The following is a 64738-nucleotide window of genomic DNA, read 5'->3' as shown; positions in this document are numbered from 1 at the left end:
CCCTAAACTAAACCTAAACCTGAACTAGACTGCATGGTTCTGAATAACAAATAGTCCTCTTTGGACTACAGCCCGTAAACTATACCAAACCTGAACTAGACTGCATGGACTACAGCCCTAAACTATACCTAAACCTGAACTAGACTGCATGGACTACAGCCCTAAACTATACCTAAACCTGAACTAGACTGCATGGACTACAGCCCTAAACTAAACCTAAACCTGAACTAGACTGTATGGTTCTGAATAACAAATAGTCCTCTTTGGACTACAGCCCCTAAACTAAACCTAAACCTGAACTAGACTGCATGGACTACAGCCCTAAACTATACCAAACCTGAACTAGACTGTATGGACTACAGCCCTAAACTATACCTAAACCTGAACTAGACTGTATGGACTACAGCCCTAAACTATACCTAAACCTGAACTAGACTGCATGGACTACAGCCCTAAACTAAACCTAAACCTGAACTAGACTGTATGGTTCTGAATAACAAATAGCCTTCCTGCCACTGTCTGCTGGGTGACACTGTGTATAGACTAGAGTTTTCATAAAAAATGCATGAGGGTCTATGCAAGTGCAACTCTGACATTACATGGTGGAATTGGAAAACAGAATCATGGGAATACATGGAAAATAAACTAAGTGTCAACAGAATTCATCTTACAAAAAGCGACCTTTCCAAACTCATAAACAGCGGTATGCGCGTACAAATGTTCTGCCTGCAGATATCACATCAAAGGCCATGCAGGTCTTTCTGAATATATCTTCGTCCTCCAGTCTCTCTGGTCATGTGGACCGAATCAAAGGAAGGCTATCATGGTGGTACTTAACCCATTTTAGGCGGGCACCCCTTTTGGTGTCAGCATCATGTTATGCTTTAGCTATTTAAAAATAGCAGATCTACAAGCTCATAGCGCGCCACCGAGTGGCGCGCTACGAGCTTGTAGGTCTGCTATTTTTGAAAAATCGAAGAACGACTGACATAGAAACATGGCTTTTTCAGAAAATTGTCATTTTCAAACAGACATTTTTAGAATCTGATCTCAGGTAGAATGGGTTAAGTACTGAAGGCACTGCCATCACACACAGTGACACCAGATCACCAGGTTCAGCCATGGTACTGAAGGCTCTGCCGTCACACACAGTGACACCAGATCACCGGGTTCAGTACTGAAGGCTCTGCCGTCACACACAGTGACACCAGATCACCAGGTTCAGCCATCGTACTGAAGGCTCTGCCGTCACACACAGTGACACCAGATCACCAGGTTCAGTACTGAAGGCTCTGCCATCACACACAGTGGCACCAGATCACCAGGTTCAGTACTGAAGGCACTGCCGTCACACACAGTGGCACCAGATCACCAGGTTCAGTACTGAAGGCTCTGCCATCACACACAGTGGCACCAGATCACCAGGTTCAGTACTGAAGGCACTGCCGTCACACACAGTGGCACCAGAACCAGATCACCTGCCCGACAGTAGGATACAAAGAGATATACCTGCCAGACAGTAGGTTGCTCTCCCCTTGTCCCCCATATATAGGACTAGGTTGGTCTCCCCTTGTCCCCCATATATAGGACTAGGTTGGCGGAGGGTGTGTAGAGCCCAGGATCACATTAGATGATTGACACAGGGGTGAAAAATGGGTTACAAAATCGTGGGATAAAAAATATATTTAAAAAAGAAAACGTCAGCTTGGTGTGGCTTTGGTTGTCACAATAATCCCTTTATTTTACCTCTACAGAAACACCATGTAGCGGTGCCCTTCAGCACCACGGGAAGGCGTGGGACTTGAACCTGCTGCGGCTAATTTTACTCAACAGGTTTCTTATACTTTCTAAAAATGTCTATTACATCCTGACAGTTTCATTATTAACCCATTCTGACCTGAGATCAGATTCTAAAAGTGTCTTCGATTTTTCAAAAATAGCAGACCTACAAGCTCGTATCGCGCCACTCGGTGGCGCGATATGAGCTTGTAGATCTGCTATTTTTCAATAGCTAAAGCATAACATGATGCCGACACCAAAATGGGTGCCCGGTCAGAAGAATGGGTTATAGTACTTTACAGACACTCAAAGACACGGACCGTACTGTAGCACAGCACCTTCATTCACACACATGAACCTAGTTAGGTATAAAAAGAAAATACATTTGCTAAATTATTGTCTCCGCCACCAGGCCGAAGGCATATGGGGAGAGAGTATGTTTTGCACTCCGTCCGTGTGTGTGTGTGTGTGTGTGTGTGAGTGTGTCCGTGTGTCCGTCTGTCCGTCTGTTACCAGCTAATCTCCAGCACCGTTAACCCGGTCGATGCCAAATTTTGCACACACACGCCCCAAGTTTCCAGAACAGCCTGTTATAGCGCCACCAGGAGGCCGACTTTTGAATTTTTTGATATTACTCTGTCCAAAATCATTACACACTATCTCTATGTGTTCAAGACGGATCTGTCCGATATTTCATAACATTGGCTTTCAAAGTTTGCAGGATTGGCCCGTTTTGAACGAAAAGTCTCAAATCATGAACACAGAGTGCAATTTACGTGAAATCTTTCACGGACTTTCCTACTAGGCTGAGGAATATACTGTATATATATATATATATATATATATCCCACCCTTTTCACATTGGCCTATTATAGCGCCACCAGGAGGCCACAACCTGACCTGGCCTGGTGGAGACCTGTCCTATTATAGCGCCACCAGGAGGCCACAACCTGACCTGGCCTGGTGGAGAAACTGTGCCCCGAGGGGCACTTTATCTAGTTTGTAAATGAATATCAAGCATACCTGACATGACATATGATCATGTGGGATTTTTATAATGGATGCAACAACAGCAAGTCATTTTCCTAACTCTAAAAGTCTCAACATTGTAACATTGTAATATGCAGTGTTGTGTGAAATCTCAGCCTCTAGCTGTGATACAAAGTCTCAACATTGTAACATTGTAATATCAGTGTTGTGTGAAATCTCAGCCTCTAGCTGTGATACAAAAATATGTAAACGTTATTTCCAAACTGGGATGAATATTTGCACACCCTATACATAATAACTTTCCCCCGCCATTAGGGTTGAACCCCGTCACACTGTCAGGATTGACCTCTGTCATGTTTCTACACCAGCTGATGCCCTCAGCAGCTGATGCCCCTTAAATCCATCCAAGTATGCCCCCCCCCGTCCATGGCATCGCTGGCCTTTGTCTGTGTCCTAGCAATCCAGGAATATTAACACTGAGTGACATACCGAGGATGTTTCTTTTACGCAGTGTCAAAGGGGTATGACTGGTAAACAGTGGTGGAAAAAGTACTCAATTGTTTTACTTAAGTAAAAGTACCAATACTGCAATTTAGAACTACTCCTTTACAAGTAAAAGTACGGAATTGAAAATGTACTTGAGTAAAAGTGCAAAAGTATCGGCATCCAAATGTACTTAGAGAGAGAGAGAGAGAGAGGGGGGAGGGGGGGGAGTTGCACCTCTCAGTTCACACGGGTGTGATTTTTCACATACTAGAGCATGTCTGAAATAAGTGTCAGAGCTGAAATCCACATATTAAATAAATGCTTAGACATGTAACTATAGGTGTAATGTTTAGAGACCACAGAAGTGAACCTTTCAAGCCTGTTTTCTCAACTCACTGTTTCTCTGTAAGACATTACTCTATAAGCCATATCTCCAAAACTGGTGGGTCAAACTGAACAACCAATATGTCAATTTGAAGCTATGATTCCCTGCTTTCATAAGAAAAAAAACGAAAATCCAAATAAATCCAATGGCAGTCCCTCAGTCAAATTTGGTCACGTTATGTCATGCTTGTCATGTCAAATCTGAAGTAAGCACAACCATGTTACAACCATGAACCTAACAATGCAATCACTTATTCATTGAGGAAATAATGTTTGTATAACGTACAGGCAAATAAAGGTTTGAGTGATGGCCGGTCGCTTTCGTCATGAATCATGGCCTTTATCTGTGGTGAATCACTCATATACAGTACGTCAGCATAATTGCTAGACGTCATATAGGTTGAGATGACCATCAACTACTGTACTTATCAGAGGCTGACGTCTGTGTACAGTACAATGATACAAGGCGAATGTTCCTGCCCATTCTGTTCATATCCTTGTTTTCCATATCTTCTGGTCACGTCATGTGTCAACTTTACTTTACTTAATTTGTTTCTTTTGACAGCATTATATTCATGAACATTACAAATAATTGCAACGCAAATACCATCAGCAAAGAGGTTAAATTCCATCCGCAGTCCCCGCTCAAAACATAACAAAAACAAAACAGGGCAGGCAGGCTACTGTAGATGTGGACATTACCGGTACATTACGAGATAAGGCATAATCAAACGAAATCAAACTTTATTCATAGAGCACATTTAAAACATCAAAATTGACCAAAGTGCTACAGAGTGAGATTTAAAAAAAACATCAACAATTAGTGCAACAACAGAAGTGCAATAAACAAACAGACAAGGCACAAACATTAAGTGGTTAAAAGCCAAAGAATAAAAGTGTGTTTTGAGAAGTGATTTATCCCATTCTGACCTGAGATCAGATTCATACGAGGTTTCCGCTGGACAAACACTGGGTCTGATGAACCCATTCTGACCTGAGATCAGATTCTAAAAAATGTCAGTCGTTCTTCGATAAAAAAAAAATAGCAGACCTACAAGCTCGTATCGCGCCACTCGGTGGCGCGCTATGAGCTTGTAGATCTGCTATTTTTCAATAGCTAAAGCATAACATGATGCTGACACCAAAATGGGTGCCCGCCCAGAATGATTTAAAAGACTCAACAGTTTGCATTTTTTATATATATATATATATATTTTTTTATATTCTTTTTCGACTTTTGACTCAATTTATTTATTTTAGCAGTTAATTGAAGAATTTATGACGCATGAAACTATAAAAGAGAGGCCTTGTGTTTCGTTGCATTCTGAGCAAACATTACACTACTGTAAAATACAGTCATGACGTGAAGGTTTACAGAAGACTTGCAAACATGCTTCTCTTTTTCCACTTTTGACTCAATTTATGTATTTAATCAGTTAATTGAAGAATTTATGACGCATGAATCTAAAAGAGAGGCCTTAATGTGTTTTGATGCATTCTGAGCAAACATATTACTTACACTACTGTAAACAATGTATTGTAAATCAAATGCAAAGTGTTATTTTGTTATCCTGTCAGCCTTATCCTACTAGTATTTATTGACTAGTCTAAGCTGATTTTAACTTTCTGTTGTTTTATTATGGGCCACCTGATTCGCTGAGTTTCGCAGATCTAAAAATGTCACAGTGACCTTTTCCAGATCCGCGGAACGCAGCGAATCAGACTGGGCGAACCCAGGCTAACCATTAACCACCGTGATGCCTCACACCTTGGTGAACACCAAGTGTTTTGATGAGATGAAATGACCCCCGCCCCCCCCCCCCCCCCCACAGGATTGCTACCTAGTGCACACACACACACACACACACACACACACACACACACACACACACATGCATGTACGCACGCACACACATGGGATTACTCATTTAGATTACTCACACATTCACTCATACCTACCTACAAGCTCCCCCCCCCCCCCTCTGCCCACATGAAACAAATCCTGTCTCTGCTCCATTGCCCCGGGCTCTTATCTCTTTATCTTCTAGGAGGCCATTAAACAGGTCAAAGGTGAGCAAATACAAAAAACCATGGGCTAAACATTATATCCAAACACTGTGCAGCAGCCGGGAGGAGGTGATGTCATGTTGGTCAACAGTGACTGCATCGTGTGCCCTGGCTGGAGAAAAAGAAGAAGAAGCCATTGGTGAAAGAATGTGGACTTAATGACCATCAAGGGAAAGATAAATATTTTAGACATTGACGTGGCGGGGGCAAAAGAGGTGGGACGGGGTGTAGACTTAAAATACGTAAGATCAAAAGCATTCCATGTGACCTATTTGCACAGAGCTTTCAGTGGGACATTGACTTAAGGGTGGAGGAGGCATCGGTTATATTGGGTGGGGTGGTTTTAATGGGAGAGGGAGTGGGGCTTTTTTCGAGCTTTTAGTAATACTTAAAAACCAGCCACTAAAAATAACACCGGGTCAAAATATATAAAAGAATATTTCCGGCAAAAAAAAAGTCCCATGAGTGAAATGGTTCTAAAAATGCTGTTCATTGAAGAAATGTATGGCACACACACACACACACCCACCCAGTTGAAGAAATAAAATGGGTATGCCTGAAGGGCCTTTCAAGCCTTTTCATTGCCAGAGCGTTTTTATTCTATATCTACACATCATAAGTCTGGGGATGATGAAATGACATCCATTCAATTTTGCAGATCACAGTCAATCATATTATTAGCAGCTCCTGATGTGGCATTTTACACCGTCACTCAGAATGCCTGGTGCATTTCCCTCAACACCCCAGGCAGCCTGTGAATGTCCCTGGAGAGGAGAGGAGAGGAGAGGAGAGGAGAGGAGAGGAGAGGAGAGGAGAGGAGAGGAGAGGAGAGGAGAGGAGAGGAGAGGAGAGGAGAGGAGAGGAGAGGAGAGGAGAGGAGAGGAGAGGAGAGGAGAGGAGAGGAGAGGAGAGGAGAGAAGCACGTATGCAGAAGGGGAATGCCAGAAGGCCAACTATCTACTGTGCCCTGCAGCTTGTATTTCCCAGAGATTGGCACAGGCACCTCGTATATACTCTGGTGGTATAAATCCTCCTCACTTTCCAACAAGGGCAGAGACTGTGAGAATGAAGTGAGGCCATTACCATTACAATCACTTACTTCTACTAGTACTGCTTAAAATGACAACTTCAATTATAGTAATAATCATAATGAGGGACGCTTTGAAAGATAGACATTATACGAGTGTGCAAACCTTACCGGTGACCTTCAGAAGCCTCGATCTTCTGCTCCCACTAACTAACCTAGTGTGTTTTCAGTTAATTAAAACATGTATAATATAATGAAACAATACTGAAACAATCTGAAAAATAAACTGTATTTCTTTTTGACTATACATTGTTTTGGGGCTTTTCAATAAACAGTGTTAAATAAAGCAATAGTTGCAAAGAATTAATCAAAAGCGGAACAAAATATGTTAATAGAATAAATAGTTCTCCCATTAAATTATAAATCATGTGATAAATCTTGTGATTTATGGTGTGACCACCATGGGCCACCACCCCTACCATGAGTGCCCTATCTGAAACCAGTGGTGGACAGCAACTAAGTACATTTACTTAATAAGTACTGTACTTAATACAGTTCAGTATTTTGTTTCTTTTATTTTCCAAGCTGATGTCTTGTTTCAATCTGCTACATTTTAAACAGAGATGTTGTACTTTTTTGGCTCAACTACATTTCTAGGAAGGGACTTGGACCCACCAAAAATGTATAGTATTAATGAATCACTTAATATCTAATATATTAGTCCTATTTCGAATAGGCTATAGTGAACCCATCTTCTGTTTTCACCACTTCTGAACATTTATGAAATGTTCAGATTTTTATTTTATTAAGTGCATTGATATTCATGATTAAATATATATATGGGCGTGACATCATCATACCTGGAAGTTATGCGGGAACCACCTAATGAGTGGTAAAAAATAAACTACTTTCTGCATGGCCTTGACAGCCCATAGTGTACATATGTACGTACGTATGTATAGTATAGTATACATCCAAACAGAAAAGTCCCATTTGATTGCATTAAAGGACAACTTTAGTTGTTTTCAAGCAAGGGTCATGTTTTAGGTTGTTATGAGAGAAAGTAAAAGGTGAGTGTAATCTTTTTTTCTATTTGCTGCTTTCTTTCGTTTTAGGGATTTTAGCAGTTTTTTACAGGGGGGTGCATGGGGGCATTCGAGCACGGGGCTAAATATGTATTTCTTTACAAAATTGTATAGCGATTTCTTATTTTATTATTTTTTTATAGTCCTACTAGACCCCAAGAAATTACATCTGGCCACAAAAGATCACAGGATATATTGAATGTGTCAAACTGGCAAATTGAGCCTATACACACAGTGCTTCCCCCAGTAGGCTATACCTTCACATTCAGTATAGATCCTGTGATCTTTTGTGGCCAGATGTAATTTCTTGGGGTCTAGTAGGACTATAGTAAAGAATTAAAAAAGTAATCGCTATAACATTTTGTAAAGAAATACACATTTAGCCCCATCATGCTCGAATGCCCCCGCCCCCCTGTCAAAAACAGCTAAAATCCCTAAAACGAAAGAAAGCAGCAAATGAAAAGAAATTTACACTCATCTTTTACTTTCTCTCATAACAACCTAAAACATGAACCTTGGTTGAAAAAAAACTAAAGTTGTCCTTTAAACAATGTAAACAAACTCACTTTTCCACTCACTTTTCCACTCAATTTGCCACTCACTTTAACCCATTCTGAACGGGCACCCATTTTGGTGTCAGCATCATGTTATGCTTTAGATATTTAAAAATAGCAGATCTACAAGCTCATATCGCGCCACCGAGTGGCGCGCTACGAGCTTGTAGGTCTGCTATTTTTGAAAAATCTAAAAAAACGACTGACATTTGTAGAATCTGATCTCAGGTCAGAATGTGTTAATCAGACCAGTGTGTGTCCAGTGGAAACCTCGTATGAATCTGATCTCTGGTCAGAATGGGTTAAGCATGCAGCGCATGCATACCATACAGTGTCACCAGGTCCACCACTGACAGTGTGTATAGGCCTACTATAGTGGCACCTGTTGCAGAGTATTCCTGTCATTGACGCTGTGGCGTGGTGGCAGGTGGGTGTGGCTCTTGGTCTTGCCCGACCCTGCCCCAGACTTGAACTCACCAGCTGTCATCATCATCAACACACAACTATTCAAGACTTTCTAGCAAGCAAGAGCATGTTGCTGCTGATGCTGGCATGCTGCTGGCACGTTGCTGATGCTGGCATGCTGCTGCTAGTGGTGGAAAAAGTACTACATTGTTTTACTTAAGTAAAAGTACCAATACTGCAATTTAGAACTACTTAATTCGTTACAAGTAAAAGTATACAGAATTGAAAATGTACTTGAGTAAAAGTACAAAAGTATCGGCATCAAAATGTACTTAAAGTGCTACAAGTAAATGTACTCATATTATTGCAGAATGTCCCATTTCACACGTTCAAAATGTGTACAAAGTCTATTGTAAATAGCAGATCTACAAGCTCACAATTAATGCCTTGCGCATTGTAGATCGGCTATTTTCAAATGGACGAAAAGTAACTAGTAACTAAAGTTTTCAAATGATTGTAGTGAAGTAAAAGTACACATTTTGGCTCTGAGATGTAGTGGAGTAGAAGTAAAAGTACTGGGAATTGGAAATACTCAAGTAAAGTACAAATACCTCAAAATTGTACTTAAGTAGGCTACAGTTTTTTTGTCTACAAAATGCTGTACTGTACCTCCAACTGTATATACTTTCCCCATTTTCAACGGTTTTTATTGTAGTGACACTTGCTTTGGCAATGTAAATAAATGTATGTTTTCTCATGCCAATAAAGCTCATTTGAATTGAATTGTTTGTTATTTCGATATAGCAAATTCTGTAGCTACTATTAACATTATGCTATTGTATTTGTAACAACCATGAAGTTGTGCTATAAATGAATGGAATGGCCTGACTGACATATACAAGTTCAGGCTTTTCTAAGCTCATGGCCCCCTCTGCTGTTTGATTTAAGTATTACATAAATACATGATTTAATTTATTCTATTTTATTAATGCGTAGGTAGCTTAGAGTATATATAACTCTATGGTAGGTAGGCTATCTACTGCAAACGATAGTGGAAGAAACTTTCATGCATTTGTATATAACCTACGTGTAGGTGTAGTAGCCTATAGGCCTGTTTAAAAGTTTAGTTTTAATTTACCCGACTTTTAACTATAGCGCAGTACAGCAGCAAATTCAGTTAATCTCAACGCCATTATCTTTTAATAGTCGTTTATTTATTTTTAAATAGCCTATATTTATTGACCAGCCAGTTAATTAACTGACCAGCAGGTGTAGGCTATATGGCTTAACTTAACTTGTTTGTATCCGAAGTTTACAAATAGTGTGGTGTTTCAAACAATAAAATGTTTCAGTTCTTCCACTACATAGCCTACTTATTTGTAGACTATCAATAAGGAAGCGCGTCCCCCTTTGCAGAGGTGAGGGTGTGGCTCTGTAAACATTTCAGTTCCCATGCACCTTTTGGTCGAACTGGGAGACAAACTGTCTGTCAGGCCTATAGGACTTCAGCTCCGCAAGGAATAAGGAATTACATTTTGTACAACAAGCTGTTCGTCTCTGATTCTTGGACGAGAACAATCTGCATAAAGGTGAGTCTAAAATGATAATCCCTGCACTGATAGTTCTATTCACTTTAAATGCAAACGGGGTGCGCCGAATCCCTGGAGAATGTCACAGTTAGATCGTAGTAGGTTAAAAGCCTTCCCCAGGCTACCCAAAAGCGTCCCAAAGTGCAAGTGGCAGCAACACAGGCATGTATATAGGCTATGTTTAATAGGCGCAACATTAATGTCCGCGCTGTTCAAAGGTATATTATTCTAAACAGTTGTGTATCCATGACACAACTGTTGTTGGATACAAAGAAAACGGTGTGCCTCTTGTAAATATAAGAATGTATATTTTCTATTGCTTTGTGCAAAACAAAAGTTAATTAAATGTGGCCACATGAATGACTGGATATTTTATTTTTTTAGGACAATGAGATGAATATAACACCATAATGTATTATAGATAGCCTGTTAGCCTAACTGCCACATACTGTAAGTTTGCTGCCTGTCGGGTGCATGCATTGCTTTATCAAAGCAAGTCTGTGCAGGTGGTGAAATTGTTGGCCAACATTCCACAGGCCTGGGGACACATGACGTTGCAACACGGCGAATCTCTGCTGCAAAACATTATTGCTTTTCCTCTCCCTCAAGAAGATATGACAGGCTTTCTAGATTTACTTTTATTATTGTGGAGATGTAGATTAATAAACTAAACGTGTTTTTTACCACAAAATTCTCCAGACTATACACCAGTAACTATTCACTAAAGAGACCATGGTGGTTGCTAATTTAATATGGATGTTAATTCAATTCAGGAACAACTGGATTACATGTTCAGTCATGTCATATACTGTACAGTTGGCCTTACAGTGTGGACACGCACACACTGACACATCCTACTTCTCTTTTCACACTAAACTAAACAGTGTCTTCTTGTGTCACAGTTTAATTATGGTTGCAGTGTGTTTGAGCAGTTCTGTCAGTGAGTGAGTGACGAGCTGTTTACATAGGCCTATATAAGTTGGTCCCTAGCAACACAACAAAGTGTCTATTTGTACGTCTCTAAATGTTTTGATGAATTGAACACGGTGAACCCTCTTGTAAACAAGTGTAATGCTTAGTTTATTGGGTCGTCCACTCACAGTTAACAGTCTTTGTATTGAGTTGTGCTTGAAATAGATACAGCTATAGATACAGCTCTTGAAATTAGAAGTACTAGTAGAGCATTATAGCTAATAGGATACTTAGTACTAGAAGTAACTAGATAGTACGTTGGCATAACAATAGCTCTGTTTAAACAGTTACAGTTTAAAAGTCAACCCAATATCAATGTGTTAACCATTACCCACATCGGAAGATAAATGAAAGATGACGTAATATATAACAAATATGACAACATAGGCTATGATACAAAAATGCTATAAATGCTACATAAAGGAGTATTGGATAATACCTTATTACCTTGCAACATTTTAATATGACACATAACCATTGTAGTAATAGGTTTGATGGTTCTCTGCTCATTACTACTTAACCCATTCTGACCTGAGATCAGATTCTAAAAATGTCAGTCGTTCTTCGATTTTTACAAAAATAGCAGACCTACAAGCTCGTAGCGCGCCACTCAGTGGCGCGCTACGAGCTTGTAGATCTGCTATTTTTCAATGGGTAAAGCATGACATGATGCTAACACCAAAATGGGTTCCCGTTCAGAATGGGGTACAAATTGGACAAAATCAATTCTGTACTGACTGACACTCTTATTTTTCTGCTTTAGGCTACATGGATTTACTTTTTTCTGTGGACTTACCGGTAGTTAGAATTACTCTAAGTAAATAGATGTATTTTCTGCCAAGCACGCTCTTGATTCAACTATTATTTTCCCAGCAGTTGGGAACCTGAAGTGGCATTCCCTCTCTTATCTGTCAATAGAAATCACCCAGACATGGTTCACACTTCACAGTTAGTGTCATTCACTTTATATCTCTCTAAAATGAGTAGATAGGATAATAGCTAGCTCTATGTGCTATTGTGATTTCCCCCGAAATCAGCCTTCTTTTGATTCTGTCATTTGAGGTTCTGTATGTCACACACTATCAGGGAGGTCAGAGAGGCGGGGGGCTGAAATCCGGTAAGAGGAGCACTTTTGGACAAAAACAGCGAAAATAGCTGATCTACAAGCTCACACCGCGACGCGTTGAGAACCCAGCACTCTTTCCCTTATGGAGATGCAGGTGTAACGTGACATGCCGTTCTAAACAAATTAGTTCAGCGCAAAAATGCTGCATTCGAGTTCAGGAGACTGAACGCTGAATGCTGCCTTCCGGCATGGCATATGGCATGGAAACTAAAGGAGAGGAGGATCATGTGCATTTCTTTCACCATGTATAGTATATAGTTTAGTTTATTTCGATCTTTAGAGAGGGAGACATTACACCAAAAAAACAGTTTACTTTTAGGTGATGGAAAAGGCATAGGCAGAAGCCTAAAGCTTATTAGTGCCTATCCTTATCTCAACGTATTCCAAAATACTATTGAAGATATGCATAACAATCAACATATAAACAAAACAAACAAATGACATTTAACGAAGGAGAATAGAAAATTAAACAAACAGAAAACAAAACAGACAACGAGAAAAACAAAACAAGGAGGGAGAAAAAGACAAAAAAAACAGACAAAGCTACAATGTTATACCTTAGTCCAACACTACATGGCATAAACATGGCTCAGCTCCCCACTCATTCCAGGTTATATCTATGCAATAATTCCTGTTTGAGCCTCTTTTTAAATTGTTTTAGGTTGTTGCTTTGCTTTATTGGCTCAGACAAGCTGTTCCACAGCTTAACTCCATGAACAGAAACACACATACTCTTTAAGTAGTATGTAGTAATAGTAAACGCTGCATTCGTGGTCTGGAAAGGGCAGTTTTCCAGGCGGGTAAAAAGGCAGGGGCTGAAGCCCCCCTTTGATGTCTACAGTCTACTGTATGTGTACAACTGTACACGTCCCTGCACACTATCTATAACGTATATTAGTCACTAATCACTATTCCAAACGTCCTCCTTGCACATGACCGGTCTTGTGGCTTGTTGTGGTGAAAGTGTTGCTTCACACACACACACACACACACACACACACACACTACTGTAGTTCTTCAGTGATTGTGATAAAATCTCCCATAGGAACGACTCGAGTACCAACATGACAGTGTCTGTGAGAAACATCACAAGTGTGCCTGGAAGGTTCACAGTAGCTTTTTTTCCATTCAATTATATAAAGGACTACAGCAGCATCATTAAAAAACAACAACAGGCAGATATAATGAGTTGGTTGCCAACTATTAAAATACACGAGGGTTCCTTGTGCATGTAATCATGGCATAGTACACAACAATAGTTAATCCACTGTTGAGTTGTTGTTGATTCAGTGTAATTCTCTCTGTGAACTTTGTTTGATAAGACCTTTCTAAGCCATGGACTATAGTGGCATTCCAAATAAAACAACACACAGCTTGTGAAAGTGTTCACATTTTAGTTCTAGAATGCTTCTTCTGCTTTCCCTTTAGTTGAAACCCAGTCCAGCTCTCTGAAAGTGTTCACATTTTAGTTCTAGAATGCTTCTTCTGCTTTCCCTTTAGGTGAAACCCAGTCCAGCTCTCTGAAAGTGTTCACATTTTAGTTCTAGAATGCTTCTTCTGCTTTCCCATTAGGTGAAACCCAGTCCAGCTCTCTGAAAGTGTTCACATTTTAGTTCTAGTATGCTTCTTCTGCTTTCCCTTTAGGTGAAACCCAGTCCAGCTCTCTGAAAGTGTTCACATTTTAGTTCTAGTATGCTTCTTCTGCTTTCCCTTTAGGTGAAACCCAGTCCAGCTCTCTGAAAGTGTTCACATTTTAGTTCTAGTATGCTTCTTCTGCTTTCCCTTTAGGTGAAACCCAGTCCTCTCCCATCTATGCTCAATTGTTCTAGGTTTTAGCGTTTGCCTGCCAAAGTAAAAAAAGACGACAGAGATCAAGTCTCACACAGTCGTTATCCGAACCGGTGTAGAGGTCACAGACATGTTGCTCATTCCAAAGGAAAGAAATACTGTATGGCCACAAGTTACTCACAGCCAAAATGGTTATGATGTACTGTATATATTTCCCTTTTTCTTGTCTAGAACACACCTAGTAAACAGTAAACTGCTATTTTCTTTTAGAACGGTAATCAACATAAGTTATATATGTTGGTGTTATTCCTCATTCTGAATATTGTTGTTTTTAAGATTGTTATGCCTTTGCCAGCGTGGCACATGTTGTGCATTGAATATTTACCTCTGTTTACTGTCTGTGTCATAATATGCCAGACATTGTAAATACTGTTCAATTTAGTGCTATTAAATTCAGTCCAGCTCAATTCAATGATCAAAATATATAAAGATAAAACATAAAATGAACGTAAGTAAACGTAAGTAAACTTACGCTCTCTCTCAATTCAATTCAAAGGAGCTTTATTGGCATGAGAAAACGTACGTTTACATTGCCAGAGCAAAGCTCTCTCTCTCTCTCTCTCTCTCTCACTCTCACACACACACACACACACACACACACTCACACAGAGAGAGAGGATGTCCAGATTTCACATAATTATATGAATATCATAAATTTTTCTTTATTATTACGCCCTCTCTCTCATACCCTACCTCATGCCTCCCACACCTGTGGTGTTGCAAGGTGCTGGCAGACACATGCATCTCTCTGCCTTGTCCATCTCACATGCACACACTCTCTCTCTCTCTCTCTCTCTCTCTCTCTCTCTCTCTCTCTCTCTCTCTCTCTCTCTCTCTCTCTCTCTCTCTCTCTCTCTCTCTCTCTCTCTCACACACACACTCACACAGTTGAGGAATTCATGGCCTCGGGCTAACAAAACAGTACCCTCTGCAACAGCAGTGAAAGCCATGAGAGAGAGAGAGAGAGACACACACACACACACACACAATTCAGCTACCTTTAACAGAGCAGACTAACAGTGTGGACTCATCATTAATGAAGACATGTTATGACAGTTATGTATATTTCTGATGGACAGTACGGTGAGTAAGGTGTGTACATTGAGGTAGAAGTCTCATGCTGTTCCTTGTAGCTGTAGTAGTGAATGTTTGCAGGGTCAACTTGCCTTCTTTTAGCTAGACTGACAGAGTATATCAACTCTCTAAATATCCTAGGAATGTGCAGTCGGGTATGGACAGGTTATTAGCGCATATTACAGTAGATGGATGCAATTGTATTTATTTGAGACGCAGCTTTTACAGCTTGACGCCAACCACCACGCGAGAGTGAACATTATTAAGGCAATTGTTTGCAGGTGTGGTATTCTTGCTTTGTGCTATTTGTGATCATTGATGACAGCGAGTAATGTTTTCTTTTTTCCTTATTTTTTTGAAGCCAGGCAATTTGTTGCAAAATCCCCTATCTCTGGAACATATTTCCTCCGAGTGGTCAATGTCTTAAGATGGCTAGAACAAACATAATGACTGCCTCCTTCCTAGATTACAGTCTGCATACTTTGTTTCCAGTGGTGGAAAGTAACTAAGTAATTTTACTTAAGTACTGTACTTAAGTACAATGTTGAGGTATTTGTACTTTACTTGAGTATTTCCAATTTACAGTACTTTTACTTCTACTCCACTACATCTCAGAGCCAAGAAATGTACTTTTACTCCACTACAATTATTTGAAAACTTTAGTTACTAGTTACTTTGGAGATTAAAATTTTGATTAGAAAACATCCATTAACCACTTCAACCCTATACATTTCGACCATTTGAAAACAGCAGATCTACAAGCTCACAATGCGTCGCAACGCGACGCATTGTGAGCTTGTAGATCTGCTGTTTTCAATAGATTTCGTACACATTTTGAACTTGTGAAATGGCACATTCTGCACAATGAGTAATTTTTCTTTTGTACTTTTACTCAAGTACATTTTCCATTCCGTACTTTCACTTGTAACGAAGTAGTTCTAAATTGCAGTATTGATACTTTTACTTAAGTAAAACAATTGAGTACTTTTTCCACCACTGTGTGTTTCAAAGCACAGAGCCTTGTGTGAACAAAATGCACCGTGCTTACATAACGGCCCAGAGCTATGGAAACACTGGTGGCTGTTCACGCTGTCCTACTGGTAATTGTTTCAGATCTAGTGGTTTTTAGGGTGTTTAACCCATTCTGACCTGAGATCAGATTCATGCGAGGTTTCCACTAGGACACACACTCTGGTCTGATGAACCCATTCTGACCTGAGATCAGATTCTAAAAATGTCAGTCTCTCTTCGATTTTTCAAAAATAGCAGACCTACAAGCTCGTATCGCGCCACTCGGTGGCGCGATATGAGCTTGTAGATCTGCTATTTTTAAATAGCTAAAGCATAACATGATGCCAACACCAGAATGGGTGCCCGGTCGGAATGGGTTAAATTCAATTTCCCCCCCCCAAAAAAAATTCAATTTGTTTTGCAGTCCTTAATCCGATTCATGGCAATCTGTTCATTACATTTTGTGATATTATTATTGTACAGGTTTGGCCTGAATGGTTTGCAGAAGGGGAGGGAGGGGGTAATGGGGGGGGGGGGGGGGGTGACTACAATAATCAGGAGGATTCGTTCATCCTCTGCGGAGCAAGAATGTGCACAGCTAATTCCATGGAAATCCAGCAGCAGTTTGACAAGATATCTTGTTTGTGAACAAGTGGTCGAAAAAAAAAAAACCTTGCCATACCTTCCCACTGCTCAAAATAACTGTATTTCCACTAGTGTCACTGAAGATGCAAGAGTTGTGAATCACAGGCCCTCACTTGAATTAGTAGGCTGCGAGGAATGTACTGTAATCACCCAATCTCAGTCAGATTTGAATGATGTGAGTCATTGCCACATGTACGTACATTACACAGGCTGATAGAATGACTGTGAAACATACAATAACATGACCTTGATACTTCTAGAACAACACAGTCAGTAACGTAGTGTACCAACTAGTCGTGTCTTCAGCACAACATGCAAGTGAAAATGTGTTTGGATGTGCATTTAAAGGAGAATTCCATACTGAAAGGCTTTCTTACCTTTCTTTGTAGTTGTTACGTCCCCACCAAAGAGGTCCAGGTGTTATTTTGTGCAAAAGCTCCTTATTGGCTATTTCCCCTACCATAAGCCCTCAATGAATTGCATTGCATTGAATGGGAATTGAATGGGGCTATGGGGTGTTGTGCTAATTTGCTTATTTCCATCGCTCAAAATTATTCTTTCTTTGTATATATCCTCTCTTCATAATGTAAATAATATCCCAAGCGGCACACTTTACTACTTATTTCGATGGAAATAAGCGAATTAGCATAACAACACCCCATAGCCCCATTCAATTCCCATTCAATGCAATGCATTCATTGAGGGCTTATGGTAGGGAAAATAGCCAATAAGGATTTTTTGCACAAAAAAAAACACCCGGACCTCTTTGGTGGGGACGTAACAACTACAAAGAAAGATAAGAAAGCATTCTAGCATGGAATTCTCCTTTAAGCCAAATCCAAACCCATAAACAGAGGCGTGCCATCCATGTGCCACGATGGCATGGTCACCATGAATGTGCCATCCTGGCCTCAGAGAAATAGCTGTTATCTTGTTCCCTTCCATGATTTCTCTTCACTATTATGTTCTTTATTGTATCTTATCCCTGTCCAGATTGAACAACAAGTCGCTAATTAACCCATTCTGAACGGGAACCAATTTTGGTGTTAGCATCATGTTATGCTTTAGCTATTGAAAAATAGCAGATCTACAAGCTCGTAGCGCGCCACTAGGTCTGCTATTTTTGACTGACTGACATTTTTAGAATCCGATCTCAGGTCAGAATGGGTTAATCAGTGTCCAGTGGAAACCTCGTATGAATCTGATCTCAGGTCAGAATGGGCTAAATATAACTCTCTTTTGTCTTTGACAGGATGACGTGGGTATGACGGTGTCGTTGGCCCTGCTGTGAGGAGAATGTACGAGGAGATGTTTGGTGACGCCCTGGGCTGGAAGGTCCCCAGTCCGGGGCCAGAAGGCCCAGCTCCTCCCGAGCCCAGCCCAGAATCGTCGTTCATCGGGGAGAACGGGCCCGTCAAGATCCTCAAAGTGTGCTTCTGCACCAACAACAATCTGAGCAAGAACTTCAAGTTGGTCAAATGCGACAGTACCTGGCAAATCAGGGTGAGTAAGATAGATTATACGTTTTTATTTGCACATGTTGACTAATGTAAGAAATATCAGAAATTGGAGTCTTATACTAGACTGCTTATAGTGTTACAGACCATTTTATTTTAACCCATGTTGGGCGGGGACCCCTTTTGGTGTTAGCATTATGCTATGCTTTAGCTATTGAAAAATAGCAGATCTACAAGCTCATAGCGCGCCACCGAGTGGCGCGCTACGAGCTTGTAGGTCTGCTATTTTCGAAAAAATCGAATGTCAGTCAAAACGACTAACATGGAAACATAGCTGTTTCAGAAGACTGTCAGGATGTAGAAGACATTTTTTAGAATCTGATCTCAGGTCAGAATGGGTTAACCATTTAAGCCCTATCAATATACTTGGTCATTAACCAAAATAGCGAAAATAGCCTAGCGAAAATCAGCTACCGTAATTTCTGGACTATAAGCCGCTGCTTTTTGTCTCCACCAGGCCGAAGGCATGTGGGGAGAGTATGTTTTGCACTCCGTCCGTCCGTGTGTGTGTCCGTGTGTCCGTCCGTTCGTCCGTCCGTCCGTGTGTCCGTGAGCAGCTAATCTCGGCCACCGTTAACCCGGTCGATGCCAAATTTTGCACACACACTCCCTGGATGCCAACGATGAACCTCTGCCCCAAACTTTCCAGAACGGCCTGTTATAGCGCCACCAGGAGGCCGCTTTGTGCAAAACAAGTTTTTGCACAGTACACCTACAGATTTTGTCCAAACATCACGCAAATTGGTACACAGTCTCTCTAGAGCCATTCAACGAAACGGGTCTTTCAGATTTATCAGACTCCATCCTGATTGGTTAAGATTGGCTTCCAAAGTTCACAGGAGTGCTCAGTTTCAAACAAAATGCTGCAAATCATGAACACATCGCGTGATTTCCGTGAAATTGTGCACCCACATTCCCACTAGGCCGAGGACGTAATGCCACATGAACAATTTCAACTCAGCCTCAAGGTGGCGCTATAACTGGCCAAAAAGTGTTTTTACCTCTAACTGCACGGATCTGTGGATAACTTTGTATGCCAACTCCCTAGAGGCCAAGGAAAAACCTTTGTCTGGAATTTTTCACATCTGCTCTTTATATCGCCACCAGGAGGCCCACATATGTAAAACACATTTTCTATTATTACTCCTTCAGATTTTATCCAAATTTCACGCAAATCGGTACACATGATCTCCATAGTCATGTGATCAAGACAGGTTTGTTTGATTTCTCATATTCCATCCTGATTGGCCACGATTGGCTCCTACAGTTTTCAGGAGTAGCCCGCTTTGTACAATTCGCCACAACTCCTCAACGCAGCGTCCAATTGCGATGAAACTGTGCACGCATATTCCCACTAGGCTGAGGAAGAAATCCTGGTGGAGACCTGTGCCCAGAAGGGCACTTTTTCTAGTTTCCCATGCTTTGAACCCTGCCCCTTTAAATCTATCTCTATGGCCTCTTGTATATGTACACATTCGTTTTTCCCCCTACATTTAGCTGGTGCGGCTTATATTCAGGTGCGCTTTATAGTCTGGAAATTACGGTATTTATTTATTTTTAATGAAAATATTTTTGAAATGATGAAATGAAAAAAAATCTGAGTTCACTCTAAAACATCAGGTCTTTTGGTCTCTATGTGTCCTTCAGGCCATCATCCATTCCATCCTGATCAGCGGACGCCTGGGGCCAAACATCCAGCACAGCGGTTGCTACGGTCTCCTCCTGAAGCACCTGAAGTCAGAGGAGGTCCACTGGCTCCATCCAGACCTGACCGTGGAGGAGGTGGAAGAACGCTACGAGAGCCACCATGTAGAGGCGGAGTGGAGGTGAATCAATGGATTATTGACACTGAACTAAAGGCCTGTTCATAGTCTGGATTTCCGGTGGTGAGGTGACCACCGCTCCGGTGGTGAGGTGACCACCGCTCCCTCCGGTGGTGAGCTGACCACCGCTCCGGTGGTGAGCTGACCACCGCTCCGGTGGTGAGGTGACCACCGCTCCGGTGGTGAGCTGACCACCGCTCCGGTGGTAAGGTGACCACCGCTCCGGTGGTGAGGTGACCACCGGAGCTGAAATAACGTTGAGCGGTGGTGAGTAAAAACAGAGAGAACGGCTGGAGCGGTGGCGGTGGTTTGCTCTTCACCGCGGCTCAGTGACGTCATGTTGTAGTTCGGTGGTCACCTCAGTGACGTCATGTTGTAGTTCGGTGGTCACCTCAGTGACGTCATGTTGTAGTTCGGTGGTCACCTCAGTGACGTCATGTTGTAGTTCGGTGGTCACCTCAGTGACGTCATGTTGTAGTTCGGTGGTCACCTCAGTGACGTCATGTTGTAGTTCGGTGGTCACCTCAGTGATGTCATGTTGTAGTTCGGTGGTCACCTCAGTGACGTCATGTTGAAGTTCGGTGGTCACCTCAGTGACGTCATGTTGTAGTTCGGTGGTCACCTCAGTGACGTCATGTTGTAGTTCGGTGGTCACCTCAGTGACGTCATGTTGTAGTTTGGTGGTCACCTCAGTGATGTCATGTTGTAGTTCGGTGGTCACCTCAGTGACGTCATGTTGTAGTTCGGTGGTCACCTCAGTGAGGTCATGTTGTAGTTCGGTGGTCACCTCAGTGACGTCATGTTGTAGTTCGGTGGTCACCTCAGTGACGTCATGTTGTAGTTCGGTGGTCACCTCAGTGACGTCATGTTGTAGTTCGGTGGTCACCTCAGTGACGTCATGTTGTAGTTCGGTGGTCACCTCAGTGACGTCATGTTGTAGTTCGGTGGTCACCTCAGTGACGTCATGTTGTAGTTCAGTGGTCACCTCAGTGACGTCATGTTGTAGTTCAGTGGTCACCTCAGTGACGTCATGTTGTAGTTCAGTGGTCACCTCAGTGACGTCATGTTGTAGTTCGGTGGTCACCTCAGTGACGTCATGTTGTAGTTCAGTGGTCACCTCAGTGACGTCATGTTGTAGTTCAGTGGTCACCTCAGTGACGTCATGTTGTAGTTCGGTGGTCACCTCAGTGACGTCATGTTGTAGTTCGGTGGTCACCTCAGTGACGTCATGTTGTAGTTCGGTGGTCACCTCAGTGACGTCATGTTGTAGTTCGGTGGTCACCTCAGTGACGTCATGTTGTAGTTCGGTGGTCACCTCAGTGACGTCATGTTGTAGTTCGGTGGTCACCTCAGTGACGTCATGTTGTAGTTCGGTGGTCACCTCAGTGACGTCATGTTGTGGTTCGTTGGTCACCTCAGTGACGTCATGTTGTAGTTCGGTGGTCACCTCAGTGACGTCATGTTGTAGTTCGGTGGTCACCTCAGTGACGTCATGTTGTAGTTCGGTGGTCACCTCAGTGACGTCATGTTGTAGTTCGGTGGTCACCTCAGTGACGTCATGTTGTAGTTCGGTGGTCACCTCAGTGACGTCATGTTGTGGTTCGTTGGTCACCTCAGTGACGTCATGTTGTAGTTCGGTGGTCACCTCAGTGACGTCATGTTGTAGTTCGGTGGTCACCTCAGTGACGTCATGTTGTAGTTCGGTGGTCACCTCAGTGACGTCATGTTGTAGTTCGGTGGTCACCTCAGTGACGTCATGTTGTAGTTCAGTGGTCACCTCAGTGACGTCATGTTGTAGTTCAGTGGTCACCTCAGTGACGTCATGTTGTAGTTCGGTGGTCACCTCAGTGACGTCATGTTGTAGTTCGGTGGTCACCTCAGTGACGTCATGTTGTAGTTCGGTGGTCACCTCAGTGACGTCATGTTGTAGTTCGGTGGTCACCTCAGTGACGTCATGTTGTAGTTTGGTGGTCACCTCAGTGACGTCATGTTGTAGTTCGGTGGTCACCTCAGTGACGTCATGTTGTAGTTCAGTGGTCACCTCAGTGACGTCATGTTGTAGTTCGGTGGTCACCTCAGTGACCTCATGTTGTAGTTCGGTGGTCACCTCAGTGACGTCATGTTGTAGTTCGGTGGTCACCTCAGTGACGTCATGTTGTAGTTCGGTGGTCACCTCAGTGACGTCATGTTGTAGTTCGGTGGTCACCTCAGTGACGTCATGTTGTAGTTTGGTGGTCACCTCAGTGACGTCATGTTGTAGTTCGGTGGTCACCTCAGTGACGTCATGTTGTAGTTCGGTGGTCACCTCAGTGACGTCATGTTGTAGTTCGGTGGTCACCTCAGTGACGTCATGTTGTAGTTCGGTGGTCACCTCAGTGACGTCATGTTGTAGTTCGGTGGTCACCTCAGTGACGTCATGTTGTAGTTCAGTGGTCACCTCAGTGACGTCATGTTGTAGTTCGGTGGTCACCTCAGTGACGTCATGTTGTAGTTCGGTGGTCACCTCAGTGACGTCATGTTGTAGTTCGGTGGTCACCTCAGTGACGTCATGTTGTAGTTCGGTGGTCACCTCAGTGACGTCATGTTGTAGTTCGGTGGTCACCTCAGTGACGTCATGTTGTGGTTCGTTGGTCACCTCAGTGACGTCATGTTGTAGTTCGGTGGTCACCTCAGTGACGTCATGTTGTAGTTCGGTGGTCACCTCAGTGACGTCATGTTGTAGTTCGGTGGTCACCTCAGTGACGTCATGTTGTAGTTCGGTGGTCACCTCAGTGACGTCATGTTGTAGTTCGGTGGTCACCTCAGTGACGTCATGTTGTAGTTCGGTGGTCACCTCAGTGACGTCATGTTGTAGTTCAGTGGTCACCTCAGTGACGTCATGTTGTAGTTCAGTGGTCACCTCAGTGACGTCATGTTGTAGTTCAGTGGTCACCTCAGTGACGTCATGTTGTAGTTCGGTGGTCACCTCAGTGACGTCATGTTGTAGTTCAGTGGTCACCTCAGTGACGTCATGTTGTAGTTCAGTGGTCACCTCAGTGACGTCATGTTGTAGTTCAGTGGTCACCTCAGTGACGTCATGTTGTAGTTCGGTGGTCACCTCAGTGACGTCATGTTGTAGTTCGGTGGTCACCTCAGTGACGTCATGTTGTAGTTCAGTGGTCACCTCAGTGACGTCATGTTGTAGTTCGGTGGTCACCTCAGTGACGTCATGTTGTAGTTCGGTGGTCACCTCAGTGACGTCATGTTGTAGTTCGGTGGTCACCTCAGTGACGTCATGTTGTAGTTCGGTGGTCACCTCAGTGACGTCATGTTGTAGTTCAGTGGTCACCTCAGTGACGTCATGTTGTAGTTCAGTGGTCACCTCAGTGACGTCATGTTGTAGTTCAGTGGTCACCTCAGTGACGTCATGTTGTAGTTCGGTGGTCACCTCAGTGACGTCATGTTGTAGTTCAGTGGTCACCTCAGTGACGTCATGTTGTAGTTCAGTGGTCACCTCAGTGACGTCATGTTGTAGTTCAGTGGTCACCTCAGTGACGTCATGTTGTAGTTCGGTGGTCACCTCAGTGACGTCATGTTGTAGTTCGGTGGTCACCTCAGTGACGTCATGTTGTAGTTCAGTGGTCACCTCAGTGACGTCATGTTGTAGTTCGGTGGTCACCTCAGTGACGTCATGTTGTAGTTCAGTGGTCACCTCAGTGACGTCATGTTGTAGTTCGGTGGTCACCTCAGTGACGTCATGTTGTAGTTCAGTGGTCACCTCAGTGACGTCATGTTGTAGTTCAGTGGTCACCTCAGTGACGTCATGTTGTAGTTCAGTGGTCACCTCAGTGACGTCATGTTGTAGTTCGGTGGTCACCTCAGTGACGTCATGTTGTAGTTCAGTGGTCACCTCAGTGACGTCATGTTGTAGTTCAGTGGTCACCTCAGTGACGTCATGTTGTAGTTCAGTGGTCACCTCAGTGACGTCATGTTGTAGTTCGGTGGTCACCTCAGTGACGTCATGTTGTAGTTCAGTGGTCACCTCAGTGACGTCATGTTGTAGTTCAGTGGTCACCTCAGTGACGTCATGCTGTAGTTCGGTGGTCACCTCAGTGACGTCATGTTGTAGTTCAGTGGTCACCTCAGTGACGTCATGTTGTAGTTCAGTGGTCACCTCAGTGACGTCATGTTGTAGTTCGGTGGTCACCTCAGTGACGTCATGTTGTAGTTCAGTGGTCACCTCAGTGACGTCATGTTGTAGTTCAGTGGTCACCTCAGTGACGTCATGTTGTAGTTCAGTGGTCACCTCAGTGACGTCATGTTGTAGTTCGGTGGTCACCTCAGTGACGTCATGTTGTAGTTCGGTGGTCACCTCAGTGACGTCATGTTGTAGTTCAGTGGTCACCTCAGTGACGTCATGTTGTAGTTCGGTGGTCACCTCAGTGACGTCATGTTGTAGTTCAGTGGTCACCTCAGTGACGTCATGTTGTAGTTCGGTGGTCACCTCAGTGACGTCATGTTGTAGTTCAGTGGTCACCTCAGTGACGTCATGTTGTAGTTCAGTGGTCACCTCAGTGACGTCATGTTGTAGTTCAGTGGTCACCTCAGTGACGTCATGTTGTAGTTCGGTGGTCACCTCAGTGACGTCATGTTGTAGTTCAGTGGTCACCTCAGTGACGTCATGTTGTAGTTCAGTGGTCACCTCAGTGACGTCATGTTGTAGTTCAGTGGTCACCTCAGTGACGTCATGTTGTAGTTCGGTGGTCACCTCAGTGACGTCATGTTGTAGTTCAGTGGTCACCTCAGTGACGTCATGTTGTAGTTCAGTGGTCACCTCAGTGACGTCATGCTGTAGTTCGGTGGTCACCTCAGTGACGTCATGTTGTAGTTCAGTGGTCACCTCAGTGACGTCATGTTGTAGTTCAGTGGTCACCTCAGTGACGTCATGTTGTAGTTCGGTGGTCACCTCAGTGACGTCATGTTGTAGTTCGGTGGTCACCTCAGTGACGTCATGTTGTAGTTCAGTGGTCACCTCAGTGACGTCATGTTGTAGTTCGGTGGTCACCTCAGTGACGTCATGTTGTAGTTCGGTGGTCACCTCAGTGACGTCATGTTGTAGTTCAGTGGTCACCTCAGTGACGTCATGTTGTAGTTCAGTGGTCACCTCAGTGACGTCATGTTGTAGTTCAGTGGTCACCTCAGTGACGTCATGTTGTAGTTCGGTGGTCACCTCAGTGACGTCATGTTGTAGTTCGGTGGTCACCTCAGTGACGTCATGTTGTAGTTCAGTGGTCACCTCAGTGACGTCATGTTGTAGTTCAGTGGTCACCTCAGTGACGTCATGTTGTAGTTCGGTGGTCACCTCAGTGACGTCATGTTGTAGTTCAGTGGTCACCTCAGTGACGTCATGTTGTAGTTCAGTGGTCACCTCAGTGACGTCATGTTGTAGTTCAGTGGTCACCTCAGTGACGTCATGTTGTAGTTCAGTGGTCACCTCAGTGACGTCATGTTGTAGTTCGGTGGTCACCTCAGTGACGTCATGTTGTAGTTCAGTGGTCACCTCAGTGACGTCATGTTGTAGTTCAGTGGTCACCTCAGTGACGTCATGTTGTAGTTCAGTGGTCACCTCAGTGACGTCATGTTGTAGTTCGGTGGTCACCTCAGTGACGTCATGTTGTAGTTCAGTGGTCACCTCAGTGACGTCATGTTGTAGTTCAGTGGTCACCTCAGTGACGTCATGTTGTAGTTCAGTGGTCACCTCAGTGACGTCATGTTGTAGTTCGGTGGTCACCTCAGTGACGTCATGTTGTAGTTCGGTGGTCACCTCAGTGACGTCATGTTGTAGTTCAGTGGTCACCTCAGTGACGTCATGTTGTAGTTCAGTGGTCACCTCAGTGACGTCATGTTGTAGTTCGGTGGTCACCTCAGTGACGTCATGTTGTAGTTCAGTGGTCACCTCAGTGACGTCATGTTGTAGTTCAGTGGTCACCTCAGTGACGTCATGTTGTAGTTCAGTGGTCACCTCAGTGACGTCATGTTGTAGTTCAGTGGTCACCTCAGTGACGTCATGTTGTAGTTCGGTGGTCACCTCAGTGACGTCATGTTGTAGTTCAGTGGTCACCTCAGTGACGTCATGTTGTAGTTCAGTGGTCACCTCAGTGACGTCATGTTGTAGTTCAGTGGTCACCTCAGTGACGTCATGTTGTAGTTCAGTGGTCACCTCAGTGACGTCATGTTGTAGTTCAGTGGTCACCTCAGTGACGTCATGTTGTAGTTCGGTGGTCACCTCAGTGACGTCATGTTGTAGTTCAGTGGTCACCTCAGTGACGTCATGTTGTAGTTCAGTGGTCACCTCAGTGACGTCATGTTGTAGTTCAGTGGTCACCTCAGTGACGTCATGTTGTAGTTCGGTGGTCACCTCAGTGACGTCATGTTGTAGTTCGGTGGTCACCTCAGTGACGTCATGTTGTAGTTCAGTGGTCACCTCAGTGACGTCATGTTGTAGTTCAGTGGTCACCTCAGTGACGTCATGTTGTAGTTCGGTGGTCACCTCAGTGACGTCATGTTGTAGTTCAGTGGTCACCTCAGTGACGTCATGTTGTAGTTCAGTGGTCACCTCAGTGACGTCATGTTGTAGTTCAGTGGTCACCTCAGTGACGTCATGTTGTAGTTCAGTGGTCACCTCAGTGACGTCATGTTGTAGTTCGGTGGTCACCTCAGTGACGTCATGTTGTAGTTCAGTGGTCACCTCAGTGACGTCATGTTGTAGTTCAGTGGTCACCTCAGTGACGTCATGTTGTAGTTCAGTGGTCACCTCAGTGACGTCATGTTGTAGTTCAGTGGTCACCTCAGTGACGTCATGTTGTAGTTCGGTGGTCACCTCAGTGACGTCATGTTGTAGTTCAGTGGTCACCTCAGTGACGTCATGTTGTAGTTCAGTGGTCACCTCAGTGACGTCATGTTGTAGTTCAGTGGTCACCTCAGTGACGTCATGTTGTAGTTCAGTGGTCACCTCAGTGACGTCATGTTGTAGTTCAGTGGTCACCTCAGTGACGTCATGTTGTAGTTCGGTGGTCACCTCAGTGACGTCATGTTGTAGTTCGGTGGTCACCTCAGTGACGTCATGTTGTAGTTCGGTGGTCACCTCAGTGACGTCATGTTGTAGTTCGGTGGTCACCTCAGTGACGTCATGTTGTAGTTCAGTGGTCACCTCAGTGACGTCATGTTGTAGTTCAGTGGTCACCTCAGTGACGTCATGTTGTAGTTCAGTGGTCACCTCAGTGACGTCATGTTGTAGTTCGGTGGTCACCTCAGTGACGTCATGTTGTAGTTCAGTGGTCACCTCAGTGACGTCATGTTGTAGTTCAGTGGTCACCTCAGTGACGTCATGTTGTAGTTCAGTGGTCACCTCAGTGACGTCATGTTGTAGTTCAGTGGTCACCTCAGTGACGTCATGTTGTAGTTCAGTGGTCACCTCAGTGACGTCATGTTGTAGTTCGGTGGTCACCTCAGTGACGTCATGTTGTAGTTCAGTGGTCACCTCAGTGACGTCATGTTGTAGTTCAGTGGTCACCCCACCACCGACAATCCAGACTATGAATGAGCCTTGAGGGGGATTCATACTTACAGTAGTTGTACTGCTGCATGATTCTTGCTCAAATGTAATAATTAGTGAGAGGAGAGTGACATCCTCTCCTCTGCAACTAAATGTGAAGTGACATTGACCATGAGAACAAAATTAAATAAACTGCATTTCTGCATGACTTTGCCTGAATATTTTTGAGTGGTGCAACCACTCCTACAGACTATATGTGTGTGTGTGTCCCTGCCTCCCTCGGTCTGTCCCTGGGTCTGTCCCTGGGTCTGTCCCTGGGTCTGTCCCTGTGTCCGAGCACGGAAATATATAGCGTTTGTTCACCACCACGTGTCACTGTTGCACAGCCTAACACACAGACACACACAGGCCAGGGAGGAGGGCTTGTACAGTACAGTACAGTACAGTACAGTACAGTACAGTACAGTACAGTACAGTACAGTACAGTACAGTACAGTACAGTACAGTACAGCAGACGGGTCTGATTTTTCTATTCAAGTGGCTTCCTGATCAACTCTCCTTAGTAAAAAAAAATCATAATACTTCAGAATATTTGATGACAATATTTGTTTTCCTGTTGACTACAGATATGATCTACGTGTTCGATACATTCCTGTTATCTTATATCTGTTTTCCTGTTGACTACAGATATGATCTACGTGTTCGATACATTCCTGTTATCTTATATTTGTTTTCCTGTTGACTACAGATATGATCTACGTGTTCGATACATTCCTGTTATCTTATATCTGTTTTCCTGTTTACAGATATGATCTACGTGTTCGATACATTCCTGTTATCTTATATTTGTTTTCCTGTTGACTACAGATATGATCTACGTGTTCGATACATTCCTGTTATCTTATATTTGTTTTCCTGTTGACTACAGATATGATCTACGTGTTCGATACATTCCTGTTATCTTATATCTGTTTTCCTGTTTACAGATATGATCTACGTGTTCGATACATTCCTGTTATCTTATATCTGTTTTCCTGTTGACTACAGATATGATCTACGTGTTCGATACATTCCTGTTATCTTATATCTGTTTTCCTGTTGACTACAGATATGATCTACGTGTTCGATACATTCCTGTTATCTTATATCTGTTTTCCTGTTGACTACAGATATGATCTACGTGTTCGATACATTCCTGTTAACTTATATTTGTTTTCCTGTTGACTACAGATATGATCTACGTGTTCGATACATTCCTGTTATCTTATATTTGTTTTCCTGTTGACTACAGATATGATCTACGTGTTCGATACATTCCTGTTATCTTATATTTGTTTTCCTGTTTACAGATATGATCTACGTGTTCGATACATTCCTGTTATCTTATATTTGTTTTCCTGTTGACTACAGATATGATCTACGTGTTCGATACATTCCTGTTATCTTATATTTGTTTTCCTGTTGACTACAGATATGATCTACGTATTCGATACATTCCTGTTATCTTATATTTGTTTTCCTGTTTACAGATATGATCTACGTGTTCGATACATTCCTGTTATCTTATATTTGTTTTCCTGTTTACAGATATGATCTACGTGTTCGATACATTCCTGTTATCTTATATTTGTTTTCCTGTTTACAGATATGATCTACGTGTTCGATACATTCCTGTTATCTTATATCTGTTTTCCTGTTGACTACAGATATGATCTACGTGTTCGATACATTCCTGTTATCTTATATCTGTTTTCCTGTTGACTACAGATATGATCTACGTGTTCGATACATTCCTGTTATCTTATATTTGTTTTCCTGTTGACTACAGATATGATCTACGTGTTCGATACATTCCTGTTATCTTATATTTGTTTTCCTGTTGACTACAGATATGATCTACGTGTTCGATACATTCCTGTTATCTTATATCTGTTTTCCTGTTGACTACAGATATGATCTACGTGTTCGATACATTCCTGTTATCTTATATCTGTTTTCCTGTTGACTACAGATATGATCTACGTGTTCGATACATTCCTGTTATCTTATATTTGTTTTCCTGTTGACTACAGATATGATCTACGTGTTCGATACATTCCTGTTATCTTATATTTGTTTTCCTGTTTACAGATATGATCTACGTGTTCGATACATTCCTGTTATCTTATATCTGTTTTCCTGTTGACTACAGATATGATCTACGTGTTCGATACATTCCTGTTATCTTATATCTGTTTTCCTGTTGACTACAGATATGATCTACGTGTTCGATACATTCCTGTTATCTTATATCTGTTTTCCTGTTGACTACAGATATGATCTACGTGTTCGATACATTCCTGTTATCTTATATCTGTTTTCCTGTTGACTACAGATATGATCTACGTGTTCGATACATTCCTGTTATCTTCCTGTTTTCCTGTTGACTACAGATATGATCTACGTGTTCGATACATTCCTGTTATCTTATATTTGTTTTCCTGTTGACTACAGATATGATCTACGTGTTCGATACCTTCCTGTTATCTTATATTTGTTTTCCTGTTGACTACAGATATGATCTACGTATTCGATACCTTCCTGTTATCTTATATTTGTTTTCCTGTTGACTACAGATATGATCTACGTGTTCGATACCTTCCTGTTATCTTCCTGTTTTCCTGTTTACAGATATGATCTACGTGTTCGATACCTTCCTGTTATCTTCCTGTTTTCCTGTTTACAGATATGATCTACGTGTTCGATACATTCCTGTTATCTTATATTTGTTTTCCTGTTTACAGATATGATCTACGTGTTCGATACATTCCTGTTATCTTCCTGGAAAAGTTCAAAGAAGACAGAACCACATTATTATATTTATACCAACAGGTAAAACACGTCATAATATTATTTTGGATCAACGTCCCTACAGTTTATTTAGTTGTAAATGTAATGATCATATCTTACTACACAGTGATCTATAGTTGTAATGTAACAATTGTCACCAAATTGATTGTACTGTGTTTTAAACCCATTTTGGACGGGAACCCCTTTTGATGTTTTAAAGGTTTTATGACATTCATTTTCATTTATTTTTCTTTTTCTTTTTTCTTTTAGGTTTTATGACCTCAAAACGACCTTACACCCAAAAAACCTGAACTTTGAACATTCAGTGGATTTTCTGTGGTCTGAAGTTTTCTTTGGGTTTTTTTGGGCCTTTTGAGCTACAATGAAAACAGGCAACACAGTGAAACAGTGACATCTGCTGGCAAATCCCATTGACATATATGGGATTTGCAGTAAGTGATGTCACTTACTGCCGGCAAATCAGAGCACCTGTTTGAGCCAGAAAACCCCAGATCACAGAAAATCTACTGGATGTTAAAAGTTCATGTTTTTTGGGTGCAATTGAGATTAGAAAACCTAAAAAAAACAAGAACAATTCCAAAACCTTTTTTTTTATGTCACAATCCCTTTAAGCATTATGTTATACTTTAGCTATTGAAAAATAGCAGATCTACAAGCTCATAGCGCGGCACTCGGTGCTGCGCTATGAGCTTGTAGATCTGCTATTTTTCTATTTTTTTCAGATGGGAGTCGGCGGCCAAATACATATAATTTTGCGGGTCCTGGGCATGAACACCTTTGAGAACCACTGATATAGAAACACAGGGTTTTTCATAAAACTGTCAGGATTTAGAAGATATTTGTAGAATCGTCCTCAGGACAGGTCTAAATGGGTTAACCCATTCTGACCTGAGATCAGATTCATACGAGGTTTCCGCCGGACACACACTGGTCTGATGAACCCATTCTGACCTGAGATCAGATTCTAAAAAATGTCAGTCGTTCTTCGATTTTTCAAAAATAGCAGACCTACAAGCTCGTATCGCGCCACTCGGTGGCGCGATATGAGCTTGTAGATCTGCTATTTTTAAATAGCTAAAGCATAACATGATGCTGACACCAAAATGGGTGCCCGGTCAGAATGGGTTTTAAGCTCAGTACTGTCAAGATGGCGAACCATACGTGTATAACTAACACAAAGCTGTGGTTTTCTCAGGTACGAAGTGATTACATGCAGTATCATGCTAATAAGGTCAGCGATGGGATGGCCCTGCAGCTTGGCTGTTTGGAGATCAGGTGAGTTCTCACTGTAGCTAAAAAGAGTGACTTTGAGAGCTGTTTCCCCGTTACACTGGAAGTCTATTTCTAATATTTACTATTAAACTGCACAATGAAATGGACTAGTTTGCTCATAAAAAGGTAAGAAAACAAACCCTCTTTCTGAGGTCCACAAATGCGTACAGCAAATATATTTACTGACACTGCTTAAAGGGACACTTCACCCTTTTTGCAAAAACATATATGTTAATGACGTTTAGAAGCTTTAGAACACTTTCCTGGGGGTCTTTATGTGTGTAATATGTGGTTTTAGATATTTTAGATTGTAGCAGTGAGCCCGGTGTCTCTGATGTCATGGACACTGGGCTCACTTCCTTCCTGGACTACATGTTGTCTTAGTAAGACAGCCCTCCACCTATTCACAAGGAGGAGCAGTGCACCAAATAATTATGGGAATTGTAGTCCAGGAAGGTAGTGAGACCAGTGTCCATGACATCAGAGACACTGTGCTCACTGCTACAATCTAAAATATCTAAAACCACAGATTACACACATAAAGTGTCCCTTTAACCATTTTGACCAGCATTGAAAGCTTGACCAGGATCCTTACCTAGTAACCGTTGCTAACGTGGTATTGGCTAAGAACGGGCTTGGGGTGGGACTTAGCGAACGGATAATTGCCTCACAACTGACATTTCTTTCCACAACTCTGAGATAATGCTGTTGTAATTCAATTATTCAAAGGATGAAACTTGGATGAATTATGAGAAATGTATATATTTATCGAGTGGCAGTGGCGTGCACAGACATTTAGAGGGGCAGGTGCTCAAGTGAAAAAAAGGGCACCTTGTGCAGCGCATTTTGGTGCTTAAGCTATTGAAAAATAGCAGATCTACAAGCTCATAGCGCGCCACCGAGTGGCGCGCTACGAGCTTGTAGGTCTGCTATTTTATTTATTTATCGAAGAACCACTGACATAGAAACATAGCTTTAGATTGTGGGGGCCTAAAATAATATAGTAGAAGCGTTTTTTGATCAAGATTTGATCAATGCCACCGCATGGTCCACACACTACAAATTAAGAAAAAAAAATAATAACTTTTTTTCCCCTTTTTTTTTTAAGAGCAAAATTGCCAAAAGGGCAGGGGGTGCTCTAGCACCCCCTAGTGTCTATCTGTGCACGCCACTGTTGAGTGGCGTAAATGTGCTTCCATAATAAACAGGCAAATTGATTTTGGTATTCAGGTTATTTTCATTTCATCCGAATCATCTGATTTAGTCACGGTTAAGAAGCACATTCTTGCCGCACAATTACAATTTGTAAGCAGTGAAAATTGTGCAACAAATAAATAAGTAATCCTTTCCTGAGTGTTAATTACAAGTCCATTTGGTTGTACATTTGCACACTCAAATGGCTAAATGAACACTTGTGACCTATGCTTTGGTATATTATTATTATTATTGGTGTCAGATTTATATTGGAAGGCAGACTATATGCTTTTTGCTAACATCTGTATGTCTTACAGGAGGTTCTATAAGGACATGAACGCTAAAGGTCTAGAGAAGAAGTCTAACTTTGAGCTGCTAGAGTAAGTAAGACAAAATATCACCACTGTGGTTACTGTGGTTACTGTATTACTGTATATCTGATCTTTTTTTTTCAATAATATTTTTATTGGCTTTTTTTTTATAACATACATTACATACAGTACATTCACTCACACACACACTTGCACTTGTATAAACAAAAACAAAAAAAATAAGTGTCTAAATAAGAAAAGAATAAAATAAAACATTTGTGTAGTTCTTTAGTTTTCAGTTCTGTTTCTTTTCCTCTTAAACAATAGTCTGTATAGTATTCATATATGTCTCCCACAGCTGGGCAAAATCATTCTGTCTGCCCCTAACTATATACGTAAGTCTTTCCAGTCCAATACAGTTCATAATTTATTTTTGCCACATCCTCAGTGTTGGAGCGTCTGTGTTTTTCCAGCATAGCGCAACAGCTCTCCTTGCTTGAAGAAGTCCAAAATCCAAGATTTTTGTCTGGTTCATTGTGTGTAGAAAGTTCTTTGGATATATTCCGAGTATACAGAGTTTTGCGTTTAGCGGAACTGTAGTTCTAGATATTTCCGACAGACACGTTATAACTCCATTCCAAAATATTATATCTGATCTTTACTTTTAATTTCTTTTTTCCTGAATGTCGTTGACAAACACAGGAAGGAAGTGGGCCTCAATCTGTTCTTTCCCCAGGAACTGATTGACAGCATGAAGGTATGTTTCCTTTGGTCTTGATGAACTGATTGACAGCATGAAGGTATGTTTCCTTTGTTCTTGTTGACGCCAACGCGCTTTTATCAATATTGTATCTGCCCGAAGTTAGAGAGAAGACACAGCCCTGCATAATTCATCATTTACTGCAGAGCTGTAAACCTTCATATGATTCTGTTCTCTTCATTTATCTTTGAGTGGTGCAACCTCTCCAAGGAACAGGGGGTGCATACTTAGTTTAGACAGTTTTTGGTTTAGACTAGTCATTGGTTAGACCAGTCATTAGTCCTACAACTACAACCTATACCAAACCCTCACCCTAAACCTAACCTCCCACGGGGCAGCACACCTAAACCTAACCTTAACCCATGTCTAACCAATGACTAGTCTAAACCTAACCTCCCATGGGGCAGCACACCTAAACCTAACCTTAACCCATGTCTAACCAATGACTAGTCTAAACCTAACCTCCCACGGGGCAGCACACCTAAACCTAACCTTAACCCATGTCTAACCAATGACTAGTCTAAACCTAACCTCCCACGGGGCAGCACACCTAAACCTATAACCTTAACCCATGTCTAACCAATGACTAGTCTAAACCTAACCTCCCACGGGGCAGCACACCTAAACCTAACCTTAACCCATGTCTAACCAATGACTAGTCTAAACCTAACCTCCCACGGGGCAGCACACCTAAACCTATAACCTTAACCCATGTCTAACCAATGACTAGTCTAAACCTAACCTCCCACGGGGCAGCACACCTAAACCTAACCTTAACGCATGTCTAACCAATGACAAGTCTAAACCTAACCTCCCACGGGGCAGCACACCTAAACCTAACCTTAACCCATGTCTAACCAATGACTAGTCTAAACCTAACCTCCCACGGGGCAACACACCTAAACCTATAACCTTAACCCATGTCTAACCAATGACTAGTCTAAACCTAACCTCCCACGGGGCAGCACACCTAAACCTAACCTTAACCCATGTCTAACCAATGACTAGTCTAAACCTAACCTCCCACGGGGCAACACACCTAAACCTAACCTTAACCCATGTCTAACCAATGACTAGTCTAAACCTAACCTCCCACGGGGCAGCACACCTAAACCTAACCTTAACCCGTGTCTAACCAATGACTAGTCTAAACCTAACCTCCCACGGGGCAACACACCTAAACCTAACCTTAACCCATGTCTAACCAATGACTAGTCTAAACTAAGTATGCACCCCCAAGGAACAGCAATGTCCGTGTTCACCTATGTGCCTATGTGTTGGTTAATGAGCACCAGTATGACTATTAGTACCAGTAGGGGGCGCTGTTGTGCCACAAACAGAGAGAGCGATAGTGCTGCACTGTTGCCTGCTAATGAGAGAGAGAGAGAGGCGGGGGTGGGGGGAGTTGCAACACTCAGTTCACACAGGTGTGCTTCTTTTAAAACGTCAGCTAGTTGTGAAACAAAAACAGTCAAAATGTGCCTGTCGTAAAAACACATTCTAACACAGCATTATATTACCACGCGTTTCAGTCCCGACAGCTCCGGAAGATGATCCAACAAACGTTCCAACAGTACGCCACGCTGAAGGACGAGGAGTGCATGGTGAAGTTCTTCGAGACCCTCCGAGAGTTCGTCAGCTACGACGAGGAGGTGTACCCCTGTGAGCTGGTGGTGAGTGACAACATGATGAGGAGGTGTACCCCTGTGAGCTGGTGGTGAGTGACAACATGATGAGGAGGTGTACCCCTGTGAGCTGGTGGTGAGTGACAACATGATGAGGAGGTGTACCCCTGTGAGCTGGTGGTGAGTGACAACATGATGAGGAGGTGTACCCCTGTGAGCTGGTGGTGAGTGACAACATGATGAGGAGGTGTACCCCTGTGAGCTGGTGGTGAGTGACAACATGGAACTCAGTATGAGGAGGTAGTATAGGGGCAGCGGTGGCCGAACGGTTTGCGGAGCGGTCTTGATATCGGAAGGTCGCTAGTTCGTATCCCCGGACCGGCACGTTAAAATTACCACCGCTGAACTGCCCTTGAGCAAGGCATTGAACCCCTACCATGAAATGTTCTATGAGCAGGGCCTGGCTGTAAACAAGTTCTTGAGCTTAGTCCAGTTACCCTGCAGGGTAAACATAGTACCTTTCCTTTCCTTAGTCCAGTTACCCTGGGTAAACATGGTACCTTTCCTTTCCTTAGTCCAGTTACCCTGGGTAAACATAGTACCTTTCCTTTCCTTAGTCCAGTTACCCTGGGTAAACATGGTACCTTTCCTTTCCTTAGTCCAGTTACCCTGGGTAAACATAGTACCTTTCCTTTCCTTAGTCCAGTTACCCTGGGTAAACATAGTACCTTTCCTTTCCTTAGTCCAGTTACCCTGGGTAAACATAGTACCTTTCCTTTCCTTAGTCCAGTTACCCTGGGTAAACATAGTACCTTTCCTTTCCTTAGTCCAGTTACCCTGGGTAAACATAGTACCTTTCCTTTCCTTAGTCCAGTTACCCTGGGTAAACATAGTACCTTTCCTTTCCTTAGTCCAGTTACCCTGGGTAAACATAGTACCTTTCCTTTCCTTTCCTTACCCCTGTGAGCTGGTGGTGAGTGACAACATGGAACTCAGTACAAAAGAGACATGGCCAAAGCATTTCCGGGGGTCCCACCCAGCCAAAAACGTTGAGAACCCCTGCCTTAATTGATAGTTACAGTAAGGATGGACAGGAAAGAGGGAGAGAGAGAGAGAGAAGGGGAGAGACATGCAGCAATTAAGGTCGTCATGACATGAACGGGACTCGAACACGCGACACGCTGTCAGGCCAGAGCCTGATATATGTGGCATGATGCGCCTGGACCGCTAGGCCAGCGGGCGCCCATTTTGATCATAATTGATCATTCCCAGTGTCCCACCAAGTTTCAAAATCCAACCCATCAATTTTTTTTTTAATTTTAGTCGTGTTGTTCATGGGAGGACACACAGACGGGACCCATTTCAATACTCTGACACTCAGAGTATTGACGGGCAGGGTAAAAAGAAAGTCGCCAAGAGAATATTGTTACTTGTCTAGTTTATATATGATTTCAGTGATATTTCTAAATGTATTCGGGTTAATAATTATTTTTTTAATATTACACCCATTGTTATTTTGTCCACAGCAAGGCTGGAGTTTGGCAGTGGAGCTGGTCATCGGTGCCAGAGGCATTCGCCAACGAACACAGAAGGATGCCGCGGTAAGCTTGATGGAATATTTCGTAGTACTGTATATCATTGTGACAGAACGATAAGCATGGTCTTGTTGCACAAGATGCTTTTATTTTCCATTGACGATATGTTGTTGTAGTTCTAAACTGACCTTGAAAAAACAACATTAAAATAAATGTGTGGTAATAATAATATATATATCTTTTGTCCAAATGTCTGGTGGGATAAATGAATGCTGTGGTGAGTCACTACAACAGCCAAAGTGTGCTGCATTGAAAGGATCTTTACAGACATAAAACAAAACCACAGCAATATGATCATGTATAAAAATGACACTAAAAGTCATGAAAAAAGTTTAAAAGCATGAACACATATAGCACAAATATATATTTTGACTGGCTCAAGTGGTGCTCAAGGGGGGGTCCAGGGAATCTCAGGGTTCCTTGAGGCGGTTCCGAATGGACCCTTACTGGACTGTAACTCTTGAGAGTGTACACATGGAACCAAATGAACCCTTACAGGTCCATTTGGTTACATTCTCAGAGTTATGGAGGACTTCCAATCCAATCCACTTTATTTAACATTAGCATTAGCATCAACAGAGTTGAAACAAAGTGCTGTACGCAAAGAAATACTAGAATATCAAAGAAAAAACAACAATACATAAACAGGGCAACATAAGGACATAATGCAGTGACTTGAAATGACAAAGTTTGAGAAGCAGCTGCAGTATGTTATTCATTAACATTATAACACAATGCCTTTGTAACCTTTGTAAGTACAGTATACCATAATAAATACTGTTACAGTTAGTGTGTGCTTCAGTCAGACCTTAATGTCTTTACCCCTCCCCCCAGCCTGTGTTTCTAGCTGACTTCAAACAGATCAAGAGCATCAAATGCTTATCTCAGTGTGATGGCAAGGCTCTCATAACCGTGGACATAGAGAAAGCCAGACAAGTAAGCATCTAAAGCAAACTACGCACCTCTATTCTATGCTGTTTGTACATGATTAAGAATAAGAATAATATATTTATGTACAGTACCATATCGCCGCTGTTGGGCGGAAACCTTGTACAGTGTATGTCCAAAACCTTAACTTTTCAGGAATGTGTTACAATGGATTCCAATAATTTACTATTTAGTCACAAGATCTTAAAATACTTGAATAAAACCCATAGATAGATTTAGGCACATTACATTTATTTATTTCCCAAACTTTTCATAAATATAATATATATACATTTCCCAAACTTTTCATGAATGGAGACAATAGCCGGTTGCCGCATTGCAACTTGTAGAATTCTGTGCGACATTGTCATATACGATAAAGTAAAAAGTAAGGCTTTAATATATGAAAAAAAACTAAACTAAAAAACTAAAACGCAAAAAGATGAAACATGGACATACACACCTTTTCTGACCAACAGCAGCACAGTATGATAGGCCAAGAAAAGAATGATAACCTGCTGTGCTGCATGTCATGTACAGTACGTGTCTTGTAAATGGATTGTATTGTATCTTTTGCGATAGCCTCTTTCCATCAACGTGGCCACCTTTGCCATGGCAGAGAACATGGTGGATCTCATGGACGGTTACTGCCGCTTGGAGCACGGCACGGAGGAATCTTTTATTTCCCGACCAAACAAAGGTGTGTTCTCAGGAGATTAAAGATGAATGTATCCGTGTGCTTTATGGGCTTATAATCTCAGCTCTTCATAACAAAGGATAATTATTATGGGTAGCAGCTCTGAGGGATTTGTTGATTGATGCAGCATTACTAATATTGAAAGAGAGATCTTGATAAAGAGGCTCGTCCTCAGAGAAGTTGCCTTTAAAGTAATTACATTAAAAGGGCTGTCTTATTGTTATTTAACGCAATTTTAAATTGTTCTTATTTCTCTTATTTATGTTCTTGACTTCATAGATGCAAATCTACAAACAGCTCTGCCTGATATCCCTACAGAGTGAGTGGATTTCATTATATCTTACTATAATACAGAGGTTCTCAAGGGTGGGTTCCAGGGGGTCCCAGTCAGCAAAATGAGGAACAGTTTAAACAGGTTTAACTGAGTTTATACTGTTCCACATTTAGCTTGGAACCCGGACACATGGGGGTCCCCGGACCCCACTTTGAGAACCACGACTATCCGACTGTCAGCGCTCTAAGGAGCTGTAATGCCATGCAAGATTTATGTCCCAGTCTCTCTCTCTCATATTCTCTCTCCTCTCAGCAACAAAAGGGACACCGGCTCTTTCAGATACAGTATGGGTGAGTAAATGTTTTTTCTTCGATTTTTTTGGGGGCTTTTTGTGTACCACTATTAGTAGTTTGACAGGAAACGGGGAGAGAGATTGGGGGGAGAAGACACACAGCAGCAAAGGGCGTAAGGATCGGGACTCGAACCCGCGACGCGCTGTCAGGCTGGATTACCAGCCTGTAGGTGCCCAGGCCGGCCCAGGCCTCAACTGTTTTTCTTAATTAGTCACTGTCACTATAGCTGGCAATGAAATGTGCCCCCTAAATATGTTCTTTCCCCTTCTATTTCCAGGGTCAGATATCTATTGTGAGATCATGGATGAAAGGCCGCGATCCGGTAGGTGGAGGCCCGTCTGCTCTTGAGCAAAAGTACCCTTTTTGGAATTCACTTTGGCCAGAGACTAAATGTTTTACACTTTCCTGTTTTTCCTCTCTACAGTAGTCAAGTATGGCATTGACCGAAATCACATCGTTCTCGGCCGAATACTTGGTTCAGGGTTTTTCGGGGAGGTCTACGATGGAGTTTACAAGAATCCGGTGAGCATGTTATCTGGCATCGCGGTCGCTATATGGCATTGTCCATGTACAGTACACCGCTTGTCGTGTGTAAACTCATGTTTCTATATGGCATTGTCCATGTACAGTACACCGCTTGTTGTGTGTAAACTCATGTTTCCGTGTGATCTTTGTGAATGTTGTGGAATAGAACGGAGACAGACCCAGTGTGGCAGTCAAAACCTGCAAAGACTGTTCGCCCGATGTCATGGAGAAGTTCATGAGTGAAGCAGGTGATTAAATAATGCCTCCACTGTTACCAACTACACTGCAACATCTTAGAGTGTAGATTTAACTCTAAGAATGTTAATATGGACCATTTTTACACACATTGTGTGTCACATCAGACTTTTATTCTGCCTATGAGGGCGGATTCTGCTAGACCAGCGCAGGCACACCTGAGCTTCCATGCGCGGCCAAAAGCCGCTGTCTGCTGGCGTCTCTTCCTGGTTTTTAGACAGCTGGTGGATGGAAATGAAGCTCCACCCACGCAGCAGAATGCAAGCTTTTCCAGGAATCTGGCCGACACAGCATTCTGCCGTGTGGGTGGAGCTTCATTTCCATCCACCAGCTGTCTAAAAACCCGGAAGAGACGCCCGTAACGAGCGTTTTTTGACCGCGCATGGAATCCCAAGTGTGCTTACACCCATAGCCAGCCAGCCAGCCAGCCTTCATCTGCTTTTCCCAGGCAGATGAAGTCTGGTCCCTCTCAGTTGTCGGAGGACTTCACGGCCCGAAGTGGTGACGAGCCAACCAGATTTATAAACAACCAGGCTTATAACCAACCAGGGCCCAGTATGCAAATATGGGGCGGGACATTGCAGGAACAAATCGAATGCTGAGACGGACAAGACTAAATATCCACGCAGTATAGGATAGTATAGTATTAGTATAGTATCATAGTATAGTATCATAGTATAGTATCATATCATAGTATAGTAGCATAGTATCGCTATGCGAGGCTAGGATTCTGCCAATGCATTTCAAAGGAAACAGAGCTTTTTATTGGCAGAAATCAGCAAATGGCATCAATTTACAATTTAGGCATTTAACCTCTCCGTTCCCATTGAGAAGCACTGCCCTCACAGGCAGAACCAAAGTGTGCTGTGACTGCACCATGATGATGATGATTGATCTATGCTGATGTGTTATAGTTATAATGAAGAACCTGGACCATCCACACATTGTGATGGTGATGATTGATCTATGCTGATGTGTTATAGTTATTATGAAGAACCTGGACCATCCACACATTGTGATGGTGATGATGATGATTGATCTATGCTGATGTGTTATAGTTATTATGAAGAACCTGGACCATCCACACATTGTGATGGTGATGATTGATCTATGCTGATGTGTTATAGTTATTATGAAGAACCTGGACCATCCACACATTGTGATGGTGATGATGGTGATTGATCTATGCTGATGTGTTATAGTTATTATGAAGAACCTGGACCATCCACACATTGTGATGGTGATGGTGATGATTGATCTATGCTGATGTGTTATAGTTATCATGAAGAACCTGGACCATCCACACATTGTGATGATGGTGATGATGATTGATCTATGCTGATGTGTTATAGTTATTATGAAGAACCTGGACCATCCACACATTGTGATGGTGATGGTGATGATTGATCTATGCTGATGTGTTATAGTTATCATGAAGAACCTGGACCATCCACACATTGTGATGATGGTGATGATGATTGATCTATGCTGATGTGTTATAGTTATTATGAAGAACCTGGACCATCCACACATTGTGATGGTGATGGTGATGATTGATCTATGCTGATGTGTTATAGTTATCATGAAGAACCTGGACCATCCACACATTGTGATGATGGTGATGATGATTGATCTATGCTGATGTGTTATAGTTATTATGAAGAACCTGGACCATCCACACATTGTGATGGTGATGGTGATGATTGATCTATGCTGATGTGTTATAGTTATCATGAAGAACCTGGACCATCCACACATTGTGATGGTGATGATTGATCTATGCTGATGTGTTATAGTTATCATGAAGAACCTGGACCATCCACACATTGTGATGATGATGATTGATCTATGCTGATGTGTTGTAGTTATCATGAAGAACCTGGACCATCCACACATCGTCAAACTGATTGGGATCATAGAGGACGACCCCGTGTGGATCGTTATGGAGCTCTACGAACACGGGGAGGTTGGTCAACATTCTTTTCGGCTTGTAAAGAGCGTTGCAGTCCCGCCCCCTTTCATGACGACGCCCAGGCCCAGTCCCGCCCCCTTTCATGACGACCCCAGGCCCAGTCCCGCCCCCTTTCATGACGACCCCAGGCCCAGGAAATGAATCCCAATGCATTTTTCCCATAGGCATTTCAAAACGTATTTATTTAAAGACCTTTTAAGCGTCGTACGAAGCCAACTCTTGTCGTGACAAATCATGACAACACACAATATTTTGGACCAAACAAATAATTACAAAGAAGAAAAACAAAAAAAAAAGTGTTGTAACCTGCAGTTTCTTTCTACTTTCTAATTATTTGTTTGGCCCGAAAAATTGTGTTTGTTGTCATGATTTGTCACGACAAGAGTTGTCTTTGTCTGCAGCGTATAAACGTCTTTAAATAAATACTTTCTGAAAAGTCTATGAGGAAAATGAACGGGGATTTCTTTTCCGGGTCTCTCGAGGGAGTGGGACTGAGACGCTCTATATCGAGTAGGATTTAGGACTAAATTCTAAATCCAAATGACGAGTACAACCTATATGATGTTAAACTTCATTCTGTATATCCTTTCCTTGTCATAATTATCTGCAGCTTGGCAACTACCTAACGAATAACCAACAGAAGCTGACCAACACGACCCTGGTCCTGTTCAGCATGCAGATCTGCAAAGCCCTGGTATACCTGGAGGGGGTCAACATGGTGCACAGGTGAGGGACCCCACCTTTGTATTCATTACATCACTAGGTCACTACTGTAGGTAAAGACTAATCTGAGTTCCCAGAAGTTTTATTTTTCGCCACTAGGCGGGCGAGAAAGACTTCTGGGAAAAAAGGACCGTATCCCTGTGAGGGAAGTACGTTGCGCTCAGAATCTGAGCGGACACTCCCCTTTCCGGTCTGAAGCACTGTCTGTGCATACCATGAAAATAGTCCGAAGGGAATCCAATTCCAAATTGAATTGTAGTAGGCCACCACCGCTCAAGGAGCAATTGTTTCCCTTCCGTCTTATTTAGATGTAGCTCCCACTCCATGTGGAACCCGCCCCTGCCTTTTGATTCACATTTCATTTGAAACGCAACGCACTGGGCCACGCCCCTGCTGCACAGGATCTGAGGCCAATTTTCCTAGACTAGGTAAAGACAAACATTGAAACCAATAAAGAAGAACAGGAGAGAAGTGTTGTAGAGACGGGAGAACAAGAGAGAGACAAGAGCACTATTTGTATTTAGACCTAAGTTCGATTCTACAAAATGTCTTCTAAATCCTGACAGTTTTCTGAATAACCTCATGTTGTTTCTATATCAGTGGTTCTCAAACTATTTCGTGTCAAGGATCCCAGAAAGTATATGTCGCTATGAGCTTGTAGATCTGCTATTTTTCAATAGCTAAAGTATAATATAATGTTTAAAACACCAAAAGGGGTTCCCGCCTTTCACAGTGCATGACCAGGCACAGTGCATGGGCTTCTGTCCACTTCCAAATACACTTGTCAACTTCTTGCACCACCTTCTGGCGATGTTTGTGTAGGAGCATTCTGTTAACTACAGTATCATTACAATAGCACTAATAGATTGATGCTGTTCCTATCACATTGCATATTGTTAATAACACAACCTGTGTGAATTATAGACCCAGGAAAATAATGATTGAAATGATGACTGAAACTAAAATAGAAATTTGCTGCCAAAAATGTCCCTGCTAGGGCTTTTCATGTTAATCCAATTGTTTATCTCTCATGAGTGACCAAAGCCAATCCACGTGATGATTTTAGATGTTGGCATTTGTCCATCACTGGCCACTTTAAACCTACCTTTCTGGGACCGTAGATTTATAAATCTCTCAAAGCCTTAGTGTAGCTGCTAACCTGATTAATTAATGCAGACATCCAGTTCAGAGCTTTCAGTGCTTGAAGTATCTGAAGGACAGCATAATGAATCACCATGGAAATAAACTGTAGGCTGAATTCAAATGCAAAAACTAAATGTAAACTAAATGAAAACTAAGCTATGATGACTAAAAATAAGACTAAATATATTGACAATTTTGTAAACAACTAACTAACATGTTAGGAAGGGACTACTGGACAAGAGATAAGTCATTTTACATTTGGTTGCATGCTGAAAAAAAGCCTGCAACGCGTTGTGAGCTTGTAGATCGGCTATTTTCAGCAAGTGTCAAAAATAGTCATTAAGACGGCATCAAGGCCCGACAAAATATATCTGAAATCTTATGATATTTAGTCGACTAAAACTAGACTAACACTAAAACATTCCAGGTGACTAAAATGTGACCAAAACTAACCATTGTCTTGTTGTATGGTAACAGGGACATTGCTGTGCGGAACGTGTTGGTTGTGTTGTTGTGTTGTGATGTTGTGTTGTTGTCTTGTTGTATGGTAACAGGGACATTGCTGTGCGGAACGTGTTGGTTGTGTTGTTGTGTTGTGATGTTGTGTTGTTGTCTTGTTGTATGGTAACAGGGACATTGCTGTGCGGAACGTGTTGGTTGTGTTGTTGTGTTGTGATGTTGTGTTGTTGTCTTGTTGTATGGTAACAGGGACATTGCTGTGCGGAACGTGTTGGTTGTGTTGTTGTGTTGTGATGTTGTGTTGTTGTCTTGTTGTATGGTAACAGGGACATTGCTGTGCGGAACGTGTTGGTTGTGTTGTTGTGTTGTGATGTTGTGTTGTTGTCTTGTTGTATGGTAACAGGGACATTGCTGTGCGGAACGTGTTGGTTGTGTTGTTGTGTTGTGATGTTGTGTTGTTGTCTTGTTGTATGGTAACAGGGACATTGCTGTACCATTGTCTTAATGTCTTGTTGTATGGTAACAGGGACATTGCTGTACCATTGTCTTAATGTCTTGTTGTATGGTAACAGGGACATTGCTGTGCGGAACGTGTTGGTTGTGTTGTTGTGTTGTGATGTTGTGTTGTTGTCTTGTTGTATGGTAACAGGGACATTGCTGTACCATTGTCTTAATGTCTTGTTGTGTGTTAACAGGGACATTGCTGTGCGGAACGTGTTGGTTGCCAGTCCTGACTGTGTGAAGTTGGGAGACTTTGGTCTTTCTAGATACATCGAGGAAGAAGAATATTATAAAGGTAACGACGACACAGTGTTGCATCTTTACGTCTTTTCTTTTAAGGGATCTATGGATATATTACACCTGGTATTATCTAGATACCATATTCACATTCCTTACCACTTATTATTGGTGTTTAGGGCAAGTTCTTCCCAACGAGGTCTTCCCTGATTATAATCTTTTCTTAATTTATTTCACTATTTAATAATGATGTAGAAAATGCGTCGCACTCAATTGTTTTGTGCATAAAATGTTACGAATTATTTTAAGTTAACATTTGAATTTCAAGTAGCCAGTAAAACATGCCAGACAGAACCAGACAGTGGCCTTGTGGTTAGAGTGTCCGCCCTGAGACTGGGAGGTCGGGGGTTCGATCCCCGGCCGGGTCACACCAAAGACTGTAAAAATGGGACCCATCCAATCGTACGACTTTGACTTTGACTTACCTTTCTGTTTCCAGCGTCCGTCACTCGATTGCCAATCAAATGGATGGCCCCTGAATCCATAAACTTCAGACGTTTCACGTCAGCTAGTGATGTCTGGATGTTTGGTAAGTTACTAAGTTCCATGTTCCTTTTCTCAAGACAAAAAGCACTCTTAACCATGAAGAGATAGAGGGCTCCTTTTAAATCACAGTCATGACAATGTGAGTTTGTTACACAATAAAAATCACACCCGTGTGAAGTGAGGGGCGCTTTACCAACCCTTATCATCGTGATATCATAACATGACATTCATACGCCGATTTGCTCAGTGACACTACAAAACAAATCATACTTCCCGTTGTCGTCGATCGCCTCGGGGGTGTTTTGGCTACATCTACTGTAGCTACTTCAGCTACATCCAAGATGGCGCCTTGTGCACCTTGAAATGGGCCCTGAAGAAACAAATCGCTGGGCGTCCTGATTTTTATGGTTCCAAATACCCCCGGGGCGTTCTAGGTGTTTTAACGTTCTCCAACAGCTCTCCCGTCTCTGTGTTCCTGGGGAACAATGCACTGTTACGTCCTTCCTCCTACTGCTGCGACCTTTAGCCCATTCTGACCTGAGATCAGATTCATACGATACGAGGTTTCCACTGGACACACACTGGTCTGATTAACCTATTCTGACCTGAGATCAGATTAGAAAAATGTCAGTTGTTCTTCGATTTTTCAAAAATAGCAGACCTACAAGCTCATAGCGCGCCACTCGGTGGCGCGCTACGAGCTTGTAGATCTGCTATTTTTCAATAGCTAAAGCATAACATGATGCTGACACCAAAATGGGTTCCCGTTCAGAATGGATTAGACACTGATTCATTATCACTACAAATCCTTTAACGGTTTTACTGCCAGGAATGGTTTACTCCAGGTTACTGTCGCTGCGATATACGACATACCCGCCTTTTGTTTTATGTGTTTAATACGCCGTATTGTAATAATTAAAAAGAAACTCCGTCTTTGCTGCGGAGCTATGGAGACGAGATGGTTTCGTTTTGATGACGAAACCGGAAATCAACACATGCTGTGGGCTGCTAGGGCTTCTGGGAAATTGAGGCCAATGCAAATGAACGGGGTACAACGCCTCATGGAGGAGGAGGGTCTTGTGGGGCCGTCTTGCGGCGCACCAAGATGGCGGGTGGTGCGATCGTTCATAACAAGCGGAGCAACCTTTTTTCGCCGGATTTTCACGGATCAAAAGCCCAAATAATTCAGCGTATGCTCTAAAGGTAATACAACAATCTCGGCAGTGAAGGGGGGTTGATTAAAATGCGGGTTAAAACAGTCAAACTGTTAATATTAGCGGCCCTTTCATAACGAATGAAAACACAGCATTTTGTGGCCAACATGCTGTTATTCTCCATGTCCTCCTCAGCCGTGTGCGTGTGGGAGATAATGAGCCGGGGCCAGCAGCCGTTCTTCTGGCTGGAGAACAGAGATGTGATCAACCAGCTGGAGCAAGGCATCAGGCTGCCCAAACCGGAGGACTGTCCCGGGACCATCTACTCCCTCATGACCCGCTGCTGGTCCTACGACCCCCGAGAGAGACCCACCTTCACGGAGCTGGTCATCAAGATCAGGTGCTGAGTTCACACCTTTCACTAGTCAGTTGGGATTAAACCCCTCTAGTCCAGTGGTTGCCAAACTGTGGTGTGTGCACCCCTTGTGGGTGCGCGACGGGCCTTCTAGGGGGTGCGCGACATGAAATGACTAATGGTGGTGCTATGGTTTTCATTTTATTTTCTAGGTAGAGTAGAGTCGGAGGAGGAGAATGCTCTAGCTGCACATTGCTGTGCTCACTTTTGCTTTCATGTTCACACTTTTCACTAGTCAGTTGTGATTAAACCCTCTAGTCCAGTCACAGTGGACCCGATTTGTCTCATTGCCATAAATATCCGATCTACAAACGCACCGCGTTGTGAGCTTGTAGACCCGCTATTTTTGGCAGTGATAAGTCTTAAACTGAAGTGAGAGTCTTAAGCTCCAGTGGTTAAAGCAGACCTGTAGTGCTTTACATTGATTTGATCATTTGAGGGGCAGTGGGCATCTTTTTGGGACTCACCAAAAAGGCGGCCTCACACCCACTGTACGTCACAGAGTTATCTGTATCTGTCAATGGAGCTGGTTGGTTTGCACATACCATGACGACACATATTTGGGCATAGTCGTGACGTCAGATCCACCGCCCCTACCAGCCGTTCCTCCCATAAGCCAATTGTAATATTTTTAAATATTAAGAAAAAAGAAAGATAAGAACATTTTTGTGAAGTTCAACATTTTAATCTCTACTTGAAAATGGAGATTGGCTTAAAAAAAATGACGTCTGAATATCTTGATTCCATCGTCCAGATCGAGGGACGGTCAAATCTCGGTTCTGCTGATTTGGATTTAATTAAATGTCATAGATTAGAGTCGGAGGAGAATGCTCTCTAGCTGCACATCGCTGTGCTTTCATGCAATTTACAATTTACAATTTACAATTTAGGCATTTAGCAGACGCTCTTAATCCAGAGCGACTTACATTAAGCAATAACAAAAAGCATGGGAATACATCACATAAAAACATTTATCATGAAACATGCGTCTCTTTACACCACCTTTGTACATTTGCACACAGTTCATGGCTTTGTGATAAAAATGTAAAATTGCCTTGGGGAGGGGGGCTACAGATAGTACCTAATGGCTACATGTTTATTTTTTTCTCACCGTGAACATGATGATGTTGATGATGATGATGATGAAGACGCTGTAATAATAACATATTCTGGCCTGTTTTCTGAAACCCCCCCCCCCCCCCCCCCCATGCAGTGATGTTCACAAGATGGAGCAGGAACAGGATCTGGAGAGACAGAGGGACAGAGACAGAGGGATGCGCTCCACCAAATACTTTGACACAAGGTTTAACTTCACCGAACCTCCGCCTAAGGTACAGCACCAGAACATTAAAACATTAAAAAAACTGGAACTAAATATGTAACCGCTTCTATTGCAACAAAAGTATTACGTGCATATATTAACGCATTTTGGCTGTTTTTTTAAGCATTATGTTATGCTTTAGCTATTGAAAAATAGCAGACCTACAAGCTCATAAGGCGCGCTACGAGCTTGTAGGTCTGCTATTTATTTTTAATCGTGAAAATGTAGTGAAAATCGTTGAATATATATATACCAACATTTGTAACTAAAATCTTTGCTTCTTCTTGTAGAATCGTTCCCAGAATCGTCTAAATGGGTTAAACATGTTTTTTTTTGCATTTTTATAATCCGTTCTCACGCTGACTTTTTCACCACCAGCCTTCCAGAAAGAAACCTGGGCGATTTGGGAACACGCTCAGCATCGGCCTTCACATTCAGGTACTGTGTGTGTGTGTGTGTGTGTGTGTGTGTGTGTGTGTGTGTGTGTGTGTGTGTGTGTGTGTGTGTGTGTGTGTGTGTGTGTGTGTGTGTGTGTGTGTGTGTGTGTGTGTGTGTGTGTGTGTGTGTGTGTGTGTGTGTGTGTGTGTGCTCAGCATCGGCCTTCACATTCAGGTACCGTATAAGATGCATTCCTGATCTGTTCTTTGGCTAAATAAATACCTAAACATAAATACATAAACAGGTACCGTATAAGATGCATTCCTCATCTGTTCTTTGGCTAAATAGAAGTGTATATTTTATTTGTACGTCTCTAAATGTTTTGATGAATTGAACAAGGTGGACCCTCTTGTAAACTAGTGTAATGCTTTATTGGCTGGGTCTTCTACTCACAGTTATAACAGTCTTTGTATTGAGTTGTGCTATAATTCTGCAAACTGTTAATAAATACTTCAATCAATCAATCAATCAATCAATAGTGTGACCACTTTTAAAAGGTAGCCCATTTTCCCTCAAAATGAACTTTACGATGAGCATTGTGTGTGTGTGTGTGTGTGTGTGTGTGTGTGTGTGTGTCAGTGTTGATTTCGTCGACTAAAACTAAGGCGAAGAATGTTCGTCTACTACCTTTTTTCACTGACTAAAACTAAATGGAAACTAAATGAAAACTAAGCTATGATGACAAAAACGAAGACTAAATGTATCGACAATTTTGTCAACAAATAAAAACTAGACTAAAATGTTAGGAAGGGACTAGTGGACAAGAGATCCAGATTAAGTCATTTTACACTTTGCATGCTGAAAATAGCCGATCTACAAGCTCACAACGCGTCGTGAGCGTTGTGATCTTGTAGATCTGTTATTTTCAGCACGTCGTAATGACTTACGACGGCATCAAAGCTCGCCAAAGTACATTTTAGTCGACTAAATCAACTGTAGAGTTAGTTGACTAAAAGTAGACTAACACTAAAACATTCCAGGTGACTAAAATATGCAATTCAAGAGACAATGGCTGTATTTTGCGTGTCTTAAGTACCAGGTCTTATTCCCTAACTTGAGTAATCTAAAGACCTGGAGGCGTGGTCAATGCTCTTTGGCCACTCAGAATAGCCAAAGAGCATTGACCACGCCTCCAGGTCTTTAGTTTACTCAAGTTAGGGAATAAGACCTGGTACTTAAGACACGCAAAATACAGCCCATATATGGCTACAACTAAAATCTAAATTTGCTGCCATAAACAACACTCGTGTGTGTGTGTGTGTGTGTGTGTGTGTGTGTGTGTGTGTGTGTGTGTGTGTGTGTGTGTGTGTGTGTGTGTGTGTGTGTGTGTGTGTGTGTGTGTGTGTGTGTGTGTGTGTGTGTGTGTGTGTGTCTGCGTGTGCGTGCCTGTGTGTGTGTGTGTGTGTGTGTGTGTGTGTGTGTGTGTGTGTGTGTGTGTGTGCCTGCGTGTGCGTGCCTGTGTGTGTGTGTGTGTGTGTGTGTGTGTGTGTGTGTGTGTGTGTGTGTGTGCGTGCCTGTGTGTGTGTGTGTGTGTGTGTGTGTGTCCCTCTGTGCAGCTGAACGAGGCTCTGTGTGCCAGTTCTCCTGACCTGGCCAGCCCGTGTGAATATCAGTCTCCTGTTGACTCCATGAGCATGCTGGCTCTGCCCAGGATGTCCCCTCGACCACGCAGCATGGGGGTAAGAAACACACTCTGTGTGTGTGTGTGTGTGTGTGTGTGTGTGTGTGTGTGTGTGTGTGTGTGTGTGTGTGTGTGTCTGTGTCTGTGTCTGTGTCTGTGTCTGTGTGTGTGTGTGTGTGTGTGTGTGTGTGTGTTCGTGCGAGCCTGCAAGATGGTTGTTGCTCATGCCGTGCCATCATGTTCATTTCCCTACCTTAACTTTAGCTGCAACAACTTTGTTGTTTTCCAACCTGTGTTGTGGTTCCTCCTGTCTCGATGCACCATGTAATAAATGCTGAATGTAATGTCCGCTAAACGCCTAAATTGTATGTACATACAGTACAGAATAGAATAGATCATCACGCAGGCATTTGGTTATTACATACCCATGGCCATAACCTATTTATTCATGATGACACAATATCAATATGCCGTGAAAATACTTTTAACCACGTAACATTATAATCACTTAAACCTAAAATACTTTATTGGCCCTCAGGGGTCTATCCTTTTATTTTAGCTTGTAGATCTGCTATTTTTGCAGATTGTGTTCGCCCCCAGAATAGGGATGCTAGAGTGTTTATGTGGTTAATAATAATCAAGTACATTTTTGATTGGTTTATTGGTTACTGTCAACGAGGAACTGCCTCTGTGATTGATCGACAGATTTACCAACAAGTTAACTGAAAACACTGCAGGCTGCCTGCCATCACGTTAACATTACGTTAACATCAAGTTAACTGAAAACACTGCAGGCTGCCTGCCATCACGTTAACATTACGTTAACATCAAGTTAACTGAAAACACTGCAGGCTGCCTGCCATCACGTTAACATTACGTTAACATCAAGTTAACTGAAAACACTGCAGGCTGCCTGCCATTACGTTAACATTACGTTAACATTACATTAACATTACGTTAACTGAAAACACTGCAGGCTGCCTGCCATCACGTTAACATTACGTTAACATCAAGTTAACTGAAAACACTGCAGGCTGCCTGCCATTACGTTAACATTACGTTAACATCAAGTTAACTGAAAACAATGCAGGCTGCCTGCCATCACGTTAACATTACGTTAACATTACGTTAACATCAAGTTAACTGAAAACAATGCAGGCTGCCTGCCATTATGTTAACATTACGTTAACATCAAGTTAACTGAAAACAATGCAGGCTGCCTGCCATCACGTTAACATTACGTTAACATCAAGTTAACTGAAAACACTGCAGGCTGCCTGCCATTAGGCAGCCATTCTGTCAACCATCACACTTCACAGTTTTCTGCTCTGTATTTTGTCTCCTTTGTGCCCAGATAAACCCCATCGTCTCTCCTCAGCCATGAATACTAGCTATCACATTTTGTGTGTTTGGTGGCACGGCACTGTATAGCTTGAAATGATTGGTCAGCCGCCATATCAGCCCTAGGGCTAATGATATGGGCAAGCTTATCTCTGGCAAGCTTGTTATTATCACCCCTCCTCCCTCTCCCCCCCAGGGGCAAAGATAATCTCTGCATATATTTTGCCAACCCGAGTCTTTTCCTTCCCCCTCTGCTCCACCAGGAGGGAGAGTTTCCCCGGGTGGAGGCCAACAGCAAGGAGGACGCCCAGCGCCTGTGGCAGATGGACCGCAATCGCATGCAGGACACGCTCCGCAAACAGAAACGAGAAATGGCCGAGGACGAGAAGTGGCTGGAGAAGGAGGAGAGACAGCTGGTGGGAAACAGGACATCATTAACCTTTGTCAAGCCCCTGTCTGTGTCTCTGTCTCTGTGTCCCCCCCGTGCTCTTGAAATGAATGTGCCCGGCGTGACGTCGGCCACGTGGAACGGACGAGACTTAAGCCTTAATGTCGACCCCTTCGTTCGTTCTCGACGCACCGGCGCTCTTGAATTGAGTCTGCCCGTAGTAACGATTCCTAAGCGAGGTAGCTTATACCTGTACTATGAAATGAACCTGCCTGTTCTTTTGCAGGACCCCATGGGACCGGAGGACCATGTCGGCCCAGCGGTACGTGTTGTGTACCCGTTGCATTACAAAGAATTATTATTATTAATTATTATTACATTGTTTTGTCTTGGCGGAGTGCTTCTTTATCATGTAAATTTCACAATAAAAACTTATTATGTTCATTCATGAATATATGGTGTAGTACGGAGCCCCTGAATGGCCATGCATTCAAATTATATATTATCTTGTACGGACGAGATATTATCTTCTACGTACAAGATAAAATATATTTTTAATGCATGGCCATTCATGGGATCCGTAGTTATGCTATTTTTGACACTTTTGACAATTTTTTTTGTCTACTACAAGACAGACATTCTATTATTATTATTATTATTATTGTGTGTATTTATTTTATTTTATCTTATTTTCTTAGTCCCCTGAAGCCGAGACAGAACACGGTGAGTGCTCTTTAGTCTTTAATTAATAAAGATTATCACGTCACTAATGAATACTTTATTAGTTTGTAAAGTTCAATCTCATCACTACTATTATTCCCCCTACAGCAGCACCAGATAAGCCCCCTCGCCTCACTGCTCAGGTAACCACCAAGATTCATATCCTCGGTCAAGTATTATATTTCTTTCTTATCAATCAAAGGCCAGTCAGAGTAACGTAACGCATTCCTTTGGTGTTCTCAGTCTACCCCGACAGCCGAACTGGACCGCTCTGAAGACAAGGTGTACCAGGCGGTCATGAATCTGGTCAAGGTGGTCGTGCAACTCAAAAACGACCTCAACACACTGCCGCCGGAGCAGTACTTCACCCTAGTCAAGGTACAGCCAGAGAAATCTTGTTAACTGAGGCCCAATAGAGCGCCGAAGTGCTGACGTCACTCCCTCATCCCCTCCATTCCCCTGGTTCTAAAGTCCTGACGTCACTCCCTCATCCCCTCCATTCCCCTGGTTCTAAAGTCCTGACGTCACTCCCTCATCCCCTCCATTCCCCTGGTTCTAAAGTCCTGACGTCACTCCCTCATCCCCTCCATTCCCCTGGTTCTAAAGTCCTGACGTAACTCGCTCATCCCCTTCATTCCCCTGGTTCTAAAGTCCTGACGTCACTCGCTCATCCCCTCCATTCCCCTGGTTCTAAAGTCCTGACGTCACTCCCTCATCCCCTCCATTCCCCTGGTTCTAAAGTCCTGACGTCACTCGCTCATCCCCCTCGATTCCCCTGGTTCTAAAGTCCTGACGTCACTCGCTCATCCCCTCCATTCCCCTGGTTCTAAAGTCCTGACGTCACTCACTCATCCCCTCCATTCCCCTGGTTCTAAAGTCCTGACGTCACTCACTCATCCCCTCCATTCCCCTGGTTCTAAAGTCCTGACGTCACTCGCTCATCCCCTCCATTCCCCTGGTTCTAAAGTCCTGACGTCACTCACTCATCCCCCTCCATTCCCCTGGTTCTAAAGTCCTGACGTCACTCCCTCATCCCCTCCATTCCCCTGGCTCTAAAGTCCTGACGTCACTCGCTCATCCCCTCCATTCCCCTGGTTCTAAAGTCCTGACGTCACTCACTCATCCCCTCCATTCCCCTGGTTCTAAAGTCCTGACGTCACTCCCTCATCCCCTCCATTCCCATGGTTCTAAAGTCCTGACGTCACTCCCTCATCCCCTCCATTCCCCTGGTTCTAAAGTCCTGACGTCACTCCCTCATCCCCTCCATTCCCCTGGTTCTAAAGTCCTGACGTCACTCCCTCATCCCCTCCATTCCCCTGGTTCTAAAGTCCTGACGTCACTCCCTCATCCCCTCCATTCCCCTGGTTCTAAAGTCCTGACGTCACTCCCTCATCCCCTCCATTCCCCTGGTTCTAAAGTCCTGGCGTCACTCGCTCATCCCCTCGATTCCCCTGGTTCTAAAGTCCTGACGTCACTCGCTCATCCCCTCCATTCCCCTGGTTCTAAAGTCCTGACGTCACTCCCTCATCCCCTCCATTCCCCTGGTTCTAAAGTCCTGACGTCACTCCCTCATCCCCTCCATTCCCCTGGTTCTAAAGTCCTGACGTCACTCCCTCATCCCCTCCATTCCCCTGGTTCTAAAGTCCTGACGTCACTCCCTCATCCCCTCCATTCCCCTGGTTCTAAAGTCCTGACGTCACTCCCTCATCCCCTCCATTCCCCTGGTTCTAAAGTCCTGACGTCACTCCCTCATCCCCTCCATTCCCCTGGCTCACGGAAGTAATTTCTCTATGGAGAATAACATCATGGGCTCATCTTAAAATCGTCTCATATAAGCGTTGTGGTCCAAAAAAATAAACAAGCTGTCTCTGCGTTATTGTCAGGGAGGTGTCGGAAACGGCCGGGGTGACATGTTTATTTTTCAAACACAGTTCTTATATGAGGCGATCTAAAATCCCCCCCTATGGGGATTATAATGCAAATAAAAAGTACATGAACCTGTGGATTTATAGCGCCCTCTACCGACTTCGGTGCTCTTTAGCCTGATGTTTACTTGTAGATAGTAGCAAGTGTAGCTGGAAATAGCTGATCTACAAGCTCACAACGTGTTGTATTGGCTATTTCTAATGTGAGTAAGTATTAATATTCAAGTGACTGTTTTTCCGTGTGCATACACAGAATGTTGCAAGTGGCAAGCAGGGACATTGTGTGATTTATAATTACATCTTTGAAATGGATAGTTGAGCTGGACTTTTAAAACCCAATTCCTGAATTGTGTCTAAACTCTTGCCAAACTAACTGGTGTTATGTTGTCCACGATTCAGTGTGATCTGATCACGTCTCTGTTTGTGTTCACTACAGTCTGTAGGTCTGACTTTGATCTGATCACGTCTCTGTGTTCACTACAGTCTGTGTTTGTGTTCACTACAGTCTGTAGGACTGACTGTGATCTGATCACGTCTCTGTCTGTGTTTGTGTTCACTACAGTCTGTGGGTCTGACTGTGATCTGATCACGTCTCTGTTTGTGTTTGTGTTCACTACAGTCTGTGGGTCTGACTTTGCGGGACCTGATCCAGAGTGTGGATGAGATCCTGCCTACCTTACAGGATTCCTCCAAGAAGACGGAGGTACGTTGAACACACACACTCTGTTTGTCTCCTTCCTTCCTATCTGTTGAATCTTCATACTTAACCACATTTACCCTGGCATCACTATTTTGGGCATGTCATTATAAGTTTAACAAAAATAAAAGATCTTAAAATTATTAATAAAAGTATTATATTTACAATAATAAAAGGGGGTTAGTGGTTAATGCATATATATATATATGCAGATATATTTGTCATCGTTTAAAACGAGGCAAATGTGGAATAAAGCAAACTGTGTTTGTAATGTACTGTTTTTGTATGCTGTCCTCAAATGTCTTATGTCACTTTTGTTTAGTGTTCAATGTATGGTCGGGGACTACAGATGGAAATTAGCATCTGTGCTAAATCCGGTGTATTTACGCTACATTTTTATGTAATGTTACTGTTACTCTGTCCCGTCCAAATACACCAATAAAGTAAAAACTTTTACCAAGGTGCAACAAAAATAGCGATGCAGAACCAGCTTATGAAATGAAAACTATATCATTTGTATATTAGAGTGCTCTGGGTTATAATTAATCTATTTCTATCTTCCATCAAAATTGCTTATCTGTTTCTACTGTTAAGTAGAGGGGAAGATTAAGGGTGGAGAGAGGAAAACTACAACAAAGCTAACGTCCCATCGAGTGTGACCACTCTGGCGTTGCCTTTCTGTTTCAAATAACGTTCTGGAACATTCCTCCTCCTCCTCCTCCCCCGTGCTGCAGATCGAGGGCACTCAGAAGCTGCTGAACAACGACATGGCGGAGCTCATCAGTAAGATGCGTCTGGCCCAGCAGAACGCCATCACGTCTCTGAAGGAGGAGTGCAAGAGACAGATGCTGACCGCGGCGCACACGCTGGCCATCGACGGCAAGAACATGCTGGACGCCGTGGACCAGGCCCGGGTCAGAGCCAACCTGGCCACGCCAAAGCTATTGGAGACCTGAGTTGAGGAGAGACTGCATGCGTTTTTTATCCCCCTCGAGGTCAATAATCACACACCGCCGGCTCCACAAGGACATGGTGTTAGACACGTGGAAAATCAAAGACTTGGTTTGGATTTTTTTTAGTTTTTTTTATATATATTTTTTTTATCCCACGATTTTGTAACCCATATTTCACCCCTGTGTCAATCATCTAATGTGATCCTGGGCTCTACACACCCTCCACCAACCTAGTCCCCATATATGGGGGACAAGGGGAGACCAACCTAGTCCCCATATATGGGGGACAAGGGGAGACCAACCTAGTCCCCATATATGGGGGACAAGGGGAGACCAACCTAGTCCCCATATATGGGGGACAAGGGGAGACCAACCTAGTCCCCATATATGGGGGACAAGGGGAGAGCAACGGACTTGAACTCATGCTTCCTTCATGCCTGAGTGTCCAAGTTGCTCCTTTACACCTGACAGGGGGGGGGAGTTTCCCTGGTTGGACGTAGCGCGTGGAAGGAACACGTTATTCCAACCAGTTCCTTTCCCCTCCATCAGGCGCCCCGGCTGGCCAGGGGGAGGCAGTTTAGAGACCAGTTCCTTTCCCCTCCATCAGGCGCCCCGGCTGGCCAGGGGGAGGCAGTTTTTTGGTTTGGAAATTGAGTAATTATACCACTGACTGACAGAAGGGACCCCAACAACTTGGAAATAAGTGGATACATACATTGGATCACCAAAGCACAGAGTAAACAACAACATTTATACATAGACAGTACGTCAATTCAATCATTTCAATTCATGTAAAAGGCTCATGTTTGTTATTTTAAGTGTGTTATAAACTAACCGTCTGATGACGGCTATTTCAGTAACACGACGCAGTTATGTCATTTTTTTTCTTTTCTTGTTGCACGTCGAAAATATGCATGGTGGATGCATGCAGCGCGTTGTTGTGAGCTTGTACTGTAGGTCTGCTATTTTTGCTATGCGACGCCGACATGCGACGGAGCATGCATAAGGGGCCTTGCAAAGGGGGGGCAAGGAACGCACACGTTGTTGCAGCGGTGGCCGAACGGTTTGCGGAGCGGTCTTGATATCAGAAGGTCGCTATAGTTCGTATCCCTGGACCGGCATGTTAAAAGTACCACCGTTGAAGTGCCCTTGGACAAGGCATTGAACCCCTACCATGAAATGTTCTATGAGCAGGGCCTGGCTGTAAACAAGTTCTTGAGCTTAGTCCAGTTACCCTGGGTAAACATAGTACCTTTCCTTTCCTTAGTCCAGTTACCCTGGGTAAACATAGTACCTTTCCTTTCCTTAGTCCAGTTACCCTGGGTAAACATAGTACCTTTCCTTTCCTTAGTCCAGTTACCCTGGGTAAACATAGTACCTTTCCTTTCCTTAGTCCAGTTACCCTGGGTAAACATAGTACCTTTCCTTTCCTTAGTCCAGTTACCCTGGGTAAACATAGTACCTTTCCTTTCCTTAGTCCAGTTACCCTGGGTAAACATAGTACCTTTCCTTTCCTTAGTCCAGTTACCCTGGGTAAACATAGTACCTTTCCTTTCCTTAGTCCAGTTACCCTGGGTAAACATAGTACCTTTCCTTTCCTTAGTCCAGTTACCCTGGGTAAACATAGTACCTTTCCTTTCCTTAGTCCAGTTACCCTGGGTAAACATAGTAACTTTGCTTTGCTTTGGATCAACGACAGGTCTGCTACAGGTCTGCTCAAGAGGGGCGCGACAACTCAAGCGTAAAAAAAAGAAGCTAAACCGAATCCAGGTCTGGTGAGTCGCGGGCGGGGCGTGTGCACGAAACGCGCACAACAAACTTCTCCGAGCTAAAAACGCAGGTCTCATTGAAAATGAAATATAGGCGCGTTATATCGCATCCCGTTTGCTAGGCCCTTTAGACTTTAATCTCTCAGACATGACAGCAGCTCATGAGAAATGTAAATACATGCTGAGACCGAGGTTGACTCAATAATATTCACAATGGCCTATTTCACGTTTTCATGAGCTTTGTTGCATTTCAGCCATGGAAGTTATGTTTAGATTCCCTGTTCATTAGTAAAATATGTAAAAAAAAAAACGAAAACTGAAAGAAAAAAACACTAAAATGACAAATAAATAATACCATGGAGTACGTTAATTAAATGTCCATCTCTAGTGAATAATTGGAGATGCCTTACTGTAGGCTTTTCATATTGTAGGCTGTCATCATCATCATCATTATTCACCTGACATCATTAGTGAGAAATCCTTCTTAACCCATTCTGACCTGAGATCAGATTCATACGAGGTTTCCACTGGACACACACTGGTCTGATTAACCCATTCTGACCTGAGATCAGATTCTAAAAATGTCAGTCGTTCTTCGATAATAAAAAAAAATAGCAGACCTACAAGCTCGTAGCGCGCCACTCGGTGGCGCGCTATGAGCTTGTAGATCTGCTATTTTTAAATAGCTAAAGCATAACGTGATGCTAACACCAAAACGGGTGCCCGTTCAGAATGGGTTAAACACACTAATTTGTACGTTATAATGAATAGCTTATGACTCTGAGGCATAGACCGTTCAGGCCAGTCCCTCCATTAAGAGTTGAAATTAATTATGTTTTAATGTTCCCCCACCCCTTCACTAAAGCATTAATGTCCCCCATCCCCTTCAATAAAGCTTTTGAACGTCTAAAGTAAAAGCTACTGTATATGGCTATACTGTACAGTAGTTGTAGTTAAAGAGCACAATAAAGTGCCTTTTGGCTTAAGTGTGGTGCCAGGAAAGCAAATGGACTGACACATGAACCAAACAACATAGCCATGATCCTTAGAAGACAGGCACAAATTTGAAGGAGAGAAAATATATATTTTAGAAAGGTGTTTTGTCACCAGAACTGCTTTAATAGCATAGATTGCGACTAGTCTCTGGAACGTCATCTAAACACATTTTCATGATTCATTTTCACACTGCTCACAACAATTCAGTGACCCTCCCCTGTGGATGGGTCTCGGGTCACTGAGATCATGGAATAGAGGAGGGTATGCGCATGCTTGCGCAAGTTAATGGAAAAATCGAGTGGCAAAGTGATCGTTTTTAAAGCAATCAGATCAGACTTTTCAGTTTGGATGTACCCAGGGCTGTCATGGCTGGTATGATGATGATGTCACACGCATACTCACAAGTATTGACCGCTCCATTCAGGATAGGTAAAGGTCATCTCTCAGAAACATGTTGCAGTGACCGTTCCCTCAAGCGTTCCCTAACCTTAACCTCACAAACACAGTATACCCATAGCCCTAATCCTCCTAACCTCATAAACTATGTCTAAACCTAACCTTAACCTCACAAACACAGTATACCCATAGCCCTAATCCTCCTAACCTCATAAACTATGTCTAAACCTAACCTTAACCTCACAAACACAGTATACCTATAGCCCTAATCCTCCTAACCTCATAAACTATGTCTAAACCTAACCTTAACCTCACAAACACAGTATACCCATAGCCCTAATCCTCCTAACCTCATAAACTATGTCTAAACCTAACCTTAACCTCACAAACACAGTATACCCATAGCCCTAATCCTCCTAACCTCATAAACTATGTCTAAACCTAACCTTAACCTCACAAACACAGTATACCCATAGCCCTAATCCTCCTAACCTCATAAACTATGTCTAAACCTAACCTTAACCTCACAAACACAGTATACCCATAGCCCTAATCCTCCTAACCTCATAAACTATGTCTAAACCTAACCGTAACCTCACAAACACAGTATACCCATAGCCCTAATCCTCCTAACCTCATAAACTATGTCTAAACCTAACCGTAACCTCACAAACACAGTATACCCATAGCCCTAATCCTCCTAACCTCATAAACTATGTCTAAACCTAACCTTAACCTCACAAACACAGTATACCCATAGCCCTAATCCTCCTAACCTCATAAACTATGTCTAAACCTAACCGTAACCTCACAAACACAGTATACCCATAGCCCTAATCCTCCTAACCTCATAAACTATGTCTAAACCTAACCTTAACCTCACAAACACAGTATACCTATAGCCCTAATCCTCCTAACCTCATAAACTATGTCTAAACCTAACCGTAACCTCACAAACACAGTATACCCATAGCCCTAATCCTCCTAACCTCATAAACTATGTCTAAACCTAACCGTAACCTCACAAACACAGTATACCTATAGCCCTAATCCTCCTAACCTCATAAACTATGTCTAAACCTAACCGTAACCTCACAAACACAGTATACCTATTGCCCTAATCCTCCTAACCTCATAAACTATGTCTAAACCTAACCGTAACCTCACAAACACAGTATACCCATAGCCCTAATCCTCCTAACCTCATAAACTATGTCTAAACCTAACCTCAACCTCACAAACACAGTATACCCATAGCCCTAATCCTCCTAACCTCATAAACTATGTCTAAACCTAACCTCAACCTCACAAACACAGTATACCTATTGCCCTAATCCTCCTAACCTCATGAACTATGTCTAAACCTAACCGTAACCTCACAAACACAGTATACCCATAGCCCTAATCCTCCTAACCTCATAAACTATGTCTAAACCTAACCGTAACCTCACAAACACAGTATACCTACAGTATAGCCCTAATCCTCCTAACCTCATAAACTATGTCTAAACCTAACCTAACCTCACAAACACAGTATACCTATAGCCCTAATCCTCCTAACCTCATAAACTATGTCTAAACCTAACCGTAACCTCACAAACACAGTATACCCATAGCCCTAATCCTCCTAACCTCATAAACTATGTCTAAACCTAACCTTAACCTCACAAACACAGTATACCCATAGCCCTAATCCTCCTAACCTCATAAACTATGTCTAAACCTAACCGTAACCTCACAAACACAGTATACCCATAGCCCTAATCCTCCTAACCTCATAAACTATGTCTAAACCTAACCTTAACCTCACAAACACAGTATACCCATAGCCCTAATCCTCCTAACCTCATAAACTATGTCTAAACCTAACCGTAACCTCACAAACACAGTATACCCATAGCCCTAATCCTCCTAACCTCATAAACTATGTCTAAACCTAACCGTAACCTCACAAACACAGTATACCTATTGCCCTAATCCTCCTAACCTCATAAACTATGTCTAAACCTAACCGTAACCTCACAAACACAGTATACCTATTGCCCTAATCCTCCTAACCTCATAAACTATGTCTAAACCTAACCGTAACCTCACAAACACAGTATACCCATAGCCCTAATCCTCCTAACCTCATAAACTATGTCTAAACCTAACCGTAACCTCACAAACACAGTATACCCATAGCCCTAATCCTCCTAACCTCATAAACTATGTCTAAACCTAACCGTAACCTCACAAACACAGTATACCTAGCCCTAATCCTCCTAACCTCATAAACTATGTCTAAACCTAACCGTAACCTCACAAACACAGTATACCCATAGCCCTAATCCTCCTAACCTCATAAACTATGTCTAAACCTAACCGTAACCTCATAAACACAGTATACCCATAGCCCTAATCCTCCTAACCTCATAAACTATGTCTAAACCTAACCTTAACCTCACAAACACAGTATACCTATAGCCCTAATCCTCCTAACCTCATAAACTATGTCTAAACCTAACCGTAACCTCACAAACACAGTATACCCATAGCCCTAATCCTCCTAACCTCATAAACTATGTCTAAACCTAACCGTAACCTCACAAACACAGTATACCTATAGCCCTAATCCTCCTAACCTCATAAACTATGTCTAAACCTAACCTTAACCTCACAAACACAGTATACCTATAGCCCTAATCCTCCTAACCTCATAAACTATGTCTAAACCTAACCGTAACCTCACAAACACAGTATACCTAGCCCTAATCCTCCTAACCTCATAAACTATGTCTAAACCTAACCGTAACCTCACAAACACAGTATACCCATAGCCCTAATCCTCCTAACCTCATAAACTATGTCTAAACCTAACCGTAACCTCATAAACACAGTATACCCATAGCCCTAATCCTCCTAACCTCATAAACTATGTCTAAACCTAACCGTAACCTCACAAACACAGTATACCCATAGCCCTAATCCTCCTAACCTCATAAACTATGTCTAAACCTAACCTTAACCTCACAAACACAGTATACCTATAGCCCTAATCCTCCTAACCTCATAAACTATGTCTAAACCTAACCGTAACCTCACAAACACAGTATACCCATAGCCCTAATCCTCCTAACCTCATAAACTATGTCTAAACCTAACCATAACCTCACAAACACAGTATACCCATAGCCCTAATCCTCCTAACCTCATAAACTATGTCTAAACCTAACCGTAACCTCACAAACACAGTATACCTATAGCCCTAATCCTCCTAACCTCATAAACTATGTCTAAACCTAACCGTAACCTCACAAACACAGTATACCCATAGCCCTAATCCTCCTAACCTCATAAACTATGTCTAAACCTAACCTTAACCTCACAAACACAGTATACCCATAGCCCTAATCCTCCTAACCTCATAAACTATGTCTAAACCTAACCTTAACCTCACAAACACAGTATACCCATAGCCCTAATCCTCCTAACCTCATAAACTATGTCTAAACCTAACCGTAACCTCACAAACACAGTATACCCATAGCCCTAATCTTAACCCTAATCCTAGCCTCAAAACACAGGGCTTCTATTTTTATTTACAGTATCACACTATTGACTAATGCATAAGGATCACAGTCAGCCTACTGTACAGTATGTGTGCCTTCGACCACAAATTCAGACAGATTGTTTTTACTGTACTTCCTGCCAAACACGGCCCAATAATGAATCCTCTTCCAGTCACTTAATAGAATGTATCTCTTACCATCTTTGTCGAAAATTGAGGTCAACTGGGCCTGCTCAAGGTTTTTATAGATTCCAGAGTGCATGGTAGGATGTTAATTGCTTTGTAATTGCTGTATTCATGTTTCTCCACTCATTTATCCATGTAACACCATTCTGTATATAATTAAATTGTGCATGACAGACATGAATACATAAAAGAAACATTTCGTGCCCATATTCAGGCATGGTCCAAAGATCCGATAACCTCCCCAAGACCTCAGCACTCCTTTTGCAGTCCTAGTCAATATGACATTAATCACTGCTGTCAAGGTACAGGGTGTTGCTTCCGTCACACATAAGTAAAGGTACTACTGTATGTGCAAACATGAATAATGTAATTCTGAAACATTACTCAAAACAAGAGAGGGGTTTTAAGATGAGCAGGGACGTATAGCCCCTGCCCTTTTACCCGTCTGTAAAACAACTGCCGTTTTACCCGTCTGTAAAACAACTGCCCTTTCCAGACCACAAATGCAGCATTTACTACATGGTGAAAGAAATGCAAATGCCACTCCTTTCCTTTCCATGTCATGGCGGATGGAAGGCAGCATTCAGGAGAATTGCTTTTTTCTTCCGAAGTCTCCTAAATGTGAACAAAGTATTTTGCGCTGAACACATTTGTTTAGAAATCCATGCCGAAACACCACTAGCTAAAGAGTGCTGGGTTGCGCCCCGAAAATAGCTGATCTACAAGCTCTCAA

At 42.7% G+C, this 64738-nt stretch overlaps 1 protein-coding gene across 1 annotated transcript; it reads left to right on the top strand.

Annotated features, from left to right (window-relative positions):
• The first annotated feature begins 10257 nt into the window (after positions 1-10257).
• On the top strand, positions 10258-57118 carry ptk2bb (protein tyrosine kinase 2 beta, b). Its single transcript, XM_083791020.1, has 31 exons — positions 10258-10366; positions 18295-18545; positions 20207-20385; positions 30700-30787; positions 31962-32041; positions 33550-33612; positions 34246-34300; positions 35836-35976; positions 37455-37529; positions 38358-38459; positions 39033-39150; positions 39427-39466; positions 39734-39771; positions 40052-40096; positions 40199-40296; positions 40466-40547; positions 42420-42520; positions 43137-43252; positions 45547-45647; positions 46089-46178; positions 47485-47689; positions 48918-49035; positions 49404-49463; positions 51020-51142; positions 52689-52841; positions 53100-53135; positions 53512-53536; positions 53642-53676; positions 53777-53911; positions 56078-56161; positions 56890-57118. The coding sequence occupies exons 2-31, from the start codon at positions 18339-18341 to the stop codon at positions 57109-57111; spliced, it is 3015 nt and encodes a 1004-aa protein (XP_083647146.1). The 5' UTR covers positions 10258-10366; positions 18295-18338; the 3' UTR covers positions 57112-57118.
• Positions 57119-64738: the final 7620 nt, after the last annotated feature.

This window comes from Protomyctophum parallelum (assembly GCF_964188405.1).
Source record: "Protomyctophum parallelum genome assembly, chromosome: 19".
NCBI lineage: Eukaryota > Metazoa > Chordata > Actinopteri > Myctophiformes > Myctophidae > Protomyctophum > Protomyctophum parallelum.
Note: the sequence above shows the minus strand (reverse complement) of the source record. Positions and strands in the feature narration are given on the sequence as shown.

Coding starts and splice junctions, on each gene's coding strand:
- ptk2bb (XM_083791020.1), top strand. CDS start 18,339: ATGTACGAGGAGATGTTTGGTGACGCCCTGGGCTGGAAGGTCCCCAGT. Junction 33,613..34,245: donor TCTAACTTTGAGCTGCTAGA/GTAAGTAAGACA, acceptor TGACAAACACAG/GAAGGAAGTGGGCCTCAATC. Junction 47,690..48,917: donor GAGCTGGTCATCAAGATCAG/GTGCTGAGTTCA, acceptor CCCCCCATGCAG/TGATGTTCACAAGATGGAGC.